This window comes from Rhipicephalus sanguineus, chromosome 9, assembly GCF_013339695.2.
Source record: "Rhipicephalus sanguineus isolate Rsan-2018 chromosome 9, BIME_Rsan_1.4, whole genome shotgun sequence".
In the NCBI taxonomy this organism is placed as follows: domain Eukaryota; kingdom Metazoa; phylum Arthropoda; class Arachnida; order Ixodida; family Ixodidae; genus Rhipicephalus; species Rhipicephalus sanguineus.
Genome location: NC_051184.2, coordinates 41,916,104 through 41,988,192, shown reverse-complemented (window position 1 = coordinate 41,988,192; position 72,089 = coordinate 41,916,104). Strand labels below are relative to the sequence as shown.

Genomic DNA, 72,089 nt, shown 5'->3' with positions numbered 1-72,089 from the left:
CATAAAAACGCATGAACATAAATCAGGATCCTAGCAATATCTGATAAATCGCGCGTATCAACGTTTCTAGATTCTAAAAACGCTGGTTTACATGTGACATTCTGTGCGATCCTGCTTTGTTGAATCAGCTGATCGCGAATGCGCGAGAATATTCGAGATCCGGTGAGATGTAAACATGGACAGTTGGAGCGGTAGGAGTCGTGCGTTCGGTGACTTTCTAGACACGTTTTTGCACTAGAAGTTCTCAGCGTTTAATTAAGCGATCGTCAGCTACGTCCCTGTGTGTTCAGGGTTAGTTATTGCCAGGAGTGGCGATGTTGGCGATTTCCTGAGCTTGTCACAGGCGTAGGATGGTCTACACGAGTGAGCTGGCGCTGAGCAGTGTCTCCGCCCAACGTTACCTAACCTGGTAACGTTGTATGCGCCTGGGAGACAGAAAACAGTGCCTCTACATCAAGAACCACCACAACTACTACTACAAGTGGGCCGTGCTTCGCTCTCGGAGAATGTGCCGCACATTCTGGCATCTGCTGAGTGTGTGTGTGTGTGTGTCTTGTTCGGTGTTTTCACGTGCAAACAGTGCTGCGTTAATTGTTTCTTGCGTGCACTTCCACGCGATTTCGCGCTGCTGTACGTATGTATAAGTAAATCTCTTAATCTCGACGGCGAGCGTGCTGAAGTCGAAAAGATGCGGTAACTGGGTAATGAAAGTGAACTACCAAAACTTTAGCTGCGCGACCGTGCAGGAAGAAATTGAGGTGACCGCACAGTACAGGGTATACAATTCGACATCGGGTTAAAGTGACTATTTTTAGACTCTCTTCTCTACATGCATTTATTTTTATTATATTACGCTATGATTGTCACACGTTGGCATTTTCAGGAAAGTTTATGCAGTCCGGTGATTTCACAGGATAAAGCACACTTGGCAAATTATCTTAGTTAGCCAAAAAAAAAAAAAAAAAGAAATCTGTCATGGCCCATGGCTTAAAAAATTAGCCGCCCTGATTACTGAGTCTTTCTGTCGAGAAGGCGACACTTCATCTTGGTAGTTATATCGACATCTATGAAGTCAACATTTCGAGCTTAACATTGATGCCTTGCCCGTTTTTTGCGTTAGTAGACAAAAGAAAACAAAATCTTGTCATTAATTGTAAATATGTATACTAGGAGATGGGTACATTTTACAGATTGCTTTGCTGCTTTTTTCTTTTCCTTTGTAGGGTGGTGTGGCCTAAAAGAATGTAGTTCAAATCCAGTGCTAATGTCCTTCACATCCAGCACTAAATGTAGTTCAAATGCAGCACTAATGTTGTTCTTTTGTAGCGATTCGTGGAGCTCCACCGCTGTGAAACCTGAGAAATTGCGTAGCATGGGCACTCAGTGATTCCCGTTCGTAGAGTTCCCACTGCTCCGTTTTCCAAATCATCTATGACGTTAATGTTTGAGGTAAGCATGTAGGGTTTCCCCCGCACGAGTAGAATCTTGTTAGGGAGATTCGCAAACTCGGTGTGCGACATGTGCACTACTTTTTGCTGCGCGTCATCGACTTCCTCCTTGTTACAGCAGTTGAGATATGTGTCGTCTGCAGCAAGTTACATCAGGTTGTTTCCCCCTTCAGATGTAGCGAAGAAGACGCCGGTGGGAGGAGCAATCGCGCGCTTGGCGATGCAGTGGTGCCATCTCTTGTGTGTCGCAGTTGTGAGCTGCATGTTTCCGAAGCGTTTTTATTTATTTTAAGTTAATTACTGCAATTACTTCTTGGTTATGTTTTGTTATATTATTTCAGATCTTTGCCCATTTATTTTAATCTCGTTTTGAGGATTTCTAGCCTTGTTTTAGGTCTGTATTGACCACTTGATTCTGAGCGTGGTCACACTAAGAGATCTACGGATGGACAAGCCGGGCCTCTAAAGTGCTACGTGCTTAAAACCAGTTGAGCAGCATAAAATCTGTGTGCATGAATGCCACTTACGTCATCTTCATAATCATGCGGGTTTGCGCAACATAATCGCATGCCATTCTCCCTCTGCAATGTTGCGCTAAACTTCATGCGTAGTTCAAGATTATGCAGGTGCAGCAACACCAAAATTCCGTGTTAGCTTTAGGTGTTCTGGAAGCACATAAATGAATATAGATTCAGTGTATATCACTTGTTGAAACATAAACAGCAACGAATGCCTTTTATGGGTTATTGCACTACAGTGCGACATGTAAGCCTCAAGTGTCTGTTTTGGAGTTTCAGCAAGGCCACTCTAACGAAAGCAGTTGAAACTGGTTGCAATGGAGTAGCTTTGGATGTGTTCACCAACACTGTATAGCCTGTGTTCATATCTGCATGGTACCAAGTCTTGTGTGATAAGTTATTCGAGACACATAGATCAGAAAAACACCTCAATATTATTACAATTGGAAAATCAGTCCTGCAGAAGCACACAAGGTGTAAGGAGGCTCATGAAAAGAAAAGTTGTGGCTCACCTGTTTGTTGTACAAAGCCATAACTGAATGCATTAAGGATTTATCACAGAGAAAATAAAAAGGCTTCCCAGTGGATGAAAGATGCAGTTGGTAGTACATTTTAATCGATGAGCTCATCGAATGTCATATTCTTAGCAAGACATCACTGAGGTTGCCGCGTATTGGTGTTCGTGAGCCATTTTTGTTCAATATAAAATGTGGCTGCTCCCCTACGCTTCGACATGCAAAGAACTTCTTCATTCGGCCTTTCGTGTATAGGTCACATTCATCAAATGCAGCTGTTGGTATCAGTAGTGTTTCATACTGCACTATGAGAAGCCGTCATGCCAAGTCTAAGTGTGGGGCACAGGCACAATCGGCTTACATCGCTGGCATAGCCAGGAGGGTTCCTCCCCCACCTAAGTTAACCCCCCCCCCCTTCCACTTAAGAAAAATTTCTGGCTAGGCCCCTGGCTTTTACATCTCTGTGGGTTTTTGCGTACCATCACCTTTTCTTGTTTTTGAAGTCCGAAGTAAAGTTTCATTCATTCATCTCTCGTCAAAACACGTTCATGAACACAGCTGATGCCTTTGGCTTGCTTATTTGTGCGTGCCTGATGTCTAACACCAGCATCTTTTAGTGGCATTGATGGGTTAGGTTAGCTCACTCAAAACACGCCACACTCGATCAACTCATCTGAAGTTCAGACAGTTGAATGCGGGCCAGCGCGCAAGCAAGTTCGCATAGTCTCTGCCTGGTAAATTACTCCTTAGTTTGCAGAGCAGCCATCGTGCAGCTGGTACTTCCATTAGTTTGGGCGAACAAGTCGTCCATAAAACCTGATTTAAGAAGAGCAGTAAAATAAGTTTTTCTTGAGATGGGCTGTGCATGTTCTTGTCTAATAGTGAACCTAGTGAGCTCTCCTTTGTTGAGTCATCAAAGCAGTCAATAAAAAAGTCAGTCGAGGGGCTCAACCTTAATTAATCGTGATTGTAATAAGCCGAATGTCAAGAAACACATGGCTGTTAAAAATTGAGCCTCTTGGTTTGCCTTATTAATTGCAGAACAAGTCTCGACCTTGCGTGGTCACAACTCTGGCAGCCTTGCCGCCTTCAGGTAGTGTTTAAATGCTTATTGGTCAGCTTGGCCTAAGTTCAGTTACTATGTTATGCCTACGGTTACATCTGAGTGGCCATAGCAATCTTGCAAGTTCTAAGCTTGGTACTCACACGTACACTCAAGAAAGTGTTTGAATAAAGGAAGTAAATTTTGAGGGTTTGACACACCCTAATGAAAACCAGCAGATGATGCAGCCAAGGAAGGTGTAGGGGATGTTAATTTTACCGTTTTAAGTGTATTGTACTAATTGTGATACAGATGCGAAGAGAGTAAAGTGGACGAAAAGACAAGTTGCCGCCCGGCAGGGACCGAACCTGCATCCGAAGGTTGCAGGTGCAATTAACGTGCCCTATACCTTCCTTGGCTTTATAGTCTGCTGGTTTTCATCGAGAAAGTCAGTGGAAGGATGGTGGCTACACTAGGGTAAATGTAGAATGCTTGATGTCGAAGATGTCAGTTGAGCTACCATTGACTGCGTGTTGCCTTTTCGAACAAAGCTTGTATTGCCCGACTTGTGTTGCCGTCAGTGTGGCTGTCGGCGTACGCGAAAACTCTGGCGGGTGTGTGCCACAGAAATTGGGCAAGCCCCCGCTACTTGCCACTGGTCCAGTAAAAATGAAGTTTCGCACGGGGGAAACAATGTATGTGCCACATAAATGGGGCAAATCACTGGGCCACTGAATTGAGAAAGACGTTAAGGAACTGTCGAGATGGTTCACTAACATCAATGCCGTCCAATTCCCGGCATGGAGGAAGGAAAATGTTAGGAGGGGGCATAGCGCAATGCGGAAGAAAGAAAGAAAGAAAAGTAGTCAGTCGGGCACGTGCACGCCAAGCTTCGCTTCCCTCTATTTTCCCGATAGTGGAAGAGCTCCTGAATCTTTTTTTTTGTCACTTTTCCTAGTTATTTGATTTAATGAAACACTGCTGAAGGTGTATCCAATGTTTTGCTCGGTATTATTGCCTAGCTGCTGGCATTATTTGGCTGCTGGCCAGAGCTAACTAGCCAGCATTGTCGTAAGTAAAAGAAAATACAGTGTCCAGGCTCACCTGCATTACAGCGTACGTGCACTAGAGTGCTGATGCTTAATAACATAATTATAATTTAGACACCTACTGATAAAAAAACGGGGGTAGAAATGTTTTCTTTTAAGGGACGTTCCTGCTCCTGTATGGAAACAAACCCAGGAACGGCGAGAACACAAATTGGTGATTTAAAACGGACATCGGTAGCACTGACTCAACGAATGGAAAGAATAACAATTAGGATCCCAGCACGAATCGAACCCAGGCATTCTACGTGGCAATCAGGCATTCATCCACAGAGCCAGGCCAGGTATATAAACAGGTTTGGAAAAACAGCCTATGCAGGCGTAATGTCGGTGCAACGTCAATTGTGGCTGTGGGGCTGGCTATCTAATTTACAAGAAAGCAATGAACACTACATATATACTCCTACGATACAGGCGTCATATCAGATTAACGTCTGCGGTTCCAGTGTTGACTCCGCTTTTATAGCAGTCTCATAAACATTACATTTGTATTCCTGTGATTCAGGAAGCTATATTGAAGCATTGCTCGACCCTGGAGCAATACACTAACGAACGTTACGTATGGTATTCACATCATCGCACTGTAAAGGGCACTTAGTTTCGATAATAGTGACGTATGTGATCTAACATGAGTGCTCACGTTACGTCGCAGCATAAGTTACCATTTAAACACCAGTATTGTAGACGTGCCTGGTAAGCCCACGATGTGCACACAGCTACTACACTTACAAAAACACCTCGGACCACCTCATAACGCTTGGCTCAAAGCCATAAAATAGAGCATAGAAGTACTCACTGACTGCTTCCCATGAAACCGATTCCCACAGCAAGTGGGATCTGCCGAATATTTTTTATATTGCAAAATATATGTTAATTTGGTACTCATTGCTTCTGAAACAAGAACATAGCAGTTTCTGAATGTCATTTTTACTCCGTGTATTGGATGACTGATCTCCACAGTGCATATATGTATTGCACCTTTCTTGATGAATAAACAGCAGACGTTTGAGTGCAATGGTCTGATGTCCTTTTTATTCACTTTTATGCGTGTATTCTTGTTTTGTACTGATCTTATTATGCCCTACAAAGAATTGGTTCTACAGATGTTTCATGTGTGTGTCATTGCATGTTTCATCCCTTCATAGTGAACATAGCCGATGGATTTTTACGTTCACTGACAATTGTTCCAGAGCGAAAGATTGGACAAAACACAAAAAACTTGGACTTCATGAATTACATCAAATGACACACAATTAACCTGTGAAGCCTGAATTATTCTTATCCTAGTTCTGTGTCAGTATCACTGAAAACAAGTTCTAGTGCACCTCGCTGGTACAGTGGTTACAGTGCTCAGCTACTAACTCAAAGGCCGCAGGTTCGATCCCGGCTGCAGCGATCGCATTTCGATGAAGACAAAATGCCAGGGGCCCACATACTACGCGATGTTGGCGCACGTTAAAGAACACCAGATTGTCAACATTTCCAGAGCCGTCCACTACAGCATGCCTCATAATTGTATCGTAGTTTCAGCATGTGAAACTCCATATGTTATTATTATTGAAAACGAGCTCTACATGCATTATCCTTAGCATGCCAAAAACAAACTACACTACTCCACTCTTTACAAGCTCTGCAGTTGAGTTTAGGTCCTTATGTACTTTACTGGGCGCTGTACATTCCCTTGAATGTGACAAAAACATGTAGGCCTGAGATTTGCATGTGGAGTAAATGAAAACTTTTCATATTTTATTCATAACGATATTCATATACTTGTTGATGTGGATGAATCAATACAATTAAGATTGCCAGTAGCATATTTTTGAAGTATGGCTAGAATTGTAGAAAGTGTCTTATCTTTTATGTATGAAAATACACACAAGGACTTTCTCAAGTCTCACGAAGCAAGACGTCTTGCCTTGTTCTTATAAATCACTGAAATGTTAAAGAGTGAGGGTATGTTCAGGTAACATTGTTTGCAGCAATTGCGCACATGCATTGCAAGATTTCGCAGTACGAGTCGTGCCCTCAAGCTCCATCCTTCGACATTGAATAAAGGAAGCGCATGATCCGAAGGTTGCAGGTTCAGTTCCTGCCTGCGGCAAGTTGTCTTTTCGTCCACTTTACTTTCTTCACATCTATGTCACAATTACTACAATACACTTAAAACAGTCCCCCAGGCCCGTATCTAGGAGGGGGGGCCTAGGAGCTCGGGCCTCCCCAGAATTTTGATGGAGGGAGGTGTTTTACCATAAGTAAATAATGAAAATAAATGTTCTCGAATAGTGAAGGCCTTCAGCTAATGCCCCCCCTTCCCCGAAAAAAATTCCTGCATATGATCCTGATGTCCCCTATACCTTGATTGGCTTCATTGTCTGCTGGTTTTCTCTAATCTGTCTGCATTGCCAGTTGTATGTCCTTTGTACAGTCCACGTGTTGTGCCTCTATACCAACTGCACTCATTCTTCTTTTTTTTAAGAGGTCATGTTCAGCTATGCTACCTTCGCTTTTGTGTCCAACCTAACTCGTCCGGCCCAACTCTATATATGACATAGACGTAATACTTATGGGGATGTATAACGGCACAGTTGAACTTCATTATACTTAACACCATAGGTCGGCAAAAAATGTGGAGCTCACTCAGACTCACTCATGAAATATATTTTGCCCTTAGAGCTCACTCGGACTCAGACTCAGCAAAATTTTCCTCAAGTGGACTCACTTGGACTCAGACTCACTAATATTTTTCTCAGCCGGACTCACTCGGACTCAAACTCACCAAAATATTACTCACACGGACTCACTCAGACTCAGACTCACGGATCTATCTGAGTGTGAGTGAGTCGACTCATGAGTCCGTTAGCACATAATTAGCTTTTTCAACCATGGTGTCAACGCCAATATCTACCATAAGTGGTGCTCTACTTGGCGCCTTTTAATCTCGTACCTTCATATATAGGATATACCCTATGCTACTTCGTTATGACGAGGTTCGAATATTATATTTTTGTTCTACTTCCACTGGCTCTAACCGTTCAACATGAATTGAACATTTTCTTCTCAAACCGCTGGGTGTCCTAAGCAAAGCCATGTATTATTTTAGCGCACGTAAGCAGTGTAATAAAAATATAAGTACTCCATGCATGTGGAAGACGTAGACGTATTCATGCCAGGACTCGTACTATTATCTTATACTACAGACTACATGTGCACAGTCTACAAGTGAACGAGATTTGTGAAGGTGTGCAGGAGTAAGTAATGAGTCAACCAGCTTATGGTCACTGTCTCTTCACTACAACTACATTCCTTTACTGCTCAACAGCCACAAAGTGAGGTTTCACAGGAATCTCAGATGCTCTCTATACACCAGGGGTCTCAAGCACGCGGCCCGCAGACCTTTCGCTAGCGGCCCGCGGTTTCACATGGAACAAAGTTTTGGATCTTACTAAATAGTACCTCAAATATTTTCTCGCCTATTGCAATTAATAGCGCTTTGTTCGGGTAAACTACAGACACGTTACTGGTCTCAAGGATTTTTTTTTTTCGTGAGGCACCTGATGCGGTCACTATGAGTTGAAACATCACTCGGGAACGAAAAGCCAATACTTCAGAATCGGCGTCCAAATTTTAGTCGTCGTCGAAATCAGTATCGATATGTTTTTCAACACCTGCCATCAAATCCCATTCAAAAATGACCTATATATCGAAAAGGCGTTCTTTCAAATGGCAATGTTAGGTGACATTTTCTTCAAACTCTCCATAGCCCCCACCTCCCTGTTCCTACCATGTTCACTGTACCAGCCCTCCTGGGACTAAATTTTGTGAATGCAGCCCGCTAGCTGAGCTGAGTTTGAGACCCCTGCTTTACACAATACATCCATTTCATACTGTTTACACGACACAAGGTCATGGGTTCTATAAGCAGCATAATTCTAGCTTCTTCAAAGCCTTCCACTTAATCGTTATGTATCAGCTGTATATCTTCATCATTTATGTCATGTAATGGCCTTTTATGATTACAAATTATGTGTAAGTCATAGCTGTTTGTTTCATTTATTCTTGTCATCATGAACAGCATCTTCTCAATAATTTTCCAGCTACAGGGCCCTCTTCTGTATGTGATTTCTTTCTGATTCAGAGTTCTATAAATGTGGCAACATTACCGGTCTATCGAACAACACTGTGATACAGCACTGCAGAAAGCTTTGTAAGCTCTGCATATTCAGCATGTCATATCCTAGTGCATCAGTCACATACACCAACCAAGCTTTGGTGCAAGAAAAGGTGGGCTTCAATAAATTATCCGTTTGCCCCCCCCCCCCTCCCCAAGATCAAAAGATATTCATAACATAATGGATAAGTTCGCCGCCTCCCTGCCCCCCTCAAAGGAACTCGCTTGTCGTGGCTGCTCCCCCAGTGAAAAAATCCTGGCGCCGTCCCTGGCTTCAATTCTAATAATGAAACCGCTTTCTTACAATACTTAAAACATTCGACCTATTTTGCAAATTATTAGAAGGCCTGTAAGAGTGTTTCTAAATAGGAAATAACAGTTCATGTGAATGTATACACTCCAACACATTAATGCAGCGACATTCGAGGGCAAAGGTAACAAAAGGAAGAACACCCTGAACCTTCGATCTTGGAAAAATTAAGGGAAACCTTCTACCATTGGGCTTTTAGTGTTGGTAAAGGGTGCCACCTAATATATGTTGCCCTTGCGAACGTATGCTGCAACTGCTACCTAAACTTGCCTGTGTTTCCTTACGGTAATAGGATCCTTTCTTGAAAAGGCAAAGCATGGTTCGGGACAACTCAACCGGCTTGTTGTCATCAGTAAAAAGTGAACTCTGCTGCCACCTTTCACTTTATTTCTGCCAAAGCAGTTAATGTAACAATCTGCAGGCAGTAAACCAGTGCTTATGATTCTCAATAAAAGTCATCTGTACCTAATGTCAAAGCATTTCGGTAAACTCCGTTTGTTCTCTAAAGTGAATACAATTTAGTACATACTTACCTTTAACCTTGAACCATTCGGCACCACAGTTAGTATTGAGTGTAGTTAAAAGAAACAAAATTACCGTCTTTTCATATTATTTTTTCAATACATGTCGTGTAACAGTGCAAATGCCATTGCACAGGACAGCAAGCAACAGGCATTGAAGCAAAACTGTCGCACTGCCCTTGCATACACAGAAGACACAAATAAAAAAAAAAAGATATCTTTATTGGGGCATCTGAGTGAACAAGTATTTATAACATGATTGATGGCAATATAAATAGATGACTAGATGGGCATTTCACAATGAAATTTTTAAAAACCTAAATCGCTAGTACTTAATTCAGTCCACTTCTTCAACAGTTGGCCCGGCGTTGTGAGGTGTTGACCCGTGCTTTGATCCTTGAGGCTGATGCAGCTTGCTCATGATTGGCATGCAAGCCTGCTGAAGCTCCTTGAGACGATGCTCGTACTCTTCTTTCTCAGCCAGGCTGTTCCCATCAATCCACGAGATGGTTTCCCTACACTTGGACAGCACCGAGTCCTTCTCTGGGGATGACAGCTTGTCCCCTGCTTCTTCAGCAGCCTGCTTGACTCCATAGACGTAGGACTCGAGGTTGTTTCTCGCAGCCACCCTCTCGCGCTGTACGTCGTCTTCCTGCTTGAACTTCTCAGCCTCGGCAAGCATTCGGTCAATTTCCTCCTTGGAGAGACGGCCCTTGTCGTTGGTGATACGGATGCACTCTTGCTTGCCAGTGCTCTTGTCTTTGGCCGAGACCTGCAAGATGCCGTTGGCGTCCATGTCGAAGGTGACTTCTATCTGCGGAACCCCTCTGGGTGCTGGTGGAATGCCGTTCAGGTTGAATGTTCCCAGCAGGTGGTTATCTTTGGTGAGGGCGCGTTCACCTTCGTAAACCTGGATGGTGACGGCAGGTTGGTTGTCCGAATAAGTGGTGAACGTCTGCGACGTCTTGCATGGAATGCGCGAGTTGCGCTCCACGATGCGGGTCATGACCCCACCCGCCGTCTCGATGCCCAACGACAGCGGCGCCACGTCAACAAGGAGTACGTCGCGGATGCTGTCGCTCGAGTCGCCGCTCAGCACGGCTGCCTGAACCGCGGCGCCGTACGCAACGGCCTCGTCCGGGTTGATGCCCATGGAGAGCTCCTTGCCGTTGAAGAAGTCTTTCAGCAGCTTCTGCACCTTGGGGATTCGAGTAGAACCGCCCACGAGCACGACGTCGTGGATCTGCGACTTGTCCATCTTGGCGTCGCGAAGCGCTCGCTCCACGGGCTCCAGTGTGCTGCGGAACAGGTCCATGCAGAGCTCCTCGAACCTCGCTCTGGTGATCTTGCTGTAGAAGTCGACGCCTTCGAAGAGTGCGTCGATCTCGATGCTCGCCTCTGCGGAACTCGACAGAGTCCTCTTGGCGCGTTCGCAGGCAGTGCGGAGTCTTCGCACGGCTCGAGGGTTCACCCTGAGGTCCTTGCGATGTTTCCTATTGAATTCCTGCACGAAGTGCTCCACCATCCGGTTGTCGAAATCTTCGCCTCCGAGGTGCGTGTCCCCTGCCGTGGAGCGCACTTCGAACATGGAGCCTTCGTCGATGGTCAGCACGGAAACATCGAAGGTGCCGCCACCGAGATCGAAGATGAGGACGTTCTTCTCTCCACGCAAGTTCTTATCGAGGCCGTAGGCTAGCGCGGCTGCAGTTGGTTCGTTGATGATGCGCAGCACGTTGAGACCAGCGATAGCGCCAGCATCTTTCGTCGCCTGCCTCTGAGAATCGTTGAAGTAAGCGGGCACCGTGATGACAGCGTCGCTCACCTTCTTTCCCAGGTACGCCTCGGCCGTCTCCTTCATCTTGGTCAAAACCATGGCGCTGATCTCCTCCGGGTTGAAACGCTTTCGCTCGCCCTTGAACTCGACGCTGATTTTGGGCTTGCCTCCGTCGTTCTCAACCTTGAAGGGCCAGTGCCGGATGTCGTCTTGGATCTTGGGGTCGTCGTAGCGGCGCCCGATCAGCCTCTTGGCATCGAACACCGTGTTCTCGGGGTTCATGGCCGCCTGCGCCTTGGCTGCATCGCCGATCAGCCGCTCCGTATCCGTGAAGGCAACGTAGCTCGGCGTCGTGCGATTGCCTTGGTCGTTAGCGATGATCTCGACGCGACCGTGTTGGAAGACTCCCACGCAGGAGTATGTGGTGCCCAGGTCGATGCCGATGGCTGGGACGTCTGACTGCATACGGCTAGGCATGATGAATGCGTTGTGTGGTTTGCGTTCTTTTCAGAACTACCGCTCTCGTGATTCAAGTCACAAGTAAAATCTGGCTGGAGCTCGCGCGTCGCGCGATTTATACCGTTCGCGCGTTTTTCTAGAAACACCCAGAAGCCTCGCGAGCGGCGCCAACCAATAGGAGCGAAACGGGTCAGTGACGTCAGCCTCGCGGCTCTACAATTGGTTGGTTACGCGAGGAAGCTCCGAGAAAGCTCTCGCGTCGTCTGCTGCTTCTGACAAAACAAGAGAAATTTTATTCGGGGTTTTCGGACCGCAAGGAATTGTTAAGTAGCGCGATATCTCGGTGGAGGCCGCCAGGAAGTTCCTGGCTGTTTTAGGTGTCACACATGAAGCTGGAAACATTGAATAGGACGAATAAAAAGGCAATGGGAAAACCGAAAGCGGGCGAACGTAGGTGATCATGCGGTTGAAAACCGCTGCTTGTCATGAGGTGTGTTCATTATCACTAACGTATATTGGTCATAGCAAATAATATCAGAGACATTATCTCTTTCTTGTAGCTGTACCATCGAGCTTTGCGTGTACAGCAGGAGGAGTGACTGGTGTGTGTGTGTGTGTGTGTGTGTGTGTGTGTGTGTGTGTGTGTGTGTGTTTGTGTGTGTGTGTGTGTGCGTGCGTGTGTGTTAGTTTTTTTTTTTTTTTCGTGCGACTAAGCGAAATCTTTGTCGACGCCGCTCCGACGGGAAAACACAACAGGGGAACTTGAGTAAAAGAAATGTGCCCCAATGTCAAAATTACTTTACAGAGCGTTGTATCCAATTCTACGCAAACGTATGTACGCTACACAGCACGATTCGCACGCCTTGCCGACGTTGACAGATGGGCGCGACCACCGAGAAGGCGCGAACGTTCGAGAACCTACGTGATCGCGCTGAGATGGAAGAGAGGCTGTAAATCTACCGTAGACAAGGCGGTGACGCAAGCATGCTCCTCTCTGCCATTCTCGAAGCTTCGCGTTCTTTCCGTGGCGACGCGAGCGCGCGTATATATAGCGGCGTCGTCTGCTCGGCTGCAGATTCAGAACCCAGCTGTTGTGAACGTTCGATCGAGTCGATCGTGCTCGTTGGCTGAACTTCGCTGTCAGCGTTTTCTACACGCTATTCAACTTTACGAAATTACTCTGCGAAGTCCATCATGGTGCGTTTGGTCTTCTACCCAGTTTTCAACGACGGGGAGGACTTGTTCTCGCCTCTCAAGGCTCTGGACCAACTGAGTGACTCGGTGATTTCGGCAGTGCGCCAAGCGGACAAGACGACGAAGCAGGCCCCGTTTGATCGCAGTCCAAGCTGCCTCTGCCTCCGTGGTGCCTCGCCGTCAAGCTGCCGTCGCAAGCGCCACATGAGCGAAGAAGTGCCTCGAAGCGCCGATTCAACCTCGGACGACGACTCCAAGTTCGTCGTGAACTGCAACGTCCGCGGCTACAAGCCCGAAGAGATCTCCGTCAAGGCGATCGGCGACTGCGTTGAGGTGAGCGCCAATCACGAGGAAGAGAGCGAGGACGGCTGCAGCTACGTGAAGCGCCAGTTCACCCGGCGGTTCACACTTCCCGAAGGAGTCAAGGCAGAGACTGTGACCTGCGCCCTGTCGTCTTCCGGCGTACTGGCCATCGAGGCGCCCAAGCCGGAGGTTCCGAGTAAGAAGCCTAGGATGATCCCGATCACGGTCGAGTCCTCCAAGCCAATCGAAGCGGCGTCAGACGAGGCAAACAAGGAGTCCGCGGAGAAGCAGAAAGAAGGCACAACCGAAGCTGCGGCCGAGTCGTGAACATTCCTGCATTCTGTGTATATATTGCCCTACCATCATCCTTAGGATCACGTCTTTATGTTCGCAAATTGCGTTCACATTCCGTCATTTCAACGTCCCGTGAATGTGGCAATAAATGGGTGTATATGTGTCCCACACATGAACAATTGGCACTGTTTTATTTCTGCCTGGGACAGGCCTCCATCGCAATGCAAGAGGCCAGCCACAGGCTTTCGCACCTAATTTACAGGAATGACCTTAGTTGCAATCTTGACAGATGTTATAGTCGAAGCCGAATTGTATGGTACTGAGAGATAAAACATTAATTCTTGTGTACAGCACAATTTTATCAAAGCACAGGAGCTAATTATATGTGCATTGAATATCCTCCCTTGCATGCCTCATTATCATATTGAGGTTTTGGCACGTTCTCAAAGAGCATACTTTAGTGAACCAAGAGGTGTTATCAGTGAAACTATTTCACTAAATGTGCAAAACAGTCACATGGTTCAGAACATATGCTTCACACATCACCAACTAAGTAGTTTACTTCCTAGTTCAAATGCAATCGTGGGAGTGTGATTATTAACAGGAAAGCAAAATAAACAGAAGGTCACGTGTTCAATTACTGGTTCTGGCAGCCACATTTCGATGAAGGCAAGATTTAAAAACTCCGATGAATTTATATTTGGGCTCACATTAAAGAACCTCAGGGGAGTCTTGAGCCCTCTGCTACAGTATGCCTCCCAATTACATCATGATTTTGGTACACAATACCCCCACAACTAAACCTTTTTTATTTATCAAAGTCGGCAACAAATTCTGTAGAGAAGTGCTTTTTGCCGAGCACCCCACCAGGTTATTACTGCTGGGAGTGAAGAAAGCAATTCTTTCTTTTCTCTGGGGATATGAATGAAAGCAAGCAGTTACCCGACACTAGTGTATGAAAAAGACAGGGCAGTAGATTGCTGGAAATATTGGGGGATCAGCCACCCACTCTTGCTCTCTTCCAGGGGCGGCGCCGGCAGGGGGTACAGGGGGCCAGTAGCCACCCTCCCCCCGGCCCCCCCAGGATCAAAATATATTCATAACGTAACAGATAAGTTCCCCGCCTCGCTGCCCCTCTCGAAGGGACTCACTTGTCGTGGCTGTCCACCCAGTCAAAAAATCCTGGCGCCGCCCCTGCCCTCTTTAGTCAGGCCTCCTTTAATGTAGGAATATTGTGGTAACCTGCATGTCACTGGCAAGTATGAGCCTTGGGAAAAACCAACATGTTTTGTTGTAGCTAAGTACTGTACAGTTGTTGGTGATATTTAGTGACATGGGTGCATAATTTTCGGCCCGTCCTATTAAATACAAGCCATTTAAGTTTTATCTGGACGTTTCCCTGTGGCCTCCAGAATTCCATTTTAGCATCATATGCGTGGGTGGCCCCGTTAGCTCCAAGAACCTTCCAATTTGGCAGGCATTAAATTTCGCTTCGTTTAACTGTGAGCTAGCATAATGTGATGCTAATGAGAAAATTTTATTTTCGTTACCTTTGTTTCGAAACAACATTCGGGATGGATCTCTCCTGTGTTATTCGACATTTGTTCGTTTTACCGTATTCTTGGGAACTACGATATTCCATCTACGGTCGCCACCAAGCACATGTAACTGGTGAGCTGCCTCAAGTACAGCTTACAAGTTTCAAAGTACCATTCTGTGAAGTTGGTGTCACAAAATAAGGGACTGCTAATCTCATGAGCAACACAGGCCACAAATCAGTGGATGACTAAACGGCCCTGCAGCCGCGGAAATATAAAGAGTAAGGAAATATACTACATAGAGGAAAGTTACAATAATGAGGCTACTAGATGAAAACATACTGAAGAAGTACAGTATGATTCGTTTAGAACTAACCTATTTCATTGGGCTGTAGTTTTGTTACAAATTATGCAATTTTAATGCAGTTTGTGGCAAAAGATTCAGGAAAGATGAAAATTTAATGGCCCGTTCCATTTTTTTATGTGCAATGCAAAGAGAAAGAGTAAATAAGGAATAACAAAAACCGCAAAATTCTATGCAAGGAGGTATGACTTGTACCTATAAAACGTTAAAAACTCGTCCCCAGATTTCTTTTTATGGGGCTTTCTGAAGGGTTGTCTCATCGTGATAAACCGCAGACACTGTACGAGTTGAAGGCCAATATTCCTAGACAAACTGCAAGTATCATTGCCGACAAATTGCGGAGTGTTGCAGCCAACATGGAGCGGCGAGTTCGGTTATGCCTAAGCCAGGAGAGTGGTCATTTTCAACACCTGCTGTAGGGTAAGTGATTATAAACATTTATAACCTTTACAAACCTTTGCTAATCACGTTTAGTATGCCGCATGGCAATCAACGTTTTTAACATTTTGTAGGCTCAAGACATTTGTCCTTGTATAGGATTTCACGGTTTTCATTATTTTTTCGGTGTTGCACATCATAAAACGGGATGGGCCATTCAATTTCTCTCGTTCCTTAATGTTTTGCCACAAACCGCATTAAAATCAGATACTTTCTAACAAAACTACAATCTAATGAAGTAGGTCAGTTCTGAAAGAATCACCCTATACAAGCTGCTGTTCTGAAGCTGCAATATTTAGTTGAACTACACTTTATTAAACAAAAATGCACAATATACAAAACTGATTAAACCACAATAGCTCAAAGCTAGTCTAACCTCTGCAGCGACACTTTCTTTTTAGGTAGCCACCAATGCCAAGAGGTAGTGCGATGTCAAGGAAGTAACTGTGTCACAAGAGCAAGTCACTATGGCCGCATACAACTCGTTCAAATTATGAGCTTTTTACATAGCTTATATCATTCTTGGCTCAAAGCAGAAACTTATGCATGTTATGAAAACAGCCAATCAATATAGAAAGTCGCTATTGTATGGCAAAGCATATTTGACATTAAGTGTGTAGCACTTTGGGAGCCCGGCTTGTCCATTCACCGTCTCATGTCGCATGGTCACATAGTGGGCAATGCAGGCCTATAACAAGGGTATAGCAATGCTCAAAACCAGTGCAAAATAAACTAACAAGGTCTAACTTTAATATAAACTACAGAAATAACCAAGAATTAATCAAAATAGCTAACCTAAAATCACGAAAAACACTTCTGAAGCATCCGGCTGATACCGGCGCCGCAGAAGAGAGGGCACCACCACCTTGGCAAGCGAGCGATTGCCAAGGGAATTGCTTGCTTGCCCATGCTACGCACTACCTCGGGTTCCACGGTAGTGGAGCTACATTAAGCACAGGATTTAGCACGGGATTTAGAACTACACCAGGGCCTACACAAGAACAACATTAGCGCGGGTTTTTAGCATTCCTTTCTGTTGTTTTTACGGTATTTATTTCAAAAAGTTTTGTTCAATTTTATTTGACAAGGTGCCTGTTTAGACTCCTGATCGTTGTGGAGTGGCTGTATGGCCCTACAGTATGGGAAGCACTCTGATTTTTGATGCTCCTGGTGTACAGGTTATGCTTCAACCCCTCAGTTGATGCTACTGCTAGATGCTACTACCATGATACCTTATTAAGTCAAGCCTGATAAGCTTATAAGGTCAACGGAATAGGCGGACAGTCAGTTGCCACTGATTTAGTGGTCTATGTAATATGTGCATGCACTCACACTAGTAAGCACTCTTATTTCTATGTCTACTCACCATCACTTACCGCTTTCATAGTCACTTCTATTTGCACTTACTGGCAGGTACTCATGCTCATACTTACAATTGTACAATTCTCCGTTCAGCACAAAAAAATTTTGTGTCAACATGTACACAACTTGTCAACAAGACTTCCATGTCTTTAAAGTACATTCATTCTGCCTTGTTTTAATTTATTTCCTTTATTTATACATACTTCAGCCCAAATGGGCTATCACAGAAGTGGGTTTATACATCAAATATAACACCAAAACATTTTTCAGGACAAATCCATTACAATACCATATGAATCACGATTGCTTCAAAATCAAAGATACAGCAGGTATTAAGCGCAGCATCATTCAAATAACTCATACAAGAATTCCTCTAAAGGCAGCCTTGCTTCACCTGGCAGTAAGCTCCATTTTTCAATTGTACCGGGAAGGAAGCTTTAAAGAGGTCTGCATTTCATCATGTTTTGAATGTAATAGTTCTGTTTCAGAAAACCAAAAATGTAATGTAGCCTACAACGACCGGCCATACTCTCACTAAAAGGAAAGAGCTAATGTTCTTGAACACGGACCCTAAAACCAAGCATCGCAGTCAAACCTCAGGCTTGTTCATGCAGGATTTCTTTTCATGTGACTTTAACTTGCACTCATTTCACAGATACACGAAATGAAGAAAAGTACGAATATTGAGCAACAGAAACCTCTGTGTTGACACTGAAACATTTCCTGGGGGCTGAGTGCCAGACAAAACCACTTTTAACGTCTCCTATTTCAGTGTTTAGGCCAACATCCCTAAACATAGGGCAGCCTAGTGTCACACACGCAACGCTCACTGCAACAGTGAATCTAAGCGTGTGTCTATCACTGAAATACCACAACAGTTGCACGATTTCATGTTTCGCGTCTTGCATCAAAATGTCCATGTACAATTTCCACAACCAAGCACAGCCGGTCTATACCACAGTCTACCACAGTGGAACAAACTGTGCTGTCGATAGTTACATGCAGTACTAAGGGCAGAAGAACTAAAAGGGTGAAACAGTGTATAGTGCATGCATATTAAACAAGGTATCAGCTAGAAAGGCTCTTTCTTGTCTCAGCACTGACACAGCCCTCCAATGGCTTTCAGCTACTTTAAGTAAGCATAAAATGGGGCTTGCTTTTAAAGTACAAATGTGACAGAGTATGCTTGCTTTCAATGCGAATACAAAAGGCTTGTAATAAGCTGAATCTGTTTAGAGAGCCCCATGATACATATTATAAATATAATAGAACCAATATAAATTTATACAACTTGCTTAAAACATCGTTTTGAGAACGGCGGTGCAGTTATGGGTTAATCTTTTGCGCAGCAGTTATTCTAAATCTCGATTTTTCGACAAAGAAAACAGATCAGAGAAACAGCAGGACAATACCTAAGAATGAATTATAAGCATAAAAGGCATTGAAAATGCATATGCCAATGCTCTTCTTTGAATCAAATGCCTTATAGTCGGGTACAACTTTAGAAGGCAGCGGCATTTCCTTCTCAAAGGTGGATAAACGCAAGCCTGCACCAATGGGTGCGCACTCGGGACTGATGTCATGAGCGGGACAAACGGGGGCTCCGCCTTCAGAGAACATCGGCGCGTGCACGAGCGGGACTATTTCTCTAGTCACGGAGGCGATCGGCTGCCACGCTTCGGTCGTCTGGGTGGGGCCTCTTCTGCCTTCTTAAGTTGTATCCGACTGTATTAATAAGGAACTAATGGGGTTTTACATGACATAACCATGATGATAATGAGGCACACCATAGTGGAGGGACTCCGGGTAAATTTTGAGCACCTGGAGCTCTTTAATGTGCACCTGAATCTAGGCACACAGGGGTTGTTACATTTTGCTTTCATCAAAGTGCAGCTGCTGTAGCCAGGAATTGAACCCACGCTTTAAACTTTACACTTCTTAGTGCCCAATAATACCCCACACCTCTTGGTGACCAATGCTGTAAAGTAATGCTATTATGCCAGAATACTGGGAAAAAAAGCTATGCAAAATTCTCTGCCCTGTAGCTTAAAGAACAGTTTTTGGCAACACAAAGAAAGTGACCTGTGGTGGTTTCAAATGTTGGCGAGTGTAACTACTACTGAAGTACAGCTCGCCTGCCACAAAGAGCTTGTTGTGAACCTTGCAGCCACATTTTGATCAACAGGCCTGTCATTTCTGCAGGCCTCTTTATATTGTGTGTGTGCACAAGATCAGAACATACAAGTGTATGCATCCATAGCCAAGGGGCTCATCGAGGGCAACAGCAAAACGGGCATGCGAAAACAAGCACAGAGGAGACACACAGACATCAAATATTTCAAGTTCATGAGTACACCACTAGCGCAGCCCTCATTTTTGTCCTATTCTCATTGATATCACAAAAAGGTAAAAATTTTTAACTTTCTCCATGCAGCAAAGTGCACGTTACATAGCCATGCCTGCTAAATCGTGAAATTTACCATTACATCCTCAAGCGAGCCTAAACTCTTATTTCATCCTTTGTGTAACTGCGCTGATCAGAGGCGCTGCTCAATTGAAAATGACACCACACTTCTCGTGTATTGCTGCCAGTTATTGCTCATACAGAGTGACCACTCCAGCTGAATGGTGGCCTTGCTATAAACTTTCCCAAGTAGAATTGGAGTTCAGGGTGGCAGACGTTCTAGACAGGGGAAATAATATTAGCAAAAATACACAACAGTGGTGAAGTGCATGGGCGTCGGCAGAATTTTGTCCTGGGGAGGGGGGGGGGCAAAACCATTACGTTGCCGCGGAAAAGGGGGGGAGGAGGGGAGGGGCTGAAATAACAACAGTGAAACTGCACAGCGTCCAAAAGACATCACAGAAGACTGGAGATATCTTTCTGATCTTAAGGGTTACAAAAGTTTCAGAATATTTATTAACGCTCATGCATCACACACACACACACAAAAAAAAACACTCCGACATCAATATAGAATTTTCAAAAGTTTTGATACCACGAAGCACAAAGCTGAATATTACTGCTGCTTAGGCAGGCATCCTTGAATTTAGATTTTCCGGCTAGGACATGTACTATGCAGTTCGATGCAGTTTGACCGATTGCAGTCAGACATTGCTGGGAAATTCAAAGCTTCCTCTTCTATAAACTTTTCGCGTCTGCTATAAAGTTAAAGGATGTTGCGAGGCAGAATTACCTAAATTTCGCACATGCTTGAAACGTATCCTTACAGTCACTCGGTGTCTGTAAATGCGAGCGGCATGCGTCTAGGCGTGCGCATAGCAATGTGTTGTACTACAACTTTCTCTGCGAAAGCTCTTTGTCCCTCCTTTTCAATTTTTCACAATGCAGCGAAAGCATGCAGAGTCCAGACAGGCGGTCATCCGACATCGTCGAACGAAGCCACACCTTCACACGCCGCATCGTGCTGAAAGAACGTTCGGGACAACACGTTGTCGAGGGGAAAGTTATGGCCGTTTGAAGAGCACAACTGATGGCAGGATAGATCCCCTCGGCGAATGCAAGAAGATCTATCAGGTCTCCGTTGAAGTCTGTATTCATCCATGACCGACACCACAGTTCCCCTTCGCAGTCAAAGTATTTATTAACAGGCTCGCAGAGTTGATTCTTAAAACCTTCATTGGAAAGCTTCCTCAACGTGTTTGGGTGTAATAAGAGTAGCGCAAATGTGGGAGTATTACGCTCTCCAAATTTTTCTTCCAGCACTGAGAGCAAAGAGTCAAAGTAAGAGATGAAGATATGTTACGGCGGTAGTATTCTTCCGGGGTTCCCAGAGCGTTCGGCCTGTGCATTTGGCGCGCAACCATTCGCGGCACACTGACTTCTGCACCAAGCTGTCCTGCGGTCTCCTCGGTCGCAGAATAAAGGTCCCTAAACACTTCCGCTTTTGCCCTGTGCTCACCAATTGTTTCAGCCAGGAGCCGCATATGCTGCTGCACCTTTAAAATGTCCATCTGGGGGCTTTGCAGCATGTTTGTCACCGGTTCAAGGAGAGCAGAATATCGTGCGATAATGGTCAGGCAAACTAAAAATGAAGGCGAGCATAGACTGCACGATAGTTGGTGTGCAGTTTCCCGCGTTTGCCTGTTCGCAGACGATGACAGTGTTGTCAGGACCTCCATAACTTCAACGAAGTGTTGGCGAAAGAGACGAATATGCTTTTATATTTGGAGCTCCACGGGGTTTCACAAAGCAAGTGCAGCGAAGGCGCATTCTTCCTCCTGAGGGGACTTTCTCGAAAGAACTTGATTGTCGCTTTGATGAATGCCACCGCATTTCTGATGTCCGCCACCGTGCTTGCCTTGTTCACAACCAAGTTTAGCCGATGTGAAGCACAGTGAAAGTACATGGCTCGAGGGCGTTTTTCTTTTATTCTAGCCTGTACGCCAGATATGTTGCCCGCCATTGAAGAGCAGCCATCGTACCCTTGGCCTACGATGTTATCAGGATTGAGGCCAAAGTCGTCAACAGCCTTGAGAATTGTGGCAGAAATGGTTTCTGCGTCCATGCTTTCCAACGGAATCATGCCAACAAATTCTTCTCGTACAGCCTTGAGATCTGTGTCTACAAACCGGATACCAATCGTGAGCTGTTCTGTGCCTGATATGTCCGCAGATTCATCTGCCAGCAGCGAATACTGCCCAGACTTGTTGCACGCACTTACAATGTCTCTCCGAAGGAGGTCCTCGCTGATTTTTATCAGCTTGTTTTGAATACTCACTGATGTGTACTTTGCGTTTTTGGCGCTATTGTCGAGATGTGCTTGTAGCGCGTGGTCCCCAGAGTCGACGCGAAACCTGAGAAGGTCCTGAAAAATCCCCCTTCGTGATTGTTTCCCTCGCAGAGGCAAATCATGCATGCCGCAGAAGAGCACAGCCATTGTAATGGAGACAAGTTTCTGCTTATTGCATGCCGCTTCTTCTTTTGAGGCTGTGTCGAGCTGCAGTGCGACATCGGTTGCCTTGTTGAAGAGGCGAAGGAAGTTATCTCTCCTTTCGGTTGCGTCCTTGTGCCATTTGCACTTTTCATGCTCCTTGGCGGACTCGTGAAACTTTTTGTACTTGGTGAAAGCAGTGACGATAAAAGCTCCTTGTCGTTTTTTCCCCGTAACTGGTTTGAAAACGACACAATGGCAGCAGAGCGCACCTTTAAGCACACTGGAATACGCCAGCCATGGATACTGCGATAGCCACGCTGGTCGAAATGCCCCGTCTTGCTTCAGCTCTGCAGCGTCCGCTTTGAAATTTTACATATCTGGAGGCGTCCAAGGGCTAGTCAGAAGTTTCCGTTTTAAGTCATTGTCTGCAACAAGGAAAACGGGAACAATAAATGTTACATTAGCTGGCCTCGGTACGTAATCGCCGTATCATTCTTTCAAAAATATTTACCATGTTTTACTTAAAATTGTTACTGTATACATAAGCCCATGACATCCCTACGTGATGCCGCTATTAAAGCGTCATTTAAATACATACGGTTGCTACATGTTTACTGCTAGGCTAGTGGCGCTCCATATGATATGTCGCAATTAACCCAGGACCATCCATAAACTTAGCGAATGTTATTCAACAGAAGTTGTGGAAATATTTTATCAACCTTTTCTATGTGATTGTCACTACTCAATTCAATGTTAGATATGCCTTGTTGAAACCGATAGTCACATTTATATAGCATTACGCCCGTCAACAGATTTGCAAATAAGTTAAAGATACGAAATTGTGCGCTCCTTTTTTGAGAACTGGCACAGCAACTTCCATCCATCTTTGCCTTCGGATGCGATCTTGGGTGATTGACAGAGACCGGGCGGAGCTCGTTTGGCCTGATTTGAGACCCGTTGGTATATTTTGGCCACAAAAGTTTTGTATGGCAAAGACTGGAGCCGTACTACTTGCTGTGATGAAGCTTACCTGCGAGAAATGATTTGAGGGCGCAGCCGATGTCGAGAGGGTGCCTCGATGTTGGAGGCTCCTCAAGTTCGGAGGAAGTGGTAGAAATATCTTTGGATTCGAGATCATGGTCCAGCTCGGAAAGTTGTATCTTCTTCATCAAACATGGTGCAACGTCAGTATCAGCTTTTCTTTTAAAGAAGCTTCTGATGTCCATTTTCGCATTGCGGTGGCACTGTACAATAGATCCACGATGCTCACAGACACACGCTCACTTTTGCGCAGGCAAGCTGCAAGATTCCCTAGCGTAGCCGCACTTTTTTCTGTTTTGTTGGTACAGGCTATTTTTTCACCGTGGCGGGTACACATTGTAGCCGTGAGTAGAGAGGTTGCTACAGAAGGGCTCTGTGAGTTGGCTTTCTCCAAGAATGCTTTCTACACGGATCCTCTCATTCACAGTCTGCATTCCTCGTTCTAAGCACGTTCACCCCTCCAAATATTCCAGCAAAAGTGCGCGAGAACCACCAGGCCTTCTAAAAAATTACTGCGTGAATGAACAGCCATGTTTACCGAACGCAACACAACGCGAGGGCAGCCGCATCACCCTTCCGCCGTTTCTCTCGAGTCTCCCTCGTTCTCTCCCCCCGCAGCTGTCACTTGGTGTCGGAAGGGCGTGCTCGACGATAAGACCTTACTCTGTTACAGAAAGTTTCGTTACTGATAATTTGATTATGCTGAGATTTCTGAATGCTAGAAGTTTATTTTACACATTTCGGCAGCTGAGGATGTTTCATCCTTCGTTGTTCGAATGTCTCTCTTCTCTCGTTCTTGTTAGCGGTGCAGTCCGGTTCAGCAAGGGGCAGTACGAGCCTGGCCGTCATCCCTTCCATGGAAACATCACGCAGGTGTCCCAATCACCCAACCTCTCGCGTGGCAAGGCAGGTGTCGGCCCGAACCCTCCGACAATTCGTGTGAAAGGGAAGATCTTCAACATATTCGAAGCACCCACAACGAAGGGCCGTCGTTACTCTCCCCTTGACTTAGGGGGCTGAACGTTGGTGCTACGGATTTTACCCGTGACTGGCACCATAACCAAAAAGAAAGAGGAAGAATGGTGGAGAGGGGGGGGGCGCTTCCTTGCTTCCTTCTAAAGGAAGCCGCAAGTACGACTTGAGGCGTCGTGACAAGTGGCAAATGCGGCTAAAGTGTTTGCGACCGTGGCAACAAGCAAATGTGTTGGGAGGGAGGGGGGGGGGGAGTTGAAGGTTATTTTTGCAGCCATTGTTGGGATCGCAACTCAGCGTCTTCAGGGCAAAGTAGCGGGAAAGGTGAAAAGCAGTGAAGAAGGGGTTGAAGTCGATCTGTTGATCTCCCTGGCCCTTTTTTCTGGACACGGCGGGGGCCCGCGGAGAGTCTAGCTGGTGTTGCATGGAGTCTCACGTACAGATTATCGTATTCACCGAAACCTCATTCCTTGCAGTCATGCAGGGCTTAGCTACTTTCGCAAAGTTATGTGGAAAAAGAAAATATACATCGCGCAACCAAACAGCACCTTCCATTCAGAATCTTTCGAAGTACTGAAGCGCAGAGAAATGTGCCTTCCGAACACATTTAGCACCGTTTACGGCGCGGTCTGTGCCCATTTTTGTTGAGTTGCTCAGCACCTGCCGTTAGGCGAGACTGTGTCGTTAGCAAGGAACCCAGGCGTAGCTCATGCAGGGACAAAGAAGGTCGTCTGAAGAGAAAATGTTGGTTTCTTCGGAAGAATGCCAAGGGCAGAATTTGCAGAAGAAAAGGCTTCCACAGGTGTACGGCTTGAATTTGCCTTTGTTGGTGCTGGCTACTTGCATTCTCGCAGAAGAAAGATCAGTAGAAAGGTTCCCTGACTTCTTTTTTTTTTTTTTGACGTCGGGATTGAAAGGAACATTCTGGAAGGTCTCTGGTCACCGATGTCAGCAAGAAAATAAAGAAGCACACATGGAGGAAGGGGTCTTTGGGGATGTGGGCGAGGGGCAAGTGCAAAAGGGGCACTTGCCCCTTTTGCACCCCCCTGCCAACGCCCATGGTGAAGTGGGAGAGATGTGGACCGCATGCATCATTTTAGTGTTATTTTCATCATGCACACCACTTTCCCTAAAAAAAAAATTAAAAATTCAAGCGATTCACATGCCAAAACCACAATAATTATCAGGCACGTCGCATAGCGGGTGACTCCGGATTAACTTCAACCTCCTGGGCTTCTCTGACATTCACTTAAAGGGGTCGTGAAACATTTTGAAAAAATTTTCAACTACGTGTATATTCAGGATCCTGGCCGTCCATTCAATACTATACCTCGACTCGTTTCATCATCCGGGTTCATTTAATAGCTGTAAAAGCACAATTACGATTCCCTTCTCACGTTCCCCTCAACTATACAGCTGACGTCACTTTAAGTCAGCCAATGAAAAGTCTCTGTCGTCGACAAAACATGGCGACGCAGCGATGTTTGCTGAGCCATAGTTGGCCGAGGTTCGTAGCATCATACTGTAGCATCATACGCAGTAAAGACGTTACCGTAACGCCTTTAAGATTTTATGACGCACACGGTTGGCATAGTGAGGACTAAGCCACCCAAAACACACCGTAAAACACAACTTAACGCAACCAGAAAGAAAAAACTGGGACGCTGCACCAAGTGAGCGAAGGCAAGAATACACACGCGACGGAGCCCGGATGTACTTGAAAGCGGAAGCAAGCAGATCACGTGCTGTATCTGCAGTGTGCACAGTATATAACTCAGAGCGCAAAAGTTGCTCTGTTATTTCTTTTCGAGATTTCTATAAATCTATTATTTTAGAGCAAATCAAAGCTAACGCAGTGTTTATAACTTCCCTTACCGTGACGTCACAATAAGAGAAGTTAGTGCCTAAGGCGGCCGGTGGTTCTGCACAGTCGTTTGGGAGCTCAATTAAACTGCGATTTCAAACGGGCGTCATTAATTACAGACTGAATATTGCGCTGAAGTATTTCGGAATCGGCATGTCTAATCCTTGTTAAAGCAGTGAAAATTACAACCAGGCAGCTTCATTTTCTTTTCACGACCCCTTTAAATCTGAGTCGCACGTGTTCTTGAAAACTGCTTGGAAGCAATTGAAAGAATGCGTGGAAGAGCAACTAAAGAAAATGTACGGTGATTTTACAGCAACATATACGTTTGCACACTCAACTAGTGAAAGGAGCCAAATGGTACTAACTTGTTTTAACCATGAAAGAAATAATTGTAGTTAAGTATAAATTTAATTTATAAGCTAGAGTGATCTTGATATTGCCAGCTGTATTAAATGAGGACTCCTATGCATTTACATTGACATGACTATGTCACTTAGGTGAAACTGAGATATTTGTGGATGGAAGCCATAACTGGTGAGCAAGCAAAATATGCAAGAAATCTTTAATAGGTTGAAAAAATCAAAGTGGGTGCAAAACATAGAAGTAATGATTTTAATGAACGAAAGATGAAAGTGCAATATGTATGACTCCAGACTGTGATAGATTATAGATAAACCCTATTAGATACCGTTGGCCAGGTGGTGACCATTTGTGATTACCCTGTTTGAAATGAAGCGCCATTAAAAATCACCCCGACCACTGTCACACTTCTCACCCACGTCCCACCCCTCTCTCATCACAGATACTCGAGACATTTTCGTCACACTAAAAACAAACAGACGAAAGGTGTGGACGTGCATGTAACCACATGATGCAAACAAGAACACAGGGCTTTTTTTATCTCTTAAAAATAGACTACACGATCATGAACACGATATGGTGGAATGTGTGAAAAATTGCATGTAACGTCTCTTCTTAGTAGCCTTTAGCACAAAAAACAGGGACAAAAGAAAGGACCACACGAACACAGCACAAACTAGTTGATAGTTTGCACTGTGTTCGTGTGGTCCTTTCTTTGTCCCTGATTTTTGTGCTAAAGTCTACTAAGATGCTGAACCGACTCGCCCAACAAGCCACTCTTCTAACGTCTCTTGTTGCTTAGGAAAGAAATCCCCAATGCGGAAGATCTTTAGATCCTGCTAGCGCATACGTGGACGCTTATTGTGTGCACAAGCCAAGTCGCGGTGATCACTGATCACACAAGTTTCGTACAGACGAGGAGAAACCACCCAGTAAGGTCATAACTCAAATTTTTACACATGAACAAGTCAAGATACTGTAATGCGAGCAAGCATATTTTGACATGATCACCAGAGTGTGAAGACTTGTAGAAAAGAATTCAACCAGAGCACAAGCAAGGTTTGACAGTGCATGTCCTATACCAACTTGCTTTTGCGAAGCGGCAATATTTTTCCCCACAGCAAATGTATTACGTACACATCTAAGGTGACTTACTCAAGCTGGCATGTTTGGTCGCCATCTGTTTGGGGTCTTGGGAAAATATAAAACATCCTGTTCGCAGCTTTGTTACAGTTTTCTAATTAATTTACCAGAATGACAAAAAGGTTGGCAGTTTCACACAATAGGATGCATTGACGCAACGGTGTAGCACTTGGAACTATAGAACTGCATTATACACAGATGCTTCATGTTGGCACAACACAATGCACAAGGCAACTCCTGCGACGTAGAAGGAGTCTCAGCTAGGAACTGGTCGCATTTACCACTGGATGCTATGTGCCTGTACTGTTTTGTTTTAGTGATGCAAGCATATGCATACCATCTTATATGGACATGCCAAGGGTTACAATCGGAATGCTCCCATCAGCTCCTGCAATCTGGCCTTCACTACAGTGACATGACCAGCTACGACCGCTGGATACATAACAGATTCCACAAGAAACTGCGTCACTTCATACACAACACCCGTCTTACGGCACACATCTAATACACGTATACACACAGAGCATTGTGCCTTACGGGCAAGTCTAATTGCAATAAAAAAAGAAATGAAAAAAAAAAAGAAGCAGCACCTCTAACAGCTTCTAGGTGTCTCGATACGGTGTCATGGTGGTGTGACGAGGAGCATCACCAGTGGTGGTGTACTGCAACGATGCCAGAGATATGACAGCAAACCATCCACGTCCAGTGAAATGTCACATAATGGCAGCTTTGCATATTATAATCAGAGAAATATAGAGAGTAGGTTAAGTAGAATGATAAATACAGTGGCCAGAAGAAATTGGGGAGAAAGCACTGACCAGAAAAAGCCACCCGTGCCCTCCCCTGCCACCGAAGGAAACTTCTGACAATGCCCAAGGCGACCCTCAATGATCACCAAATGACGCAGTCTTGCACAACTCCTTCGATTCTATGCCTGTGGATTTCCTCATTTCATCACCACGCATAACTTTATGCCATCCCTGGCTGCATTTTTCATTGCTTGGTACCGGATCCGTCTCTCTAACTGATCAAGTTTGAATTGTCGAAGTAGTTACAGCACAGAAAAAATGGGGACAGATGAGGAGACACGACAGACATTCTTTGTGCATTTTTTCTGTGGTGTAACTATTTCGCTTGAACAACCAACTCGCCCAAAGAATCGCACTCCCAAGTTCAAATTCTCCTCGACCTGGACGTGTGCTCTAGCATTACAGGCATAAAGCGACTCTTCCAGCAAATATGTTGGGTAGTTTCACTATTTTGCATTGCATTGAATTTTGCATTGCACTCTGCATTGGACAATTGCATAGTTACTTTCTAAACTGGCAAGGGAGAGTGTTACGCAAGCCTGCAGCGCCACACTTCGGCTTATGCTATGCTGCCACGCTTTATTAAAGTGTGTACATTGACAAGAGAGTAGTTGTGCTTTACCAATTATACCAAACATAACCAACATCGCGACGTTGATGACAGAAAACACAGCTGCCGTCGTAACCTCCAAGCCTGTATCATATTCACGTCAAAATGGGAAAGAAGTCAACAATTGCTAATACACTTTCCTTTCAGCTTAGTGCAGCAGGGGCAAACTGAAAAGATCTGAACAGGGATCGTCAACAACTGCAAGAAAAAGGCAGATTGGAACGTTCTCGCACCGTTCAAATCGTGCAACATGCGATAAATTCAACAAAATAGGAACGCATGTAATACAAGCATTTACCGAAATCAAACGGCGCTGTTGTTGACGTTCTTGCAAGGACTGATCCTCAGTTCGCCACTCGAAAACTCATCGTCCCACTTTAGACAGGGGATCAGCACGAACCAACAAAACTCACGAACAGCCACCGCACTATAAGAGAGTGACCTAGAACATTCCTAGATTTTATAGTACACTCTAATCGTAGAACGTACCAGATGACACGAAACCATCACGAAACCATCCTTCGGGAGTACTTCTGGAACGTCTGGAACTGTCGAAAAAAAGCGGGAAAGGCAGCTGCGCGGATGGATGTTATAATATCGTTCCTTGCTGACAAAATCCCTTTTCAAACACTTCTAAATCATTCACTGTGTTTCTGAGCAGTATTTCTATATTTTTTTGTGTTATTAGTAGTTTTTCGAGAAAGCGCGCCTGTTATGGCGCCAGATTTGAATCGGAGAACGATATGCGCTTCAAAACGTGCAAGTGTTCTGTGACGTGCGTTTGGTTGAGCATCTGAGCATTAATAATCAGCTTCCGCTTATCAGACCTTTTGAGAGGACCTGATATGTTACATCCAGGGTCGTAGCTAGAAATATTCTTCGGGGGTGGGAAGGGGGGGTTCATGCTCCCTTTATGCACGTTCGTGCGTGTGTAGTGTGGAAACTTCGACGGGGCCGTTTGACCACTCCCTGGCTACGCTAGTGGTGATTAGGTCCTCTTCTTGGGGGTACACACTCAAAAATAAAGAGGGGGGGGGGTGGTTCAAGACATCTGGATCGTCCCTCTGAATCCGACACGGAACCCGCAGGTTGGAAGAACAAATTGCAGTAAGGTAGAAAGGTGGGCGAGTTGGAATCAATCCATAATTAAAAATACCGGAGCGAAAACAACGAAACACACGGAGAAAGAAGCACTCTCAGGACGACCGCTGAAGTGAAATTTATTAAACGAAGGTGAATTAACTGACGAAACGCCAACACCATATGTGCACAGGATTCTATGTGCCATGAAAAAAACTTACTGAGTGTGTTGGAGTGCGAGGTACATACGCTTAGCAAAAGCTTTAAGCGCGAATCACTTTAGGGGCCCATTCTGTCGCATGCTATCGTCGCCATCGTCCGCTTGGCATCACGCAGGTAAAACCATATGCATCTATAGCCATATGTATAGTATAATATAGCAAGGGGGCAGGGGCGCGTAGCCACGTTAGGGCACACCGGGCCCGTGCCCCCCCCCCCCCGAAATTTTTTTTTGCCATAGCATACGGAGCAGAAAATGACACTCGACCACATCTGCCTGCTCGTCCCCACTACAGATCAAGGAGGTGCCCCCCCCCCCCTCCCCCGAAAAAAATTTCTGCCTACGCCCCTGCAAGGGGGCGGTAAAAGGAAGTGCGGGTGAAGAGGAGACTGAGCGTGAGGAGGAGGTAAAACATAGCAATGAAGGGTGAGTATACGTGAAGGTGAGGACGGGGGGAGAAGGAAGCACATAATATATAGCATAGCCGTGTATAGTATAGCATAATTAAAGGGTGGGAAGAGGAAGTCATGGCCAGGAGGAGGGAGAGGGTAAAGCAGAGCATAGCCAATATGTGTAGTAAAGTATAGCAAGGGAGTGGGAAAGGGAAGTGAGGGTGAGAGATGTTGGGGGAAGGGAGAGGGCGCCACTACATCACAAATGATAGTTTCCTTTCCCGCCATGGATGCCGAGCAGGCTGGACGTTTGGAACGCCAGCGCTCGCTTGCCTGTGAACGCCAGCATCGCCGAAGGGCATGGTGAATCAGTGCTCCGCACTTCCTACAGTTATCACGTTGAGTGCAACTGCATATAATTTTTTTCCAAGTGATATAGAATCCTGCGCATGCATGCATGGCGTTGGTTTTTTTTTTTTTGTTTTCACCTTTGTTTAACAATTAAATTTCAGTTGCTAGACAGCTATAGTGTATTCATCCTGTGTTCTTCTTTCTCTGTGTGCTCCGTTGCTTTCGCGCTGGTATTTTAATCATGCTGGAAGAACGTGCAGAAGTCGGTGACTGTGCACTTTGTGTGCAATTTTGTTTTCTCTCTCCCTCTCTCTTTTCCATGCTGAATTTCCTTACCGCGTTCATGCACTGAGTCAAGTGCACTGATTTCCATTGCTTACTTTCTTGCATACGAATTGTTTGTCTCCTCGTCGACACATTGTTGTGGATTTTCACATTGTTCAATGTTCGCAAGAGTATTTCTAAAGATAGTCTTGCGAATGATAAGCACTGGACTGATAAGCACTTTACCGACACGTAAATGTCTGAGTCGGTATAAAGTACAAGCGCCCGCCCTCGACAGAGCTGCTTCAATGTAATAAAAAATAAACATGGTTGAATAAACTTTGTTCTGTGTATTCCATGCGAGTGATAAAATCCTGGAAATGAATAAAGAAACTACTACAAATCCCAGTTGGAAGAGTTGCAACTGGCTTTCTCTTCCCATTTGCCCCAGTTAAAACCAGCTTAAAATCAACAGGATATTTTCGCCAGTGATATATGCTTGCTTTATTTTTAGCCCTGTCCTTGAAATTTGGCATTGTTCGCTTTTTGTGCAATATGTGATGTGCCAGCATGCATGCACGTCTCATCTAGTGCTCCCCAATCAGTATAATGGTTGTGCCAAACATGATACAAAAATATCCACCAACGTACGATAATCGCTATATACGCACTTTTCTTTTAACCGTGTTTCACTTTAGGGGCCCAACTTGTCTTCCATCTGCAAGGGTGTGGCCTGATCATGCTCACAATCAACTGGTCAATTCATGCAGGCCTAAAATAAGGCTGCAATGCTCAAAACCAGGGTAAAATTGACGAAGAAGGTCTAAAATAATATAATTAACAATATAACCTAGAAGTAATTGCAATAATTAACTTAAAAGCGCTAAAACGATTCGGAGACATGCGCTGACACCCGCGCCGCACGAGAGGGCGCCACTGCCTCACCAAGGGCGCGATTGCTCCTCCCACCGGCACCTTCGTTGCTACATCGGCAGGGGAAACAACCTGACGTAACTCGCTGCAGACGACATGCCTCTCAACTGCCATAACAAGCAGGAAATCGATAAAGCGCAGCAAAAAGTAGCATGCATGTCGCACACCAAGATTGTGAATCTCCATATAGAGGCGAAAACAGCGCGTAGAGACGAGAACGGACAGACAAGAAAAGGCACAGACACACCTGTGTCTGTTGGAGGGGAATTACGCTACAGTTAACTGAGACTTAACAAAGCTAGACGACGAACGAACGTAATAAACTCGACAAGCGCAAACTATCAACTGAATTTATTGAAAAGAACGTTGAAGGGCGAAAATTCTATGAAAGGAGACAACAGTCAATCTACGAAGTGAGAGGGCGTTACAATCTTCTGAACAGGTATCTTGCGCCACACGTGCCTGGTGCGGGTGACGTCAATGATGCTTGTTTCTTCTGATGAAGTCGATTTCTTGTGGGGTTAGTAGAATGGAGCATGAACTGACGCATGCGCTTTGCTGGTTAGTTATATGGTAGGGCCTCCCATATTTCTCTGGTCTTCTTGTTCTTTGATTTGGCTAATACTGCAGTTTCTTCGAACGCCTGTGTCTGTGCCTTTTCTTGTGTCTGTCCGTTCTGGTCTCTACGCGCTGTTTTCGCCTCAGTATGAACAATCAACTAGCTCAAAACGTGTTATTCCAGAATCTCCATATATCGAGATTCTACTCGTGCCGAGGAAACCCTACATGCTTACCTCAAACTTTGACGTCAATGACAATTTGGGAAACGGAGCAGTGGGACCTCTACAAACGGAAATCGCTGGGTGTCCCTGCTACGCACTTCCCTAGGTTTCATAGCAGTAGATCTGCATTCAGCATTATCAAAAGTCATCTTTGCTTCCGCATTGGCTTGCTCGTTTTCATGTAGGCCGCAGTACCCTGGAATCCACTGATACCTTATACGGTGGCCAGTTTTCAGGGCTACATCGTGTGATTTGGCTACTTCTTGAGCAAGAAGATAATATGGTCAGCCATTCCATTTTCACGACCGGATACAAACACCGTTGTACATACACCCCTCTGCGAAAATACTGCAGCATATTGGTCTTTTCTAAGTCATCGTCACAACCGTCTTCACGAACTCAATCCAGACATGCACGTTAGAATACCGCCAACCATGAAAAGGTGCGGTACAAGCCTATTACACAGATTATGAATAGGTGTGGTATTCACTCGTTGTTACCTACACCTTATTGGCTGTGCGGACAGTCCGAATTACGAGGTATGTGGCACTCTTGAGACTACAAAACACCTCTTGTGTGTCTGGCTACGATATATCCCACAAGGAAATCCGATGGCCACCGTCTTGTTTAAATCTACGAAACAACAAGCTTCAGAAAAAGTTCTGTTGGGACCACCACCTCGTCATCAGCGCGATATTCTGAAAGCACTGAACAAGTTTTTGCGCGAGACAGAACTTGACAAGAGACTGTAAATAGTTTCTGGACAGGGTTTTGCCTGGTTTTGCTTCATCGCCACCTTCCTCCTCCTCATAATCAGCACCTTCTCACTCCTCTCTTTCCCACCCCCTCCACTTTCCTAATGCTGAGTAGCTTCGCTTCACTTCACTTTTATTTCCTTAAAGGCCCCCTCAAGGGGGGTATTATATTAGGGGTGGGTTTACAAGTGCAGCGACATATATACGTATAGAGGCCAGAAGATTGATTCAGGCCGACCTCTCAGCTTTTCTGCCACAATAAACCTTTTTTTCTCTCTCTGCATTCAGCGCAGGATTTAGAACTACACAAATCGCAAGTTTTTAGGGGCGAAGCTCCTTAAGGCGGCACCCGTTCGTCCCTCGTAGTCGTAGTCGTAGTGCGTAACCAGTCTTACGCTTTGACCTGCAAGGTGGTGCCGGTGGGAGATTTTTCCTGTGCGTTGTTGAACAATAAAAAATTCGCAGCGTTAGCTAAAAGCCGACTTCTTCTGTCTCTCATTCCCATTAGCAGCCATTCTTTACCTCCAAGGTAGTGCCTGGTGAGATTTCTCCTGTGCGTGATTAAACAATAAAAATTTTGTTCAAAACGCCGTTGATTGATGAAATAAACCAACAAAAGACGCCAGATGTTTTGTAAAAGCAAAACGAAAGAACGCCAGATGTTTCTAAAGCAAAACGAAAAGACGCCAGCTGCTTAACGAAAGACGCCAGATGTTTTCTAAGCAATGGTTTTCTAAACAATGAAAATTCATAGCGTACATGTAAAATTAAAGTGCTCTGCAAGTCGTCATAACTCATCGAACCTTTAGTATAAACGCGCCCGATCTCACGTCGGTGATGATGTACTGGGCAGAATTCACGGAAGATTCACGGTTTACCGATGAACCTCCGCAGCTTCGCCCACTCATCATCATTCACTCCGTGGATATGCTGTGATTTTTTTGTTACTCTAGGCTCCTCTTGCTATCACGTTTTGAACAATCTCGCTTCTGCTCTTGCTGTGCGATGAGATATGAGCTACCTTTTACCAGAGCCGGGCAAGACATCGAGACGAAATTAGATCGTCTGTGGCAGTGCAAGAAAAGGTAGAGTACCATTGACGAGCTGAACTCGTCAAGCTTGGCTGTTTTTACCAGAAACGTAGATGAGTCCAACTCGTTCATGGCACAGAAGGGGGTGAAATATAATCTAGACATTTAGCACAAAAGTCACGCGACCAGCCATGCATTTCTTCCAAAAATTTTTTTCGACTCATTGCCACACTGTTTCTTGTGCAGCACACTGAAGTGTGAACGCCTGTACCACCCAATGGTACAAAAGTGCTCGGCACGACGCTGGCCCAAGGTCATTGGCCAACCTGGCCAACCTCGGCCATAGGTCAGCTGCCGACGTCGGCCCACATTTGGGGATCGACACTGGCCTCAGGTTGGCCGATGTTATGGCCACTGACATTGGGCCGACCTAAATGGCCAACCTGACCGAGTGCCAGCCACCCTAGGGCCACGTTTGGCCCTGTGAAAATATGCTCATGGCCAGGCGCCAGCCACTCTAGTGCCAAGCTTGGGCCGGTGAAATGGCCAGTTGCCAGCCACTGCGGGACCACGCCTGGCCCGGTGCTTATTCGCGCATACGGCCAGCTGTAAGCCACCTAGGACCCAGCTTGGCCGAGGAATAATTAGCCTTGATTTTTCGCGATGCCACCTTTTCGTACATGCAACAGGAGGGAAGCCCCGTCTTGCACACCAGTGTAAAGTCGGCAGACACAAGTACAAAATGCAGAAAATTCCTTTGACCATTTTTTGAAAATTTTTACACATCAAAACAGTGCAGAAACACACAGTCAACTAAGATTGTCTGTATGGGAACTAGAGCACTGCACGGGCCAATTTTTCCGGCCCGGGCCCGGCCCGGCCCGAAAACGCCATGCTCCGGCCCGCCCGAGCCCGGCCCGGTGTTCTTAAATGTGGCCCGTACCCGGCCCGGGCCCGAAAGGTTTGGGCCCGGCCCGGCCCGACCCGTTTCAGCTAGTTATGCCTTGAGCATAAAGGAGGCACTGTCTAACCTTCGGTTATTGTGAAGATACCTGCCACACACATGATATTTTCTGGAGATTGTTTTGCGAACTTCTTTCAGTGTCACGACTTTCACTGGTACTGTGTATACTTTCGGTTAATTACGCCCGTAACACTCTTGCGAAATAATTGCAGGGCAATATAAAATATAATTGGAGTCATAGCTGGCTGTTTCATATACGCACGCAGTGCTAACCACGCAATCTTATTTTTGCATTTCAAGGAACGACTACAAAATATACCTCCATAAACTGAAAAAAAAACATGGCAGACATTTTTAGTTTAAGTTTTACATCAATTGCATACGAGCTAGGGCTGTTGAGTAAAAGTAGCAAGTCTGCAAACTTCATCTATTGCAGAATGCAATGAAAAAAAAAAAAAAAAACGTGCTCTAGCTGCTTCTGGTAGGAATACACCAGGCTGGGCAGCGTTACATAAATTAAAGCTGTCGTGTTGACTCCTCGGCAGGCAACTGCACCCAACGTACACAACGTTTTCGTGTTCAAAACAAGAATGTTCTTTGTCCCACCCTTTTTCCCCGAGTCACCGCCACCGCAGTGCCATAGATCTGTCAAAGCGAGGCACACCCGTTAGAGAGCGAGCCACCGTCCTCGCTGTTCCCTGAAGATGGCTGTCTCGTCGTCTTCGTGTGACCGCCTTCGATCTTTGAAAATGTTACGCCTTAAAGCGAGACCGGACTAAGGGCTTCCAAAACCTATTAGAGCGCCGAAGTGAACCAGCCGGCGGGCTCTTTAGCGATCCCCGTCGACGTGACGTGTCGGGTGTCCGGAGCGTGATTATACAGATACATATGAGACCCGGGCCTAATACGAGCCTGGCTCAGGCCCGAGCCCGACCCGAGCCTGAAGATCACGGGCCCGAGCCCGGCCCGGGCCCGATCCAACAATCCCTTACCCGGCCCGGCCCGCGGGCCGGGCCCGGGCTTTCGGGCCGGCTCGGGCCCGTGCAGTGCTCTAATGGGAACACAAATGCAGTTCACCACATCACCAGTACATGGACGTAAAATGGCACAAGAAAGTTTGCACAAGTTTATTGCACAAGAAGACTTACGGCGCGAAAACTTTCACGTTGATACACGTGAGCTCGCTACCTAGCTGCCGCCTCTGCGTTCCGCCATCTTCTGTGTTATGCAGTGTCAGGCAAGCAGATAAGCCCACCTCTTCAACAACTCGCACACTTTGGTCGGGACTATCATGCTTTATTCGCGTCCCATATTTTCTTCACTTAGTGTAGTGTTCCAGCGTGTATTGCCGCGATGATTTCGCGTTTGTGTCACGTAATTGTTATTTGTTGAGAGTGGATTCCGACGTTGTGTTCGTTTCTTGCGTCGCGGCAGAGTGTGATTTGCTTGTGTTTAGTTTGAGTATTCTTTTGTTTGTGATCACTGATTTCGGGGCGCGTGATTTTATTTTGTTAAAGCGAGTGTATGTTTTTACGTCGCCTTCCGTCCGATACCCCTGGCCCGCAGTCGATCGCCCGTCATCCTGTCGAACAACCCGCAAACGCACGTGGGTGGAATTGTCGCCGCATCCCTTCCGGAACGAATAGTGCAGAAAATCAGCCTTTATGTGTAATTTCGATTTTATATGTTAATTGAATTATCTGCACTATTCGTTCCGGAAGGGATGGAGCGACAACAATTCCACCCACGTGCGTTTGCGGGTTGTTCGACAGGCTGACCGGCGATAAGGTCCACGCCTGATCGACTGCTGGCCAGGGACATCGGACGGAAGATAACGTAAAAACATACACTCGCTTTAACAAAATAAAATCACGCGCCCCGAAATCGTTGATCACAAACAAAGGAGTACTCAAACTAAACACAAGCAAATCACACTCTGCCGCGACGCAAAAAAAGAACACAACGTAGGAATTCACACTCAAGAAATGACAATTACAGTGATGCTACCGAGGACTTCTGATTTGGAGCAATTTTTGGAGCAGCAAAATTTACGTTTTGGAGCACTTTGGAGCAGCAAAATTTTCATCTTGGAGCACTTTGTAGCAGATAATTTTGCATCTGGGAGCACTTTGGAGCAGCGAATTTTACATCCTGGAGTGCAATACAGAAGCATATTGCATTAACATTCAAGCACCTAAGTATTATTATGGGGCTCTTATGAAGGCTAGAAATATTTCGATTCATTGCAAATCTCATGGAAAGAATCAACTCAGGAGCATAGGCGTGCGCACAGGGGGGCAGGGGGGGGGGGGCGCCCCCCCCCCTATCACCTAAGAGGGGGGGTGCAAAATCTGCCCCGTACATTGACCCTTGCGATAGCAATTATATGGACACTCTGGGCGGATTTTTGCCGTCACCGTTGCCGTAATTTTCCGTATAAAGTCCAAATTAATAACATCACCACGCGCATTCTAGCCGCGGGTAAAAGCTCGCGAGCGCTGGCGACAACGCGGCTGAAGCGGAGATTAAACTAGCCGGCCGTCTGTCTCCGCCGCACGGACAGCGCATGAGATAACATCTTCCCGCGTGCGGGCCTGCCGTCGATTGCTCATCAAACAGAGAGGAAACGCCCCGCCCGTCTTTCGTAAGAAGCATGAAGGGACGCCAGGGGAGCGGAAGGGGGGGGGGGGGGGTGGAGCGCATCGTTCGAAGGGCGCAGTCGCTTGCGCGCGCGCTATCTCGAGGCATCAGGAGACGGCTCGTAAACTTGCTGTGCTCTCAACGCTTACTTCGCGTTTAGAGAACTCGGAGCAAGAAAACGCTTCGGTTCCTGGATCCAAAAGTGTTAGCTGCTACTCTTACTTCGTTTCACAATACAATTTTTTGGTATCGCATTCATTGCTTCGCTCTGAAGCGAAACTGAGTTTTTTTAACCGTTAGCTATTGACCCCCGAAAGCGAGGGCGGACGTGTAGCATGGCGTAGCCGCTTCACTGTGGGCCGTAAGCGACGGGCCCGCTACTGACAGCTGCGCATTTGCGGCTGCTCCGACCAGGAGATATGATTTTACTAATGAGATGACATTTTTAAAAAAGCAAGCAAAAATTCGAATTGGAACCCTAGCACGTGAGCTCGAAAGGGCAGGGCCTAAATTTTAGGGGGTATTTACCGCAGAGTGATTACAAACTCGGACGCGTGCTGGCGGAAGGAATTACGAAAAAGCTGTTCTGGATGAAGATCCATGGATAAAATATATCTGAGGAAAAGTGTCAACGCGTTTCCACCGTTCGCGTGCTCTTCCATAAACGCGAAGCAAGGAAAATTCGATATTGTCCCATATAGTATCTACTGCGAGCGATCCCACATTTCATTCCGCGATGTCCGGAAACAGAAGTGACAGACATTTTAGCGGCACTCATGTAGTTATTAATGAACATATTTTTGCTTTCCTTACGTGCCATGCGACGCTTGAAACGAGCTATAAGCAGCGTTTCTGGAACAGACGACGTCCGCCGATGAATCGCCGTCGCACTTTCTCGCTACCGATAGGCCTAGACGTCACGAGCCTCTGCGGAGAGCGCGTTTTGCTGTCGAGCCGACTTGCAGAACATAAGCTGCGTCGGCACCGTGCATGGCATCGTGGCTTACTCGGAACGCACGCGCGAGCGCTATTTATTCAGCGCAATAATTCTTGGTCCATGATTGCGACTTTATTGGCAGTCCCAAGATCGAGCTGCACATGTTCTGACGCCCCGGCGGTGCGATTGCCGGTGATAGACGCCCCCAAACCCGAGACTTTGGCGCAGTTTGGCGCAAATTTCCTCGATATTATCAGGATGGCGCAGTAAATACAATTTGGCGCACTTTGGCGCAGTTGGCGCAGGAGTGAAATCACTGCAATTACGTGACACACACGCGAAATCATCGCGGCAATACACGCGGCAACCCTACACAGACAGAATATTCGAAAAATAAACACGCGATGGTTCACCAAAGCAAAGGTTGAACGCGATTAAAGCAAGATGGTCCCGACGGAAGGTGCGAGAGCTGTTCAACAAGTAGGCTTATCTGCAGTGGAACGTCCGTATGCTGGCGGTTTGCCGCCGTACACCGCTGCCGACGATTAGCAGGGACTCGAGTCACACGCCGCTGCCAAAGGTGGAGATTTGATTCGAGCTGTGGGTCCTGCTACGGGACTACGCCAGAGAACACGCTTCAGCTGCCAGCTACCAGTTCGAGTCTCCGCTTCGCGTGCCGCTCGGCTCGACGGTTCAACGAAGTGGGTGTGTGGGTTGTAGAAGAAAAGGCGCCTAATTTCTGCAGCCCGGTCGGGAGCACGGCGCAGCGCCTAAAAACGAAGTGTTCCCAGTGTTCGTTCGTTCCCTCGCCTCGCTCCTCGCTCCCATGCTCATTCCCGCTCACCCACCGAATCCCCGATAGCCACCCTATCCCCGGTGCGCCGGCTGCCGCGAGCAAGAGGAACCGGTCCACCACGTGAAGGAAGAAGGGGTGTTCGCTCCCCTCCCGCTGCGCACACAGCGGTTTCACAGCGGTGGAGCTTGCCGAGTACGCGCACTTTGAAACCATTGGCATAGCTTGGGGGGGGGGGGGGGGGAGGAGGATTGTCCGAACCCTTTTAAATTTTCTGAATTTTGCATGTGTGTATGTACACGAATTAACATGCACAAATGGTGGCTGACCGCCTCGCCCACACCCCCCCTCCAATCTTCCCCAGAAATATTTCTATTTACGCCCCTGTTAATGGCATGTATGTATATAAATTGCCAATTTACACCGCGATTCACGACATATCACTGCCTGCCTCAAAAAAAGAAAAAAAAAAAAACAAACGCAGCAGGAATATCCGCTGCTACTTACACAACAGGCAAATTGACGAGCGCCAAGCAAATTAACCACGTCCTAGCATAGCCCACCATTCTAAAATAGAGGTCGGCCCACGCTCGTGTTCCGACCAAGCCCGGGTGGCGTTGGCAGAAGGCAAACAGGCGACGTCGGGCCAAGCGCGCTGGCCAACTCGCTGCCGACCTGGTCGATGGCCAGTCACGGGCCGACCTCTTTCTTTGGTTGTATGGCCGACTAGATTGGCCAACGACTGCTTCCCAACTCGTTGCCAACCGTCGGCCACTGGCCATGTCCCCTTGGGCAGTAATGTCCAATTAGTACAGTGGACTCTCAGTAAACAGAAATCTCGATCTTAAACGGAACTGCTGCTTAAATTGAACAACTGCTTCTAACTTTAATTGGTTTCGTACTTCAATTCTGCACCCCTGCTCACCCTCAGTTAAACGGAACTCCTGTTAAACGGAACACATTTTCCTAGTCCCTTCAGGTTCCACTTACCGAGAGTCTCTGTACATCTTTGTTGGAACCCGCAGTACCAAATTTCTGCATTTGCTTCAGTCATGTTTTGCAATGCGATTACATGGCGTGCGACTGCATGGCAAAGCAGGGTAGGAGAGAATTCACAGCTGATATTCCTCTCCAATTGAGAGCTTATTTCGTCATGATGTCACGTGAACGTACTGCTGGTGTCACGAATTGTGCCGAAAAGGCGGGAAATGCCAGGAGAGGATAACATGCTCATTCTCAATTGTATTTTCAGGGGTTGTTTAGGGGCCCTTTATTGCAGGGGCGTCGTGCCAAAACCACGATATGAGAGAAGTCGTAATGGAGGACTCCGGGTTAATGTTGACCCCTCGGGGTTATTTAATGTGAGCCTAAATCTATGTATAAGGGCATTTTTGCATCTCTTCGTGGCTGTTTTTTATACCAGTCAAACCTATGCTCTCGTGCTTCGGTAGCAACCATGGCCACTAAGGCACAGTACGTGGCGGGTACAGGTGCTTATTTTGATGCGAGCAAGCATGTGAAGGGTGATTCCACCTATATCCAATAAAGCACAATTACTCTGCAGCATTGCAGTCGCAGCTGAAGTATACATAGTATAATTGCTAGCTGTAGACTTGCCTTTGATCTGGCCAACTGCTACACAGCAACTCTTTCATGATGGAATTTGTGGCTGTTTACACATCTTTTTCTCTTAAATTTATGTCTGTGTTGGGTGGTACACGATTCTGTAGGCGAGATATTGCTTATTCTCTGGCTCTTGGTGTATAAAGAACTTCAAATCTCTATTACGTGACCTAATTTCCTACCTTTTATTATTATGTTTTCCCATAATTGCCCTTGAATAGGAACTAAACGACTTGTTGCAGTACATATGTACTTGGGTCAACCATGTGTGTTGGAACGGAACGAAAATGTAGCTGAAACGTTATCTATTATTTCGTTCCGGAGTGAAACCGAAAGAGTTTTATCAGTTTTAGGTTCAAGGGAAATGTTGGCAATTTGGAACAACCGAGCTCATGCAATGCAAGCATTAATACATATCTCAGAGGACAGTATTAGCGGATACCTCAGGCGTGGATTCTCAAGTTCAGATGTGTTGAAATTTTGCGAAAAACGAAGTGTGACAACCGGAGCTACTTATATCAACACAAGTGTGCCTTGATGTGCCAGTCACAGGCCAGCGTGGAGAGGAGATTCTCGGCGGTGAAGTTTGTTTTATCAGAACAGCGGTCTCACATATCAGGGACTACACTCGATAACGTGCTGCTTCTGAAATCATGCTCACTCCCTTGAAGCAAAGCATTCGGCCTGCTCAGAGAACACGTAATTCGCTTATGAGAAAATCAAATACGTATACGTTTTTATTGTTACTTTAATTTCAGATTTTTGCACAGCAACAAAAACCGTTACGGAACTTTTTTTGTTGGAACGAAAGTAAAACCGAAACGAAAAACATTTCGTTACGACACCCTGCTGTTGTTTTGCACATGGAGTGAGGAACTATTTTAGTCTCGCTCCCTTACACAGTTCATGTCCACTAAAGTATGTGCATTGCAGACACCTAAGAAATATTGCGGGGGTTAGTGCATGTTGTAAAACCATGACATGGCAAGGAAGCAAGGCAATGAAGATAATGTTGAATACAAAATTATTAGTTTGTATCAACATTAATGTTGATACAAACTATACTGTTTTCTCTGCCGTGATAAAATGGTACAGCGTATAAGAACGAATGGTTCTCTTTTATGACAAAAAGGGCTTTTGCATAATGAAATTTCACATAACTATACACTACGGTTCTAAACCAGGATTCATTGTTTTTCAGTTTCTCTTTGGGCGGTTTATAGTTTTGTACAAACCACTGCCTGCGATCACGGCCCATGAATAGGCCTGTCCCGGGCAGGGATAGAAAAATGCCAAATTGGTTCAAACGTGGGCTAAATATACCCGTTTATTGCATTGATCACGTGACGTTAAAGTTGCGGAATGTGGACGCACTTCGCGAACAGAAAGACATGATCCTAAGGATGAACGTACAACAATATGAACAAAACGCTGAAATGTTCACGACTCGGCCGCAGCTTCGGTTGCACCTTCTTTCTGCTTCTCCGCGGACTCCTTGTTGGCCTCGTCCGACGCCGCCTCGATCGGCTTGGATGACTCGACAGTGATCGGTATCATCCTCGGCTTCTTGCTCGGAACCTCCGGCTTGGGCGCCTCGATGGCCAGCACGCCGGAAGACGACAGGGCGCAGGTTACAGTCTCTGCCTTCACTCCTTCGGGAAGGGTGAACCGCCGGGTGAACTGGCGCTTCACGTAGCTGCATCCGTCCTCGCTCTCTTCCTCGTGATTGGCGCTCACCTCGACGCAGTCGCCGATCGCCTTGACGGAGATCTCCTCGGGCTTGTAGCCGCGGACGTTGCAGTTCACGACGAACTTGGACTCGTCAGCGCTCGAATCGGTGCTTCGCGACGACACTTCCTCGCTCATGTGGCGCTTGCGACGGCTGCTTGACGGCGAGTCGCCGCGGAGACAAAGGCAGCTCGAACTGCGATCCACCGATGCCTGATTCGTCTTCTTGTCCGCTTGACGCAGTGCTGAAAGCACCGTGTTGCCTAATTGGTCCAGGGCCTTCAGAGGAGAGAACAAGTCCTCCTCGTCGGTAAAGAGCGGGTAGAAGACCAAGCGCACCATGATGAACTATGCAGGATAACTTCGTAGAAGCCCAAATGCGCGTGGAATACGCTGGCAGCGAAGTTCAGCGATCGCGCGTTCAGGACAGCTGGATTCTCAATCTGCAGCCGAGCAGACGACGCCGGCATTTATACGCGCGCTCGCGTCGCCACGGAAAGAACGCGAAACTTCGAGATTGGCAGAGAGGAGGACAGGCGCGTCATCCTCTCGTCATCCCCTCGCTCCTGTACATTCGCGGCCTCTCTCCCAACTGCGCGCGGCCTCTCTCCCAACTGCGCGCCGTCTCGTAGGTTCTCGAACGTTCTCGCGCATTCGTCTGCAACGGATGCGCGGCACCAATCCTTTGCCGACGCTGCACCGGTACTTCGGCAAGATTTTCGTGCGGTGCGTGAAGATTTATATATAGATATATTTTCACGGAACGTTCGGTAAAAGAATTGTGACAGTAAAGCGAATTAATGTCAATAAAAATTTGCAGTAATCGACAGCATTTGTTCTCAACGGTTCCGTTGATCGTACCGCTGTTATATTCGATTGAATAAATTCAAATGAAACAGGTAAGAATTTCTTGTCAGGCTTGATATATATTATTAAATAATTCCCGAATAGCAGAAGACACGAGCACCGCGAGGTTGTCCTGCCGATCTCGCACGCTCTTGATTGTACTCGCGCATTCACGACTCTAACGTAGATGGGGGTATTATGGGCAAAATACGTTGCGAATGAATCCTCTCAAGAACGTATTCGTTTCACATTTACGACCAATTGGTATGACAACTACAATAGTGAACTATAACCGCTATAACTGCATAGCATATGCTCCAGCAGCTCCATTGTCTCCCTCATCTTTTCATCTAATTCATCTCAATAAATGCTCCCTGCTTCAGATTTTACATCAAATAAGGCAGCTACCAGTGTTCTACAGGTTCTACAAAGCAGCTTTATTACTCATTCATGCCTGAAACGAAGTGCACGGGCTTTCTTTCACTCTTTTCTTTTTTTTTTTTCCGGAAGCGGCAGCAGACGACGCGAGAGCTTTCTCGGAGCTTCTAAAAGCCACCGACCAATCGCAGAGCAGCTAGTTTGACGTCAACGACGCGCTCTGCTCTGATTGGCCTACGCGGCTCTAGAAGCTTCTGGGCGTTGCTAGAAAAGCGCGCGAACGGTATAATTCGCGCGTCGAGCGAGCTCCTCGCAGATTTTGCTTGTGACTTGAATCACGAGTGCGATAGTTCTGCAAAGAACGCTACTTACACAACGCATTCATCATGCCTAGCCGCATGCTGTCAGACGTCCCAGCCATCGGCATCGACCTGGGCACCACGTACTCGTGCGTGGGAGTCTTCCAACACGGTCGCGTCGAGATCATCGCCAACGACCAGGGCAATCGCACGACACCGAGCTACGTTGCCTTCACGGACACGGAGCGGCTGATCGGCGATGCAGCCAAGGCGCAGGCGGCCATGAACCCCGAGAACACGGTGTTCGATGCCAAGAGGCTGATCGGGCGCCGCTACGACGACCCCAAGATCCAAGATGACATCCGGCACTGGCCCTTCAAGGTTGAGAACGACGGAGGCAAGCCCAAAATCAGCGTCAAGTTTAAGGGCGAGCGAAAGCGTTTCAACCCGGAGGAGATCAGCGCCATGGTTTTGACCAAGATGAAGGAGACGGCCGAGGCGTACCTGGGGAAGAAGGTGAGCGACGCTGTCATCACGGTGCCCGCTTACTTTAATGATTCTCAGAGGCAGGCGACGAAAGATGCTGGCGCTATCGCTGGTCTCAACGTGCTGCGCATCATCAACGAACCAACAGCAGCCGCGCTAGCATATGGCCTCGATAAGAACTTGCGTGGAGAGAAGAACGTCCTCATCTTCGATCTCGGTGGCGGCACCTTCGATGTTTCCGTGCTGACCATCGACGAGGGCTCCATGTTCGAAGTGCGCTCCACGGCAGGCGACACGCACCTTGGAGGCGAAGATTTCGACAACCGGATGGTGGAGCACTTCGTGCAGGAATTCAAGAGGAAACACCGCAAGGACCTCAGGGTGAACCCTCGAGCCGTGCGAAGACTTCGCACTGCCTGTGAACGCGCCAAGAGGACTCTGTCGAGTTCTGCCGAGGCGAGCATCGAGATCGACGCGCTGTTCGAAGGCGTCGACTTCTACAGCAAGATCACCCGAGCCAGGTTCGAGGAGCTCTGCATGGACCTGTTCCGCAGCACCTTGGAACCCGTGGAGCGAGCACTCCGCGACGCCAAGATGGACAAGTCGCAGATCCATGACGTCGTGCTCGTGGGCGGTTCCACTCGAATCCCCAAGGTGCAGAAGCTGCTCAAGGACTTCTTCAACGGCAAGGAACTCTCCATGGGCATCAACCCGGATGAGGCCGTTGCCTACGGCGCCGCGGTCCAGGCTGCCGTGCTGAGCGGTGACTCGAGCGACAGCATCCGCGACGTACTCCTGGTTGACGTGGCGCCGCTGTCGTTGGGCATCGAGACAGCGGGCGGGGTCATGACCCGCATTGTGGAGCGCAACTCACGCATTCCATGCAAGACGTCGCAGACGTTCACCACGTACTCGGACAACCAACCTGCCGTCACCATCCAGGTTTACGAAGGTGAACGCGCCCTCACTAAAGACAACCACCTTCTGGGAACGTTCAACCTGAACGGCATTCCACCAGCACCCAGAGGGGTTCCACAGATAGAAGTCACCTTCGACATGGACGCCAACGGCATCTTGCAGGTCTCGGCCAAAGACAAGAGCACTGGCAAGCAAGAGTGCATTCGCATCACCAACGACAAGGGCCGTCTCTCGAAGGAGGAGATTGACCGAATGCTTGCTGAGGCCGAAAAGTTCAAGCAGGAAGACGACGTACAGCGTGAGAGGGTGGCTGCCAGAAACAACCTCGAGTGCTACGTCTATGGAGTGAAGCAGGCTGCCGAAGAAGCCGGTGACAAGCTGTCATCCTCGGAGAAGGACTCTGTGCTCTCCAAGTGTAGTGAAACCATCTCGTGGATCGACGGAAACAGCCTGGCTGAGAAAGAGGAGTATGAGCACCGTCTCAAGGAACTTCAGCAGGCTTGCATGCCAATCATGAGCAAGCTGCACCAGCCACAAGGACAAAAGCATGGATCGACGCCTTACCAATCCGGGCCCACTGTCGAGGAAGTGGACTGAGTCTACAACTAGTGATCTAGGTTTTTCAATTTCATTGTCAGATACTCATCTAGTCACCTATTTATATTGCCATCAAACATGCTGTTCAGTCAAGCACCACAATAAAGGGACTTGATTTTTTTTTTGTAAAGCTTGTGTCTTGTGTGACTGCCAGGGCGATGCGACAGCTTTGTTAAAATGCCTGTCACTTCTGCTTCTGTTCAATGCCATTTCTAGTATTATACAACACATTAGTTAAATGGAGTTGTGAGGAGTTTTAGTAAAAAGTTTGTCTTCTCTAAAACATCACCAAAGCACATTATGATATTGTGGAAGTAACATTATTTAAGGGTAAGTGTAGTGAAATGACTGAGAAGTTTTAGCTAAGTGCATGAAATTATACGAACAAAATTTTGCGAAGAGGCTTTTCTTGCTGATAACAGAAACACTGGCTTTGTTGTAACTAACACAGCCTGTGTGTTGTAATTTCATTAAAGAGATCCTGAAGGAAGTGGGAAGATATGTTCAATTTAAAAAAAAAAGTTTACTGAGAATTAGTATAAGTTGCTGTACAAAAACAACCTTATTAGACAGAGGTAGCTGTTGCATTTAAGCAGCATTTCTGCTTGCCAGAACTATTGCAGTGTCTTGTGTTACTATCAGTGTTGCGGAGTTGCCAATCCGGAATCATTCCACATTTTCGCGACCCCGGAATAAAATGGGAATGGAATGGGGACAAGGCTTGGAGGAATGGAATGGGAATGGAATTACGTCTTTTTCCGAAAATAGAGCACGTTTTCATCTACGCGCTGTTTTTCAAACTTCAAACATTAGTAAGTCAGAGCCTCAAATTTAACAATAAAGCAGTATTTTTAAAATGGCTTGGCTGATTACAAGCACGGTACATTTATAAGCAACGTGCCTACTACAAACCGCGGCATAAGTTCGTGTACAAACAAATGGATTATCCCAGCAGATACTGAAGGGAGAAACAAATAATCCCTGCACGTTGGTTTCCATTGATACCCCCACACGAAAGTGGCAAATACTCTGTGCACAGCCTGAGCTTTATCTCAAGAGAAGTTTAGTACCTGACACACGTAAATAACTTTTGCGACAAGGAAGACATACCTGCGCACAGGCGAACACAGAAAGTTCTCCTCCCCCCATCCATGCTTGCGAGGCGCACTTGACAAGCGTGAGTGCTGACGAGCAGTGCGGCCGAGTGTTCCGTATTCGATGCAAAGGCACAAGGTGCCCGAGCGTTGCATTGTTCCAACTAATACCAGCAGATCTAGAGGGTTTTGTTCCCCATTAACCAAATCTTAGTTTTCTCTATATTCACGACCGCTCCAGACGTGTGGCAAAACTGCATAGTCTTCTTGAATACTACTTTTGTCAGCATAAAAATACGCTATGTCGTCATTTTAGCATTAACACGTTTAAGCTTAAGCAACATTAAAACGTCACCATTCGTTCAAACGTGCTGACCACGCAAATACTATAGGTAGCACAGAACTGCCTCTATGGCAATTAGTAGGGTAGTTGTACTGCACGAGATATGTCACTAAGCTACTATCCCTTGACCTTGGTAACGAGTTTTGCGTACTTTTGCAGTTCTTAATGCATCTGATGACATCAGCTTTGTGGGGCGTTCATTCTTAACTCGATAAAACTATCAAGATGCCTTTCCTACGTTGAGGAATTACAGGAATGGAATTGAACGGGCCGGCCATTCCCGGAGTGGGAATGGGCTAAGTTTTTTAATTCTGAGGAATTGAAAGGAATAGTATTACGGCAAGTTCTAATTCCCCGGAATGGAATTGGAATGGAGGCGCCCATTGCGCAACACTGGTTACTATCTATCTTGACACGAATAAGACAGAAGGTCACCAGCAGGGCTTGATAAGTCGATCTACCTATTAGATATAGTTGTATTCTGTGCACAGAGAATGGACCACAAGGAAGCACATACAAGTAGTAGGAAAGCAGGAAGGTGTCGAGCAGTATTGTAAATCTTTCCTTCTGGCAACTGATGACTTATTGATGATTTTGCTGGAGTCTTTCTATACACATGCACAGTGTAATGGCAAAGCCTCAACTTGGCACTCAATCTAGAGTGCCAGAAAAGTCAGGGGTATTCATTTGTTTCATCATTTAATAGTGAACTACACTGTACAACCTGCACCAATATAAAATGTAGTATTATGTAGGCCTGAGTGAATGGCTTTCAAGACTGGTGATACTATCGGATTGCGTGGTGCTACAACCCTCAGTTCGTTATTAGTGAACCAGGGGCGTAGCCAGAAATTTTTTTCGGGGGGGGGGGAGGCGCCTCATTGATCTGAAGTGGGGGCCGGGCAGGCATATGTGGTCAAGTGTCATTTTGTTCTCTGTATGCCCGCGGTGCAAAAAAATTTCTGGGAGGGGCACGGGCCCGGTGTGCCACCCCCTGGCAACACCTCTGTAGCGAACCCTTCTTGCGGTAATAGTATGTTTCTGTGAATTGTAAGAGATAAATATATTAATGCAGCTGATCTGTCTCTAAGGCTCCTCCCCATTAAGGTCTCAAAGAACAGAAATGTTATTAGATATGTTGTGGAAGAGAAGGGTCACACATTTATCAATAAATCAATCATGTCTTTTTATTTTCGTCTTTCGTTTACACGACAGGATGAAAAAAGCTGCTTCGTCACAGCTTGACAAAGCTCCTGCCACCCGTACTTGGGCAACATACAGCCAAATGCATAATTCAGAAATGAGCACAGAATAAAGTATTTCTCTTCTATTTACAGTTCAACCAGAATGTTTGTGTAACATAAATATGAAATAAAGCAATAAATACGAACAATGCATTAACAAGCTACATTGCGACATGCATGCACTAATTACTATGAGCTCTAGTACAACATTTTAGCATAATACCGTAAATGATAATCGGACATAGCATAATTGGGTCAATTGGATCCATTTAAGGTGCAGAGTTTTCCTTAGATCGTGAAGAGATAGAATATTTATTCTTTTGTTAGCGTTAATATCTCTGTATCTCTTGCATAGTATTCATTTAATGTAAGTGGCATTGTGTGTTTAATTCTCTCTGTTGTACTAAAAGCAAACCATACTCCTCCACTTTTCTGAAGCTGTGCCATTGAGTTTTGTTGCTTAAGCCCTTTCTAGGGTGCTGTCCATTACTTTTATTATGATGGAAACATCTTGGTCATATGTATGTGTACCAAATTAAGGACTCCCATTTTTATTCACAATGCGACTTCTTTGCTGCTGCTACGTATCAACAAGCAGAACTGACTGCACTCGTATTTTCAAAATCAGTGGTATAGTGAACAAACAATTTCATTCACAAGATAAGTTTCACGTATGAAAATACATATCATGTGTCACCAGAATCACATGGCACAAAATTTCTTTGCACATTCGTCTAAAAATTTTTTCAGACGTTCATGAGTGAAGATTTATTTGCGTAATGCAGTTCGTAATAATCACACATATATAGCGCAAGATTTCTCAGAGCAGGATTTCTTTCAATGTACAGCTCCAATTTGCTACACAGTTTCAAACAGATGTGGCTCTTTAACTAGCACTTATATGCAGGCACAGTCAAACTGGTGTCCTTGTGCTGAGCAGCCAATTCTAGCCACTGTGACATATCTGTATGAAATATTGTATCGTGTAGATGGAACATCTAGCATTGTTGGAATGCCTCAGTTTGTAGCTTTTTAGCAATAACTGAGTGTAGCCATAGGGAATAGACAGTGATCAAAAGGTGTTTGACGCTATGCTTACTCCTACTCATCTTTGCAATTCTTGTTCAAGAGTAGATTCAGGCACGTAATCACACAGTGGCGTAAAATTGTGACACGAGTTCTGGCATGAATATGTTTACCTCTTCCACATGCATGAAGTGCTTTTAGTGTCTTTATTACAGTGCTCACTCTTGGTAAAATAATACATGGTTTTGCTTACGATACTGAGTGGTTCGGACCAAAAATGTTGGTCCGAACCACGTGCATTGATCAGTTAAAGCCAGTGGAAGTGGAACAGGGATATAGTATGTCATTATTCCTATAATCATTACGCTTATGTTGCGTATTAGTTAAGTGCATTGGCAAGAATCAGGTTGGACATCACATCTCACAAAGGTAAAAGTAGCGTTGCTGAAAATAAATGATTAAGAAAGAAGAAGTGCAGTCAAATACAGAGGTAGAACATGTGGTTTCAATGCACACAACTGTCTGTGTAGCAAACTGAAGCTGTAGATTGAGAGAAATACTGCTCTGAAAATTCTTGCAGTAAATGTGAATGATTATTAGAAACTACATTACGCAAATAAATCCTCACTTGTGAACATCAAGATTTTTTTAGACTAACGTGTCAAGAAATTTTACGCCATGCGATTCTGGTGGCACATGATATGCATTTTCATACATTAAACATACCTTGTGAATAAAACTTTGTTCACTATACCACTGATCTTGAAAATACACTGAGTGCAGTCAGTCATGCTTGTTTATATGTCGCAGCAACAAAAAAGTCACATTGTGAATAAAAATGGGAGTCCTTAATTTGGTACACATATATCTGGCCTAGATGTTTCTATCATAATAAAAGTAATGGTCAGCACCCTAGAAAGTGCTTAAGCAACAAAACTCAACGGCACAGCTTCAGAAGAGTGTGGTTTCTTTTTAGTATGCCAACGAAAGAGTCGGCATGTACAGCTTGTTTCTAGCTATATTGGTGCAGATCTACAACAAGTACAATTCATGCTTAAAAATGTAACTGTATCATCTGATCTGTGTATTTTGTGAGGTCTAAGACTAATGTGTACAGCTTAAGCTTACTTTGGAATTATGTGCATGCATTAAGATCAATCAAGTTGAATCAACTGCAAGGATGAAACGTGTATTGAAACATGCGTGAAACATGTGTTGACTCCAAGTAAATGCACATGCATAAATGAATAAAAAGGCACCAGACCACTGCAGTCAAACATGTATACTGTTTAATCAGCAACAATGCATGTATATAAATTTGCACTCTGGAGATCAGTCATGCGATAGAGGGACTAAAAATGACATTCAGAAACTGCTACGTTCAGGTTTGAGATGCAATTAGTTGGAAATTAATGCAAAGTTTTCAACAAAAAAGGATAAGTGACCTCATTTCTAACCAATAACTCAGTATGTGTTGTGTTGTAGCGGACTGTGTCAAAGACGATATGTTTTTTTGTCAACATTTTAACCCCCATGCTATAGCACCTTCGGGCTAAGCGGGGTAATCATTGAATAAAGAAATACATAAATCGAGATATTGCAGCCATTCCATCAAACAATGGTGAACAATCTGCTAATGTAATAAATGGCGTTACAAATGTAAGTGCTCATTACAGTTCAAAGACCTTTAAGCTACATATATTTCAAGTACCAAAGACTTGGCCATTTGTGAAAATTGGGTGTCCGAAATGAAATCAGGAGTTTTACAGAGAATAGCATATAACAACAAAAAAAGAAAAGCAGGAGCAACAAGGCAGAAATATCTTCACTTAACAGGCAGCCTTGTTCCCTTCTGAAGGTGCAGGAATGTCTTTTAAATGTAGATATTACTCTTTAGGTCGGCGCAGCATTTTTTCGTCAATAGGTGTTTAAAATAATTGTTTTATGAGGATCAGCACGATCATGCAGGTATAGTAATTGTTCTACAGTTATACCGCCATGGCTCCACTGGTCAAGTTTCTTGGGTTTTTGTGTGCGTATAAGATTACTCCTGGAAGCGACCTCCAGTGTTACTCACAGCCATGGCAGATCTAACTGTAGGCATAATGTAGTGTGTGAACATAGGAGACATCTTAACCCTTTCGGCCCTGGCGGTGTCAATTGACACCATCACACAAAACTTGCCCTAGCATCTTGGAAAGGAAACCAAAACTGCCGATTCTTGGGGGAATACTTCTTCAATCATCCCCACTGCGATTGACACCAAAATGGTGACATGCTTGCGGAGCTGGCAGCCACAAAGAAGAAGAAGCTTGACCGAAGTCATGGGTGGCGCCGTGTCGGGTCAGCTGAGGCGGGTAAGCGCCATTTTCGGATCGACGTACCGAAGCTGTTTCAATGAGTATCACACTGAAAAATGAGTCGTGGTTCATATTTTGTGTACTCTAGTGAATAGCAGAAAAAAAGATGCATTTTTCTCATTTCGCAACCGCTGAACCCTGATGACCTAATTTAACGTCATGTCTGTAAATCCACTAATACTTGCACCACTGGCTCAATTTTTCGTTTTTGGTCTTCTGAGGTCATATCTATTAGGAAAACACACACAAAAATATCCCCTGACCAAAACAAAAATCCAGGGCTGAAAGGGTTAAATGACCTATAAATGCTTGCATATTACATGAAGGCAATCAGGCTGCCAGAGTTGTGGAGGTTTGTTATTCAGTGAATGAGAATGGGCTGAACTTTTAAGACTAAGAGACAATACAGCAAGTGTTCATAGTCACTTGGCTTTCTATATAGTATGTGGTTAACTAAGGATCTAGGCCCATCGATCCACCTTTTCATTGACAGCTGAGACCGAACAGAGGTTGCTATCCGCTGTTAGATCAAAACATACACTGCAGACCTGAAAAAAAATTCTTTTCATTGTTATCAGGTTTTATGGACGACATGCCGACACCAAGCTAATGGAAGTACAAGCTGCACGATGGCTATTCTGTAAAGTACGACGTGATCTGTCATGCAGACACTGTGCCCATCTGCTGGCCCGAATTCAATTGTTCAACTTCAGGTGAGTTGACAAGTGTGGTTTGTTCGAGGAAGCTAACCTAACCCGTTAATCTCACTAACTAAAGGTCGTGTTAAAACATTTGTTACCTGGTGCTAGAGATAGCGTATGCATTGATAAGGTAGTCAAAGGCATCAGTTGTGTTCAAGAACGTCTGTTGACGAGAGATGAATGAATGAAACAAACTTTATTCCTCTTTGAAACAAAGAAAGATGTTAGCGGTAGAAAAACCCAGAGAGATACCATAGCGTGAGGGTGCCCGAGACCCAATACAAAAACGAGACACAACAGCTTCCGATCAAGAAGTATGAAGCATTTATGTTGGCGACTGCTGAATTTGATTAACTTTGTGACCTATATGTATGCCAAGCCTGAAAGTGACATTCCTTGCATGTTGAGATGTTGCAGCATAGCCATGTTCCATTCTTACGAACTGAAAATGAAAATAACTCACAAACATCAATATGCAGCAGTCTTGGTGACTTCTTGGTTTCAAACATTACTTGAATGTAATGAAAGTTGCGCCGAGTGATTGCATGCAACATTTATGTGATTACCCATAAAAGGCACTTGTTGCTATTTATGCTTGAATTTATGGCATTGTACGCATCTTCCATTTCTGTGTGATTCACAGCGTGTAATGCGAACGGGGCTTTTCGAGTTGCTGCGTCTCCATGTTCGTTAAAGATACATCAGACAGATGTTTGCTTTTTAATACTCTAGAAAAAATTTCTGGTGGTAAGACGGCATTTGATACTGTCAGAGATGCCCGCATTATTCTGAAGATGACTGTTTGTACCATTGATGCATGCAAATTTCTTGCCTATTTTCTTTTTCATGGTGTAAGAATGTTTTAGACTATGACACTGTGGCTGGTGCCGCATCCGTATTCTGTTCTCCGCCTAGGCTGTTTCCCTTTACCGACTGCAGGTGGCGCTAACGGACGGGACAGTCTGCGATAAGCGCTGCGCAGGTCATTGTTGCGGAACCTCGCTTGTTTTCCGCGTGCAATATGCATATGTACATGGATGTCACTAAATTAATACACTGGGCTTCTGTAGTAACAAAAATGATTATCTAATTATATGTGCAGCTTATTTCTCATCAGCGTTTTTTATAAACGTGCTGCGACAGCGAGAAAACGTTGCTCTGTGTAACAGGCGCATTTTCTAGTTGCTTAGCAAATTGCAGCCCAAAAAAAGCCAATACGGAAACACTGTCAATCAATGCATCTTGAAGCTTACACTCGTTCTTAATTACAAACTTCAATCGGCACGCAACAACTGCCAGTCTTGCACTTAGCATTTTGCAAATGGCTCCATTTCGCCCTCAGGCAATGCCGGCTTTATTTTGTGGCATTGCAACAAGCTGTGTGGACTTAAGCAGAAGCGAGTGGGTATATCATGGTATATATGAATCAGAGGAGAGAGCGAGCGAGCCAATGATCGTCTGCCATCTGACAATGTGTCTTAACAGGCAGGCAAGCGACTGGCTGTTAAGATCATGTCTGGCTTACTAATTATAATCACATGAACATATCGAGCGTAAAAAAAATGCGGCTGCGTCACACAACATTTCTGTTCACTGGCTATCCTAGAACATTTAATATCTCTTGTTCCTAATAAGCATAAATGATGTAGCTGGAAAAATGGCACCTGATAAATCAAGCAATTACCTTTTAGGCTTGATGACTAAGTGTGTCGGTAGTGCGCGCACCACTCGCACTGTCAGTGTCGTGTTGTAAAAAGCATATGCTTTTCTTCACATGGACGAGGCTCGTCGCTGCTGAAATCATAGCGCACCTGTTGATTCGGCATCAGTATGTCCTGGACTCGCTGTGTCTACGCACAATAAATTTGGCCTACTTACAATGGTCAGGCGAGGCTCTTCAAAAGCAATTGACGTTTCTGACTCTCCTCGCTTCTGAGATGTCGGAAGTAGAGCCTGCCATTTTCTCAGAGGTTTCTAGTTTTTTGCAGCACGGTCAGGAATTGTGGACAGCATAGATCGGCAAAAAATGTGGAGCTCACTCAGACTCACTCACGACAGATATTTTGCCCTTAAAGCTTACTCGGACTCAGACTCAGCAAAAGTTTCCTCAACCGAACTCACTCGGACTCAGACTCACTAAAATTTTTCTCAGCCGGACTCACTCGGTCTCAAAGTCACCAAAATATTACTCACTCGGACTCATTCAAACTCACTCACATCTCCACCTGAGTCTGAGTGAGTCGAATCATGAGTCCGTTAGCGCATAATTAGGTTTTTCAACCATGGTGTCAACGGCAATATTTCGCATAAATCGTGCTCTACTTGGCGCCCTTTTATCTCGTACTTTCAAATATGAGTTATCAGTGGCCACAATCCATTAAGGACACTTTTATTGAAAGAGATAACTCACAGCAGATATTTTTATCAAGAACTACATGTGAAAGAGCTTGCGGGAGGCAGCGGCAGGGGGGGGGTGTATCACCTTCTCCTTACCCCACCTCCGTAACTCGCGCCTCTGATCAATAAATATTAAACTGGCGTATGAACACTAGTGCATTGAAGTATGGGTGAGTCGACGGGAGTATAAACGTGAGCCAACATAAAGCTGTTGTAGGCTGTTAATGTTGTAGTTGTTTAGATAGAACCATAGGTCGGCAGAAAAGTGGGGAGCTCACTCATACTCACTCAAGAAATATATTTTGTGCTTAGGGCTCACTCGAACTCAGACTCACCGAAATTTTCCTGAACCGGACTCGCTCGTCTCAGGCTCACTGAAACTTTTCACAACCGAACTCACTCAGACTCCGAACTTTCACAACCGAACTCACTCATCGAGCCGTGAGTCGACTCATGAGTGAATTTGCCGACCTATGGTGGACAGTCAGGGAAGAATGCTAGGCACAGCATCTGAAGAGAGCACAGCTTTCTTCTAGGTGTCTAGCAGGATGTTTGCCTTTTATTCTACCTGATATGTTGCAGAGATCGCCTCTTCTGGGAAATACTTTGCACACGCATGGTCATTTGGCTCAAAAATTCTTATCTGCACTCGGAATAGCCCATCGCCACTTATCTAAATGCTCTCGTTCCTGCAGAGCCTTGAAAATCAACACACTCTCCATACACGTCCTATACCCCAACTTGCAATTTGGGACAAAACACTTTTTGCCCATTTTGATTTCCTGCTTGTTACGGCAGTTGAGATATGTGTCGTCTGCAGCGAGTTCCATCAGGTTGTTCCCCCCTTCAGATGTAGCGCCGTAGAGAGCCAATGAGAGGAGAAATTGTGCGCTCTGTGATACGCTGGGCCCACTCTCGTGCGGCACCATAGTCAGCCGCATGTTTCCGAAACGCTTTTAGTGATTTTAAGTTAATTATAGCCATTACTTCTTGGCTATTTCTGTTAAATGTATTATTTTAGACCTTGTTCGTTCATTTTAACCAAGTTTTGAGCATTGCTAGCCTTGTTATGACCTGTATTGAGCGCTTTACTGTGAGCGTGACCCCGCCACGAGATTCATGGATGGACGACAAGCTGGGTCTCTAAAGCGCTACGCACTTAATATTAATGATAACGTAGATTTCATGCTGCTCAGTTCGTTGTTAAGCTAGAACCTCCTAAAAAAATAATAATAAAAGGAGTATCAAAGCAATTTGCACAAATGTGCAGTCGCGTTCAATATGATTTGCAACACGGGAGCGCGTGGTCTCATGAGTTCAAAGACTGCGCATGGCTTCCACCTGCCCTTATTTCCATAACTAAATGCTGTTCTCACTTGAGGATGAACCCAACAAAGAAAATCTCATTTAGTTGTTGAAATGAATACAAGCTGAAGCCATGCGGAATCTTTGAACTCATGAGGCCATGCGCTCCCGTGTTGCAAGTCATATTGAGCGCGACTGTACATACACAGCTGCTAGTGTATGTAGGTATTGACAGCTGACCATAACATATTTGCTTTCCCTTCCTCTTCTAACGCAAGAAAGGCTCGGTTAAAGAAGTCACTGTTAAGTTGAAAATGCTCACGTCATGTGTGTCTAAATGACACTACCAGGACGATAAGTGTCTCCCTTCGGTGGAAGATAAGTAATCTGAAAGCCTCTTATTCGAGCTACTTTAACCAAGACGGCAATCACATCACCGATTTGCCAAGTTCTCTGTCTCTTGCTTTAGCGAGAAAACAGCGAGTCAAGTTACTGGACTACTTAAACCTTAGCGACAAACGACGCAAACGTGCGACAATAATGTTCCACAATCTAGCATAATAAACATAATGATGTAGGGAAGATTGTCGAAAACAATAGCCACACTAAAGACGACTTGAAAAACCGTACTAAGCCGTCACCTTCATTTCTTGCCGGCCTATCGTGCAGCTGAAGTTTTCGCAGTTCACGTTGATGACCTTGTTACCGCATCGTTTCGACTTCAGCACTCTCGCCGCTAAAGTTGGAGATTTACTGCACTACAAACGTACCGTAGCGCGATATCGCGTGGAAGCACAAATATTTAACACAGCAGTGCGTAAATTGCACGCGATAGGAGTGACGTGTATCGTGAAACAAGGCACACAAACACTCGGCATATATGCTCATCTGGAACTAGAATGGGCGGCAAAGTTTTCTCTGAGAATGAAGCACGGTCCACCTTCCGATGATGACGATCCGACATGACATCCGACGCCTGCGAGAAGCTAAGAAAATCGCTACCATCACCACTAATGCAATTAACAAACTCTGGACACACAAGAACATAACTGATAGCGCTGATAGTCGCTGTCGCTGCTTGTCCGTGTTTACATCTCGCCGGATCTCGAATGTTCTCGTGGATTCGAGATCGGCTGATTCAACAGGTTCGCACAGAATCATGTAAACAATGCAATTTTGACCCACTTCGATGTCTCAGGAGAGCCAAAATTCCGCGCTATTTTCATACGGTTTTACAACAAACAGGGCTGAAGCACTTCAGAAAAATATTTCCAACACGATGCACAAACGGACTTGAAACTTTGTTTTCCTGTATTTAATCAGCGTTATAGTACGCAAGACATACACTAGAAGTCGGAATATACTTTGCCTATTCAACTCACACTGAAAGTATGATCGGGTATCTACGAAAACAAAGTACAGGGCATCGGTCGTTTCTTTTGTTGTTTTTTGATGCCTGATACAGCAGCAGACGACGCGAGAGTTTTCTCGGAGCTTCTAAAAGTCACCGACCAATCGCAGAGCAGCTGGCTTGACGTCATCAACACACTTTACTCCTATTGGTTGGTGCGGCTCGCGAGGCTTCTGGGTGTTTCTAGAAAAGCGCGCGAACGGTATAAATTGCCCGCCGAGCGAGCTCTCAGCAGACTTGTGACACTTGTGACTTGAATCACGAGAGCGATAGTTCTGAAAAGAACGCAAACCACACAACGCATTCATCATGCCAAGCCGTATGCAGTCAGACGTCCCAGCCATCGGCATCGACCTGGGCACCACGTACTCGTGCGTGGGAGTCTTCCAACACGGTCGCGTCGAGATCATCGCCAACGACCAGGGCAATCGCACGACGCCGAGCTACGTTGCCTTCACGGACACGGAGCGGCTGATCGGCGATGCAGCCAAGGCGCAGGCGGCCATGAACCCCGAAAACACGGTGTTCGATGCCAAGAGGCTGATCGGGCGACGCTACGACGACCCCAAGATCCAGGACGACATCCGGCACTGGCCCTTCAAGGTTGAGAACGACGGAGGCAAGCCCAAGATCAGCGTCGAGTTCAAGGGCGAGCGAAAGCGTTTCAACCCGGAGGAGATCAGCGCCATGGTTTTGACCAAGATGAAGGAGACGGCCGAGGCGTACCTGGGAAAGAAGGTGAGCGATGCTGTCATCACGGTGCCCGCTTACTTCAACGATTCCCAGAGGCAGGCGACGAAAGATGCTGGCGCTATCGCTGGTCTCAACGTGCTGCGCATCATCAACGAACCAACTGCAGCCGCGCTAGCCTATGGCCTCGATAAGAACTTGCGTGGAGAGAAGAACGTCCTCATCTTCGATCTCGGTGGCGGCACCTTCGATGTTTCCGTGCTGACCATCGACGAGGGCTCCATGTTCGAAGTGCGATCCACGGCAGGTGACACGCACCTCGGAGGCGAAGATTTCGACAACCGGATGGTGGAGCACTTCGTGCAGGAATTCAAGAGGAAACACCGCAAGGACCTCAGGGTGAACCCTCGAGCCGTGCGAAGACTTCGCACTGCCTGTGAACGTGCCAAGAGGACTCTGTCGAGTTCTGCCGAGGCGAGCATCGAGATCGACGCGCTGTTCGAAGGCGTCGACTTCTACAGCAAGATCACCCGAGCCAGGTTCGAGGAGCTCTGCATGGATCTGTTCCGCAGCACATTGGAGCCCGTGGAGCGAGCACTTCGTGACGCCAAGATGGACAAGTCGCAGATCCACGACGTCGTCCTCGTGGGCGGTTCCACTCGAATTCCCAAGGTGCAGAAGCTGCTCAAGGATTTCTTCAACGGCAAGGAGCTCTCCATGGGCATCAACCCGGACGAGGCCGTTGCCTATGGCGCCGCGGTTCAGGCAGCCGTGCTGAGCGGCGACTCGAGCGACAGCATCCGCGACGTACTCCTGGTTGACGTGGCGCCGCTGTCGTTGGGCATCGAGACAGCGGGCGGGGTCATGACCCGCATCGTCGAGCGCAACTCTCGCATTCCATGCAAGACGTCGCAGACGTTCACCACTTACTCGGACAACCAGCCTGCCGTCACCATCCAGGTTTACGAAGGTGAACGCGCCCTTACTAAAGACAACCACCTTCTGGGAACGTTCAACCTGAATGGCATTCCACAAGCACCCAGAGGGGTTCCACAGATAGAAGTCACATTCGACATGGACGCCAACGGCATCTTGCAGGTCTCGGCAAAAGACAAGAGCACTGGCAAGCAAGAGAGTATTCGTATCACGAATGACAAGGGCCGTCTCTCGAAGGAGGAGATTAACCGAATGCTTGCTGAGGCCGAAAAGTTCAAGCAAGAAGATGATGTACAGCGTGAGAGGGTGGCTGCCAGAAACAACCTTGAGTCCTACGCTTATGGAGTCAAGCAGGCAGCCGAAGAAGCCGGAGACCTGTCATCCTCTGAGAAGGACTCGGTGCTGTCCAAGTGTCGAGAAACCATCTCGTGGATTGACGGAAACAGCCTGGCCGAGAAAGAGGAGTATGAGCACCGTCTCAAGGAACTTCAGCAGGCTTGCATGCCAATCATGAGCAAGCTGCACCAGCCACAAGGACCAAAGCACGGTTCAACACCTCACCACGCCGGGCCAACTGTTGAAGAAGTCGACTGAGTCGAGAACTAGTGATATAGGTTTTTCTAATTTCATTGTAAATTCTCATCTAGTCATCTATTTATATTGCCATCAAACATGTTATAAATACTTGTTCACTCAGATGCCACAATAAAAGGATTTTTTGTTTTAATTTGTGTTGTGTGTATGCAAGGGCAGTGCGACAGTTTTGCTTCAATGCCTGTCAGTGCTGTCCTGTGGAATGGCATTTCCACCATTATACGACATATACTCAAATAAGCTGAAGGGGAATTTTTTCGAGCTGCTAGTTTCCTATGCATAACCAGGTGATTCCAACAGATAATTAGACCAGGGAGAGCATAGGGGCCAATAATTGTTTGTCTGTAATAATAGTGTCTTAAATTGATATGCGAAAAATCGCCCTTTTTGCCAGTGGGATCTGAACCCAAAACCTCTGTTGTCCACTTTAATTCATTTCAATTTACAATATTTTTTGTGCTAAACTACAGTTAAAGACAAACAAGTGATAGCCACTATGCTTTCCCTGGCCTAACTGTCTTGTCAGATTCTTTTGGTCTATACACTTACAATAGAGAGAAAAAATGGTAAATTTTTTCTCTTGTATCTACACAGGGTAATAATTGCGTCATTAAATAGATGCAGGTTCAAGGTAAGTACATTGTGTCGACTCCACAGAACAAATTGTATATGAGAAAATGCTTTGACACTAAGTACAGTTAACTTCTGTTGGGAATCATAAGCATTGGTTAGTGTCCTGGATATTGTTGCATTAACTACTGCTAATGGCCTTTGGCTAAAATAAAGTGTTAGCTGGCAGCAGAGCCCACCCTCTACTGACGACAACAAGCCTGTTTAAGTTGTGGTCAAACATCTGTCCAAGAAAGCATTGGATTACCACAAGGAAACACAGGCAAGTTTAGGTAGCAGGCACGGCATACGTTCGCAGGGCCAGCATCCGTTAGGTAGCACTACAGAGCCCAACGGAGGAATAAAGGTTTCCCCTAATTTTGCTGTGATGGAAGCTTCACGGCGTTTTTCCTTTTCTAACAGCAAAGTTGTTCTAGCTTGGCGCAAAATGTCGTGACCCAAAATTATCATCATCATGAACCGGCATGCGCTCTCTTCGTCCTCTTCTGCTTTGCTCCCAGAGCACATGCGCCCATTTGTTGGCCTTATAGCAATGAGGAAGCACAAAGCGAAGGAGAGATGTGAGGAGGAGGGCGAAGAAAGAAAGAAACAGAGAGAAAGATGTAAAGAAAGAGAATACCTTGGCGAAAAAAAATTCCTCATGAGGCAGTGCGATTCAAACCCACAAGCTGAAGGCGAGCGTTCTAACCACTCGGCCACACACGCACGCTGGCAGAACATAGTATAGCCTTGTATAGTATCGTATAGCAAGGGGGTAGGAAAGGGAAGTGAGGTTGAGGAGGAGGGGAGAAAGTAAACCATAGCACATAAGGAATGAGAGAGAGAGAATCAAAGGATAAGAAAGAGATAGAGAAAAAAGATAGGAAGAGGAAGCAAGTGAGAAATAGAGAGTGAGACAAATGTAGGAAAGCTAGAGAAAGAAAGAAATACAAAAAACGGAAGAGAAAAAGAAAGGGAAACAAAGAAGGCCGCCAAGCTCTATAGAGAAATAGGTTGCCCAGTGAACGGCGACGGGCCCGTGCTTTGCTGTGGCAAGCTTTACGCGACTTAGTGCAAAGTTCCCGCATTTCTTTTACCTATGTCCTCGGAATGTCACTGCGTTAATGTCTTGGAGCGTGAATTCGCATGAACTGCTATTTCCATTTCAGAAGAACTGTTACAGGCCTACTAACATTATGCAAAACAGGTTTAACGTTGCTTGAACACTTCAAGTAATGTAAGAAAGTTGTTTTATTATCAGAAGTAAAGCTCACCTTTTCTTGCACTGAAGCTTGGTTCGTGCGTGTGACATGTTTAAAGCATTTAAAGCACTCAGATATCACATGCTGAATATGCGACACACATATTCACATGCTCTCGATAGTGCTCTATCCTAATGTCGTCTGATGGGCTGGTAATGTTGCAACTATTATAGAACTCAGAATCGCTTCTTTCATACCAGTAATAAGGTAAGAACTACGAAGACATATATAGAAAGGGGTCTTGCAGTTAGCAGATTAATTAGGACATGCTGCTCATGATGACAAAGATGAATTAAACAAACAGCAATGACTTACAAGAAACTTGGAGTTCTGAAATGCCAGTATGTGGCATAAATGATAAAAATAGAGCAGTCAAGTATAATGCTTAAATGCAAGGCTTTGAAGAAACTAAAATTGCGCTGCCAGGTATGCATATGCTTACCTCTCCCACATGCATGAAGTGCTCTATCTTATTTACAATCTCGGCACTCTTGGTAAAATAATAGACAGTTTTCTTTAAGATAGTCAACTGAGTCAATTGTTCGAGCTAAACATGTTGAATTGATGTTGCACGGTTAAAGCCACTGGAAGTGGAACAGAAGTATAGTATGCCAATATACTTCACCGTCAGCATTTCTTTGATGTGATATATTGAGTCAGGTTGGACATTACATAATGCAAAAGTGAAAGTGGCACCGCCGAAATTGAGTTGTTAAGACAAAATAAATAAGTAAAGAACACGAGGGCAGTTGTTACAGAGGTAGAGCATACGGCCTCTGCAATGGACATACAACTTGCTATGTAGAAAGTTGGAGCTTTAGGGCATGACTCATACTGCGAAATCTTGCAACACATGTACAATCATTGGAAACCAGGTTACGTCAACATATCTTTACTCGTCAACATTCCATTGATTTATGAGAATGAGGCAAGAAGTCTTACTTCATGGCATTTGTGTAAGTCCCGATATGTAGTTCCTTACATAAAAGATATCTTGTAAATAAAACATTTCCTACACTTGTACCCATACTTCAAAAGTATGCTGTGTGCAATCTTAATTGTGTTCAGTCATCCATATTAACAAGAACATTAATAGCTTTATGAATAAAATATGAGAGGTTTTCATTCTTTCCACATGCATGCCTCAGGCCTACATATTTTTGTCACATTGAAAGGAATGTTCATCACCCAATAAAGTGCATAAGGACCAAAACTCAACTGCACAGCTTCTGAAGAGGAGAGCACAGTTTGTTTTTGGCATGCTAAGGATAATGCGTGTAGAAATCATTTTAGCAATACTGAGACAGATCTAGGATAACAGTAACTCAGGCTCCACAGGTTAACTTTGTGTCATGTGATGTATGTAATTCATGAAGTCCAAGTTCTTTTCTGTACAATCCTTGGCTTTCATAAATGTCTACGAGCATAAAGATTCATCGACTATGAAAGGATGAAACATGCAATGAAGCACACGTGAAACATTTGTGGAACCAATTCATTGCAGGCCATACTAATAAGATCAGTACAAAAGCAGAACACATGCATATAATCTCTGTTGTTTATTCATCAAGAAACGTAGAATATACATGCATTTTGGAGATCAGTCATGTGATACTTGGAGTAAAAAATGACATTCAGAAACCGCTATGTTCATGTTTCAGAAGCAATTGGTAGCAAATTAATACATATTATGCAATATGGAAAGCATTAGTGATCTCGTTGGTAAAAAATCCCTGAACCTAGACATCACATCCACTGCATGAAACAAGGGGGAACAACCTACGAATGTTGTAAGTGGTGTTGCACATATGAGTGTTCATTACCCTTCACAGACCAAGTAATCTCAGGTAATAAAAGAGTTAGGTATACATGAAAATTAGGTGTTCCAACTGAAATTAAGACCTGGGCAGATAATATTTAGCAAAAGAACACAGTGCTGACCAAGGCAAAACATTTTTATTTAAACGATGTTTCAGCTCCTACATGGAAGCATTGTTTCCCTATAGGAGCAGGAACATCTTTTAAATGAAAATATTTCTACCTTGACTTTTTGTCACTAGATGTCTAAATTAATTGTTTTATTAAGCATCTGCAGACTAGTGCTGGTATGTCGTGATGCAGAAGAGCCTGAACGCTGCACTTTCCTTTGATTACAACTATGCTCACTGGACAACTCTGACCAACAGCCAAGTAAGGCCACCAGCTAGGCAATAAAGCGAGCAAAATGCAGGGGACATCAATAGCGGTGTTTCATTAAATCTAGAAATAAGAAAGGAAAGTGGTCAAGCGCGACATGCAGCCAACGGCAGCTGAACCTAAATCTTCCACACCAAGCGTATCACATTCTACAGTTACGCTAGCCTGGCCACTGTCCTCCCATTGTCTTTCTTGCATATACATGTGTGTACAAGATTAGAACCTGCTAGTGATTGCTATGGCCTTTCAGATGTAGGTGTAACATAGCTAGTGAACTTCGGCCCAGCTGACCAATAAACACTTGAGCACTACCTGAAGGCAGCAAGCAAGGCTGCCAGAGTTGCGACTACACAAAGTCAAGTCTTGTTATGCTATGAATAAGAAAGGCAACCACGAGGATCAGTTTTCAACAGCGAACTGTTCATTGTCATTAAGCTTATGACAGTGATGATTAACTAAGATTGAGCCCCTTGATTTTCCTTCTTATCGACTGCTGTGACGACTCCAAAAAGCGGAGCTTACTAGGTCCACTAATAGAGAAGAACAGGCACTGCTTATCTCAAGAAAAACTTCTTTCGCCGTTCTCAAATCAGGTTTTATGGACGATCTGTTTGCACCAAACTAATGGAAGTACGAGCTATACGATGGCTGCTCTGCAAAGTATGACGTGATCTATGAGGCAGAGACCATAGGTCGGCTAACTCACTCATGAGTCGACTCACTCAGACTCAGATCGAGCCGTGAGTCTGAGTCGTGAGTGAGTCCGGGTGAGTAATAGTTCGGTCATTTTGAGTCCGAGTGAGTTCTATTGAAACAAATTTTGATGAGTCTGAGTCCGAGTGAGCCCTAAGCACAAAATATATTTCTTGAGTGAGCTCCCATTTTTTTTGCCGACCTATGATAACTACTCAACTTCAGCATTACTATCAGCCTTATGACGGCTCACACTGATAATCACTTCTACTCACAAGTACTTCAACGCACTAGCGTTCATACACCAGCTCAATATTCATTGATCAGAGGCGTACCTCGACCCCCCGCCCCTCCGCAAAATTTTTCAAAAGACGTTCTGGATAAAAATATCTCGTGCGAGTCATATCATTCAATAAAATGGTCTTGCTGGATTGCAATCACTGATAGCTCGTATGTGAAGGTACGAGATCAAAATGTGTATCGTAGAGCACCGATTTACGCGAGATATTGGCATTTAGGTGCGTTGACATCCTGATCTAAACAGCTAATTATACGCTAATGGACTCATGAGTCGACTCACTCACACAGAGCTGTGAGTCCAAGTCTGAGTGAGTTCGAGTGAGTAATATTTAAGTGAGTTTGAGTCCAAGTGAGTCCAGTTGAGAAAAATTTTGGTGAGTCTGAGTCCGGGTGAGCCCTAAGGGCAAAATATCATCCATGAGTGAGTCCGAGTAAGCTCCACATTTTTTGCCGACCTACGACAGAGACAATGCAAACAACGTGCGTGTCTGCTGGCCTGCATTCAACTGCCTCAACTTGAGGTGAGTTGATCAAGTGTGGTTTGTTTTGAATAAGCTATCTTAACCCCCCAATGCCACTTATAGGTACTGGTGTAAGAGATCAGGCACACACAAATAAGCAAGTCAAAGGCATCAGTTATGTTCATGAACGTTTTTTGATAAGAGATGAATGAATGAATGAAACTTTACTTCAGACTTAAAAAACAAGGAAAAAACAAGGATGCTAAGCAAAAACCTGCAGACCTGTAAGCCAGGGGCCTAGCCAGAAATTTTTCTCTGGGGGGGGGGGGGTTGAACCTCCACTGGCTGCGCCAGCGATGCAAGCCGATTGTGCCTCTGACTGCACACCTAAACTTGGCATGACGGGTTCACATCATTAAGTATGAAACACTTTTGTTAGCCGACAGCTGCATTTGATGAACATTGTGACCTATACATATGAAAAGCCTGATGATGAATTTTTTTTGCATGTCAAGGCATTGTGGAGCAGCCGTTTCATTTTGACACGTGCTGAAAACAAATATGGCTAACATTGATGCGCAGCAATCACAAAAATGGCTAACGAACATATATGCGCGGCAATTTCAGTGACTTCTTGGTTTTGCGCCAATTACTCGTACGTGAATGCAATGAAGGCTTTTTGCTAAGATTATGACATTCGATGAGTTCACCGATTAAAATGTACTACCAACCACATTTTTCATCCACTGGGAAGCCTTTTTTTTCTGTGTGATAAATCCCTAATGCATTGAGTTGTGGCTTCGTACAACAAACAGGTGGGTCACAACTTTTCTCTTTCATGAACTTCCTTACACCTTGTGTGCTTCTGCAGGACTGATTTTCCAATTGTAATAATATTGAGGTCTCTTTCTGAGCTATGTGTCCTGAATAACTTATCACACAAGACTTGGTACCATGCAGATATGAAGACAGGCTATACAGTCTTGGTGAACACGTCCAAAACTACTCCACTGCATCGAGTTTCACCTGCATTTGTAAGAGTGCCCTTGCTGAGACCCCAAAACAAACTCTTGAAGCTCACTATGAATGCATACCAACTCGCTCAGCTTTGTATCCTAAGTCACCTGAGGCTACTTCACGTTTGATAGCAGCTGCCAAGCTATAACATGTTACACTTTAATGTAATTACCCATAAAAGGCATTTGTTGCTGCTTATGTTTCAACTTAGGATGTACGCTGTATGTATATTCAATGTCTACGCGATTCCACAATTCCTAAAGCTGACATGGTATCTTGGAGTTTAAGCACCTGCATGTTCTTCAAAGATGCATGGAGAGTAGCGTAAATTTGCTGAGGGAAAAAGCATTGCGACTGTATGCTTTGCATGTCCGCATGACCATGAAAGTGACTGTTGGTGGTATTCATGCACACAGATTTCACGCTGCTCAGTTTCCCTCAAAAGTGCCAGAGCAATTTCGAAAATATACACAGCTCCTAGCATACGTATTCGCAATTAATGAGAATATATTTGTTTTCTTTTGTCTACTAACGCAAAAAAAGGCAAGACGTCAGTGTAAGCTAAAAATGTTCAGTTTATATTAACAAAATGACAGTATCAAGATTAACAGTCTCCATTCGGACAGGAGCATTAAGTAATGAGATAGGCTATTTATCCAACAATGGGAGGCTATCTATTTTTTGAGTCTAACCAAGATAACAACCGCAGCACTGATTTGCCAAGTGTGCTTCATCTTGTTAGCCATATAACAGCGACTAGAGTTACGGGACTACTTAAGCCTTCATGAAAAAAGACGCAAACATATGTGACATGATGTTCTACAACTAGCATAATCAACATAATGAAAAGAAATCCATCTAGAGAAGAAAATCTGAAAATAATCGCTACAACCCAAGGTCGAGTTCCGAGAATCCGTACTACGAGTTAACCTTAATTTCTTGCTGCATTATCGCGCAGCTGAGGTTGTAGTAGTTTACTTTGATGACCGTGTTACCGCATCTTTTCGATATCAGCACTCTCGTCGTCGATATCAAGAGATTAACTATTACATACGTACCGCTGCGCGATATCGTGTGGAAGTGCACGCAAATAGATTTAAGACGGCACCCTGTAGTTGCACGTGAGAACATCAAACGAGGCACATACACACGCACAGTCAGCATGTGTTAGAATGCGCGGCACAGTTTCCTCTGAGAACGAAGCACGGCCCACTTGTGAAGGCGATCCGACTCCTTTGAGAATCGAAGGAAATCACTAACATTGCCGCTTCTGGAAATAGCAAAGCCTGAACACACACGGACGTAGCTGATGATCGCCTAAACGTTAGGAACTTCTCGTGCAAAAACGTGTCTAGGTCACGGAACGGTCGTTGCGTTGCCTACTGTCCGTGTTTACATCTCGCCGGATCTCGAATGTTCTCGTGAATTCGCGAACAGCTGATTCAACAAAGCAGGATCGCACAGAATGTGCCACATGTAAATAAAGTAAACTTGATGCGCATGATATCTGAGAAATTGCTAGGATCCTGCTTTATTTTCATGCAGTTTTATAAATGACCGAGAAACATGGTTAATGCACTTTAGAAATATATTGCTAACATCACGCCCAAACGGACGTGAACATGTATTTGTCCGCATGTAATCGGCGTTATAATGCGCAGAACACACACTAGAAGTCAGAACATACTTTGCCCATTCTACTTACACTAAAGTGTGACTCAGTGTCTAAGAAAACAAAGTACAGGGCATCGGTCGTTTGTTTTTTTGTTTTTTTGATGCCTGCAGAAGCAGCAGACGGCACGAGAGTTTTCTCGGAGCTTCTGCGAGCGGAAGACCAATAGCAGAGCTGCGTGGTTGACGTCATTGACCCTATTCGCTCCCATTGGTTGGCCCGGCTCGCGAAGCTTCTGGGTGTTTCTAGAAAAGCGCGCGAACGGTATAAATTGCCCGCCGAGCGAGCTCCCAGCAGACTTGCGACACTTGTGACTTGAATCACGAGAGCGATAGTTCTGCAAAGAACGCTACATACACAACGCATTCATCATGCCTAGCCGCATGCAGTCAGACGTCCCAGCCATCGGCATCGACCTGGGCACCACGTACTCTTGCGTGGGAGTCTTCCAACACGGTCGCGTCGAGATCATCGCCAACGACCAGGGCAATCGCACGACGCCGAGCTACGTTGCCTTCACGGATACGGAGCGGCTGATCGGCGATGCAGCCAAGGCGCAGGCGGCCATGAACCCCGAGAACACGGTGTTCGATGCCAAGAGGCTGATCGGGCGCCGCTACGACGACCCCAAGATCCAAGATGACATCCGGCACTGGCCCTTCAAGGTTGAGAATGACGGAGGCAAGCCCAAGATCAGCGTCGAGTTCAAGGGCGAGCGAAAGCGTTTCAACCCGGAGGAGATCAGCGCCATGGTTCTCACCAAGATGAAGGAGACGGCCGAGGCGTACCTGGGAAAGAAGGTGAGCGACGCTGTCATCACGGTGCCCGCTTACTTTAACGATTCCCAGAGGCAGGCGACGAAAGATGCTGGCGCCATCGCTGGTCTCAACGTGCTGCGCATCATCAACGAACCAACTGCAGCCGCGCTAGCCTACGGCCTCGATAAGAACTTCCGTGGAGAGAAGAACGTCCTCATCTTCGATCTCGGTGGCGGCACCTTCGATGTTTCCGTGCTGACCATCGACGAGGGCTCAATGTTCGAAGTGCGTTCCACGGCAGGTGACACGCACCTCGGAGGCGAAGATTTCGACAACCGGATGGTGGAGCACTTCGTGCAGGAATTCAAGAGGAAACACCGCAAGGACCTCAGGGTGAACCCTCGAGCCGTGCGAAGACTCCGCACTGCCTGTGAACGCGCCAAGAGGACTCTGTCGAGTTCTGCCGAGGCGAGCATCGAGATCGACGCGCTGTTCGAAGGCGTCGACTTCTACAGCAAGATCACCCGAGCCAGGTTCGAGGAGCTCTGCATGGACCTGTTCCGCAGCACCTTGGAACCCGTGGAGCGAGCACTTCGGGACGCCAAGATGGATAAGTCACAGATCCACGACGTAGTGCTCGTGGGCGGTTCCACTCGAATTCCCAAAGTGCAGAAGCTGCTCAAGGATTTCTTCAACGGCAAGGAGCTCTCCATGGGCATCAACCCGGACGAGGCCGTTGCCTATGGCGCCGCGGTTCAGGCAGCCGTGCTGAGCGGCGACTCGAGCGACAGCATCCGCGACGTACTCCTGGTTGATGTGGCGCCGCTTTCGTTGGGCATCGAGACAGCGGGCGGGGTCATGACCCGCATCGTCGAGCGCAACTCTCGCATTCCATGCAAGACGTCTCAGACGTTCACCACGTACTCGGACAACCAACCTGCTGTCACCATCCAGGTTTACGAAGGTGAACGCGCCCTCACCAAGGACAACCACCTGTTAGGAACGTTCAACCTGAACGGCATTCCACCAGCACCCAGAGGGGTTCCACAGATAGAAGTCACCTTCGACATGGACGCCAACGGCATCTTGCAGGTCTCGGCCAAAGACAAGAGCACTGGCAAGCAAGAGTGCATTCGCATCACCAACGACAAGGGCCGTCTCTCCAAGGAGGAGATTGACCGAATGCTTGCCGAGGCTGAGAAGTTCAAGCAGGAAGACGACGTACAGCGTGAGAGAGTGGCTGCGAGAAACAACCTCGAGTCCTACGTCTATGGAGTCAAGCAGGCTGCTGAAGAAGCTGGTGACAAGCTGTCATCCTCAGAGAAGGACTCGGTGCTGTCCAAATGTCGGGAAACCATCTCGTGGATCGACGGAAACAGCCTGGCCGAGAAAGAGGAGTATGAACATCGCCTCAAGGAGCTTCAGCAGACCTGCATGCCAATCATGAGCAAACTACACCAACCACAGGGACCAAAGCACAGTTCAACAGCACACCATGCTGGCCCAACTGTTGAAGAAGTTGACTAAGATACTGTACTTAGGTAGGGAATAATGTGTAAATAAGCTGTGTATACGTAAATATCCTGTAAAATCCGATATGTCTTTTTATGTGGTGTTTGAGTGAACAGCACTTTCTGTGATAGCTCTTTGATCTCACTCAATAATTTATTGTCCCTTTCGTGTGGTGCTTAAATAAACAGCAGTTTCCTGACATATTTTGTGTCTTGACTCCTTCTGAAAGGTTAAGGCCTTTGGCCTTTCTTTCAACCACATTCTGTATGGCGAGTTTCAAGTTTTAGAACTAGCTAATTGGGTTAGAACATGTTAATTGAATAATGCCATGGTCATTTAAAAACAGCTGGAACACAATGGTGTAGATCGTGGAATTTTTCATAAGTGCCAAGCACTGCATTTCAGTGTTTACGGAAGTCTGTGACAGGTAAGTATTA

At 45.7% G+C, this 72,089-nt stretch overlaps 4 protein-coding genes across 29 annotated transcripts in view; 2 read left to right on the top strand and 2 right to left on the bottom strand.

Moving 5' to 3' along the window:
• The window catches only part of LOC119405047 (heat shock protein 68), a 14,598-nt gene extending 2,654 nt beyond the window's left edge, over positions 1-11,944 (bottom strand). The window contains exon 1 of one of the 9 annotated variants that reach the window (XM_037671807.2): positions 11,835-11,944. In XM_037671807.2, the coding sequence (XP_037527735.1) occupies positions 11,835-11,879 (45 nt within the window). In that variant the 5' untranslated portion in view covers positions 11,880-11,944. The other 8 variants (XM_037671806.2, XM_049419191.1, XM_049419190.1 and 5 more) reach the window with 8 other exon arrangements.
• A 967-nt stretch (positions 11,945-12,911) lies between these two features.
• LOC119405045 (heat shock protein beta-1) lies at positions 12,912-13,846 on the top strand. Its single transcript, XM_037671805.2, has one exon. It carries the CDS (start codon positions 13,056-13,058, stop codon positions 13,683-13,685), a length of 630 nt encoding a protein of 209 aa, XP_037527733.1. The 5' UTR covers positions 12,912-13,055; the 3' UTR covers positions 13,686-13,846.
• A 29,283-nt stretch (positions 13,847-43,129) lies between these two features.
• LOC119405044 (alpha-crystallin A chain) lies at positions 43,130-43,933 on the bottom strand. Its single transcript, XM_037671804.2, has one exon. The coding sequence runs from the start codon at positions 43,887-43,889 to the stop codon at positions 43,260-43,262; it is 630 nt and encodes a 209-aa protein (XP_037527732.1). The 5' UTR covers positions 43,890-43,933; the 3' UTR covers positions 43,130-43,259.
• A 1,173-nt stretch (positions 43,934-45,106) lies between these two features.
• Positions 45,107-71,844, top strand: LOC119405040 (heat shock protein 68). 18 transcript variants are annotated; one of them, XM_049419172.1, is made up of 3 exons: positions 45,107-45,202; positions 59,307-60,612; positions 71,105-71,812. In XM_049419172.1, exons 1-3 carry the CDS (start codon positions 45,158-45,160, stop codon positions 71,665-71,667), a joined length of 1,914 nt encoding a protein of 637 aa, XP_049275129.1. In that variant the 5' UTR covers positions 45,107-45,157; the 3' UTR covers positions 71,668-71,812. The 18 variants fall into 18 exon arrangements, with proteins under 18 accessions (XP_049275129.1, XP_049275130.1, XP_049275127.1 ...); XM_049419173.1 differs by having other exon boundaries at positions 45,143-45,451; positions 59,556-59,690; positions 70,183-71,833; XM_049419170.1 differs by having other exon boundaries at positions 45,143-45,451; positions 59,556-60,612; positions 71,105-71,814.
• Positions 71,845-72,089: the final 245 nt, after the last annotated feature.

Excerpts from the sequence above, each read along its gene's own strand:
- LOC119405045 (XM_037671805.2), top strand. The coding sequence starts at position 13,056 with ATGGTGCGTTTGGTCTTCTACCCAGTTTTCAACGACGGGGAGGACTTG.
- LOC119405044 (XM_037671804.2), bottom strand. The coding sequence starts at position 43,889 with ATGGTGCGCTTGGTCTTCTACCCGCTCTTTACCGACGAGGAGGACTTG.
- LOC119405040 (XM_049419174.1), top strand. The coding sequence starts at position 59,262 with ATGCCAAGCCGTATGCAGTCAGACGTCCCAGCCATCGGCATCGAC. Across the intron at positions 59,307-69,798 it reads TCCCAGCCATCGGCATCGAC|CTGGGCACCACGTACTCTTG; the intron begins CTGGGCACCACG and ends ATCGGCATCGAC.